Raw genomic sequence first — 72,089 nt, 5'->3', positions numbered from 1 at the left:
TTTTAAATAAAAAGGAAAATTAAAAAAAAAGAAAATTAAAAAAAAGAAAAAAATACACTTTTGAGTGATTTACCACTGATTTTTAACATTTTTTCTATAGAATAAGGCAACATATTGTATTTCTTTCCACTTCTAAGCAGGGTTTGGAGTGAATAGACTCACTTTATATTTAAAGTAACAGAAGCCAATTAGGAAACCAAATGAGTCTTGGGCATGCTATGAGCACCAGCCATTGATAAAGCTCTTCATATTTACCAAGTGTGCTACTGCTATTCTCATTAGAATAATAAGGAAATTTGTATGACTTGGATGGATTTTCTAAACTACAAGCTTAGAAGTAAGGGGCTGTCTAAATCTTTTATGACTTGCGAGATGAAATGCAGTTTAAATTTCCACTGCTGGAAGAGGATCCAACTGAGAATCCGTAACTAGCTTTGAGGCTGTATTGCTTATTGTCGTTCCTTCATTCTCCTGGGCCTCAGTTTCCTTATCTGTAAAAATGGAGATAATAATCTGCCTATTTCCCAGAGCTGCTACAAAAGAGGATCAAATGCGGTGATATTTCAAAGGCAATTTTCAAAGTATAAAGTGCTATAGAAATGGATATGATTGCTATCTATAAAATGGAATTTTCAGCAGCAAACAATCCAATTTATACCTTTCTTGCATTTCCTCTAAACTTTTATAACAATTTCAAGGTATATTTCAGAAACTTACCTTGCACCCCATAAATAAACCATGGAACATTCATACTACAGAATACTATGCAGTCACTAAAAGGAATAAGGTAAGTCTCTATGTTTATTAGGCATGAAAGGTGGCTTGGAGGAGGGGGGCTGACGACTGAGGATTTTTCCTTTGTATACCATACAATTCTGCACTGCTTGATTCTTTCATAATTAGCATACATTACCTACATAATTTGGAAACGTAAAGAAAAGGAGGGAGGGAGAAAGGAAGGGAGGGGAAACAGGAAGGAAGGGGACAACAGAGATAGGAAGGAAGAATGGGAATGAAAGGGGTTTCCTGTATGCCTCATACCATTCTGTACTGTTTACAGTGATCCTGCATTACTTTCATAATTTTAAAAAAAAATGAAGGAAAGAAGGACAGGAAGAAAAGGGCAAGAGAGAAGAGAGGATAGAAATTAAAGACTTTTATGTCTCATACAATTACATGCAATTTGGTTTTTATGATGAGTATCTGTTACTTTTGTAGTTTAAAGAAATTTAAAGGAAGGTGAAAGAGAAAGAAGGAAGGAAGACACTTACCTGAGGACTAGACTCCCTTAGCCTCCCACCCCTGTGTCACTGTGGAGTCCAGAAGATGAGTTTGCTTTTCCAATGATTAGATCTGGTTTCTGAATCCCTACATTTGATGTGAAATGAGACAAGCAAAAATAAAATAAAATAAAATAAAAAAGCAGGAGGCTCATTACTGCTGGCCGTGCCTCAGTCACCTTCTTCTGTGGATCAGATCAGCCTCTCTGCTCTTAACTTTATGGGGCTTGTTGATTGGGTACATCTCCTTTTTGTGGCTGGTAGCACGTCATGGGGCTGCTCTCCCAAGCATGAAATCAGCAGGAGTAAAGTTCTCAGGTATATCACACACCTGCAATAACCCATTAATTTGAGGACTTTTTCCCAGTTTTCAGTAACGATTATCTTCAGTTGCCAGTTGATTATGGCTTTGGTAAACTGGATCTATTAAATAGACACTTGTTCACTTAGGATTGTTTCACTTTATTAAGACAATGGGGAGGAGGGGCAGTGATGTTCAGAACTAGAAGCAGAAAGCAGAGGCCAAGGAAGTATTAACTTGTTCACATCTCACACTGTCAGTAAAAGGAAGCCAGCTGTTTACTCTCACTGCAGATCCAGCCTTCAAATTGCCTTGAAAAGAAGTAAACTTACAGAACTGGTTTGTTGGCGTCATTCTCAAGATGGAAGAGGTAGCTTTTGCCCCAGAAGGTGTCAGTAAAGACCTTTGGGGATGATGGAAATACTAAATCCCATCAACCATCCAGAGATGATTCCTGCCACCCTCTGCATTTCCAAGATCGGAACCCTGAGGTCCACAGGGTAGAACGAATTGCTTAAGGTCATGGAGCTTATGAGAGGCAGAGCAGGAATGAGAACTGAGGCTCCTGACTCCCAGACCAGTGTGTTTTCCTTTCCACCTCACACCATAAATGGGAAAAGACAGTCTAAAAAGAGGCTGAGTCAACCTATCATCTGTAGGTTTTCCATGGGGGAAGGGGGAAGAAGGTGTGTATAGAATCACCCATTACTCATCCCCAAGCCCAGAAAATGTAATCAGTATGTTGGATGAGAGCCCAGGCTTTGCAGAAGCTACACTTGAGTTTGAATTGCCATTGTGTGAATTTAGGGCCAGATGTTCCTTAACATCTTTGGAACCCCTGTGTCCTCTTTTGTAAAACATGGATAAGGGCATTCACACCATGCCTGCTCATTGGTCTGTCTCTCTCCTCCCGCCATGAGCTCTGGAAGGGCGGAGGTTCCATGTTATTCAGTGGTTCACACACTTCCTGGCACATAAGCACTCAGTCAATACTTGATGAATGGGGACTTCCCTGGTGGTCCAGTGGTTAAGACTCTGCACTTCCAATGCAGGAGGCATGGGTTCTTTTCCTGTTCAGGGGAACTAAGATCCCGCATGCCCCAAGGCATGGCCAAAGAAAAGATTTGATGAATAAATGACTATGCTTTTTTCCCCTCCTAAGGACAGGAAAACACATCTTTCTCCTCATGCCCTGCCCTCATTGCAGGTACTTAATGAATATTTGCTGAATTTTTTAAAAATTTAGAAGAGAATATATTCATACATACTTGAATATGTTAAAAAAATTCTCTGGAAGAAGAGTTTGGTGAGAATAGTGGATTCTAGAAAAGGAGACTGAGAGGTCTTGAAGAAAACTCACTTTTCTCTGCATATGCTTTTGTACTATTAGAATTTTAATCATCTGCATGTATTGCTTTTTCAAAGAAAAACACTGAGGTTTAGTTTTTTCGGTTGTAGTGCAAATGAAATAATTGACTGGAAAATGAAATGTGGAAAAAAAATAAAGAAGTTGGAACCTTTTGGTCAAGGAAAAAAAAATGCCACCTGAGGAAGGGCTTTCATGGCTACCTTCCATTCTCAGGAAGGTTATTAGGGGAATGTTGACCATCTGTTCTCCATATCTATATAGTAATAGGAAACGGATTGAAATTGCAGTGGGAGATATGAGTTAAATATAAATAAGTTATTATCAACAATAGGAGTTGATAAACACCAGAAAAAGCTATCACCGGATGTTATGAGCCATCCATCCCTGGAAACTTGAAGGTCTAGATAGCCATATGGCTCTGCTGATTGAAGTGTCCTCCCACACAAAGTGCTGAGCTTGGTGACACTCTGTCCCTGTTTTGGACAATACAATAGACCCTTAATCTGGTGAAGGTCCAGGCTGTCATCATTCCCTCTTCCCTTTCCTGCAGTGAGCATCCCACCAGGCCAGTTAGGAGTCTGATGGTTTCCATACAACATGGCCCCCCAAACACAAGCACACTACTGAATTCAGGGCTGGACTATAGAAACAGTGGAAGAGTCCAGTGCTGGAGAAGAGACCATCTGAATGGATGACTTCCTAAGGGATTTCCAAGGACAATCTTGATTATATTTGATTGCTACCTCAAACACTGGGCACTTCCTGGGTACCTCAAATAGTAAAGAATCTGCCTGCAATGCAGAATACCCAGGTTCAATCTCTGGGCCAGGAGGATCCCCTGGAGAAGGGCATAGAAACCCACTCTAGTACTCTTGCCTGGAGAATTCCATGGACAGAGGAGTCTGGCAGGCTACAGTCCATGGGGTCGCAAAGAGTCAGACATGACTGAGTGACTAACACAGACACACCTCAAACACTACCCACCATCCCACCAACTCCCTGCTGGTAGTGGTTTCTGTGCATACCTTCATACTTCTGCTTTATATGTAGGCATCCCTCGACAACATGTAATACTATTTCTAGCAAAAGGCCATCTTAGCTATTTGGGGTAAAGTGTTCTTACATAACCACAGTACACATCGAAATAGGGAAACTTACCTTGATGTACTATTATCTCCTATACAGTTCATATTCATATTTAACTAACTGTTTCACTAATGTCCTTTATTGAAGTTTTTGCCCTCTGATCCAGGGTCCAGTCTAGGATGACACACTGCTTTTAGCTGTTATTAGTTTTCAGTATCCTTTAATCTGGAAATATTCCCTCAACCTGTATTGGACTTTAATCACATTGACATTTTTGAACTGTACAGGCAGCTATGGTGCAGAATGTCCCTCAATTTGGTTTTGCATAATCTTTCCTCATAGTTCAGGTTGTATATTTTTGGCAGGAATAGCACAGAATTGATGTGTCCTTCTCAGTGCTTCACACAGGACACACATGATGTTATTTTGTCCCATTATTGAGGATGTTAACTGTGATCACTTGGTTAAGATGATGTCTGACAGATTTCTCCATGTTAAAGTTATTCCGTCTCTAATTTGTAAGTGATCTATAAGAAAATACTTCAGTTCAGTTCAGTTCAGTCGCTCAGTCGTGTCCGACTCTGCGACCCCATGAATCGCAGTACTCCAGGCCTCCCTGTCCATCACCATCTCCCAGAGTCTACTCAAACTCACGTCCATCAAGTCGGTGATGCCATCCAGCCATCTCATCCTCTGTCATCCCCTTCTCCTCCTGCCCCCAATCCCTCCCAGCATCAGGGTATTTTCCAATGGGTCAGCTCTTTGCATGAGGTGGCCAAAGTATTGGAGTTTCAGCTTTAGCATCAGTCCTTCCAATGAACACCCAGGGCTGATCTCCTTTAGGATGGACTGGTTGGATCTCCTTGCAGTCCAAGGGACTCTCAAGAGTCTTCTCCAACACTACAGTTCAAAAGCATCAATTCTTTGGTGCTCAGCTTTCTTTATAGTCCAACTCTCACATCCATACATGACCACTGGAAAAACCATAGCCTTGACTAGACGGACCTTTGTTGGCAAAGTAATGTCTCTGCTTTTTAATATGCTATCTAGGTTGGTCATAACTTCTCCTTATACTTAGTCTGTGTAAATATCCTATTCTTCATTGTCTTAGTTCACTCAAGATGCTATAAAAAATTACCAGAGACTGGGTGACTTATAGACAAGAGACATTTATTTCTCACAGTTCTGGAGACTGAGAAGTCCAAGATCAAGGCACCAGAAGATCTGGTGTCTGGTGATGGCCCACCTCCAGGTCCATAGGCAGCTGTATTCTTGCTGTGTCCTCACAAGGCAGAAGGAATGAGGGAGCTCTCTGGGGCCTCTTAAAAGGGCACTAATCCAATTCATTAAGAATCCATCCTCCTGACCCAATCACCTCTCAAAGCCTCACCTCCTAATACTATCACATTGTAGACTAGGCTTCAACATATGAATTTGAGACACAAACATTCAGTGTATAGCACTCCTTAAACCTTCAATCAATAGTTTTAGCAGTCATTGCTAATTTTTGCCTAATGTTTGCCAAATGCCAATTTTCTATTTCCATCATTTGTCCTTCACTTATTAGTAAGTTTTCTACAGAAAGAGCTTTCCCTTCTTCCATATTCATTCATTCATTCATTTTTAACAGTATGAACTCATGGATTCTTACTTTATTGAGTGATTTACAATCTATTATTATTTTGATGTTCAGTTCAGTTTAGTTCAGTCGCTCAGTCGTGTCCGACTCTTTGCGACCCCGTGAATCGCAGCACTCCAGGCCTCCCTGTCCATCACCAACTCCCGGAGTTCACTCAGACTCACGTCCATCGAGTCAGTGATGTTCACATAGTCCTAAATGGGACAAATTGCCAACAGGAACTCTTTCAAGCTGGGCTCTATGTCCTTTTGACACATCCCTGTGATTCTTTTTTTTTTTTTGATATATATTTATTTGGCTATTCTGGGTTTTAGTTGTGGCATGTGGGATCTAGTTCCCTGACCAGATATGGAACCTGGGCCCCCTGCTTTGGAAGAGTGGAGTCTTAGCCACTGGAGCACCAGAGAAGTTCCAACACATGCCTGTGATTCTCTGAGCACTTCTTACCTTCTTGCACAAGATACTCCAGGTTTATCTTGTATTTCCCCTGCCTCAGACTTATAGTCTGCCATTCTTTTAGGACCCCTGGTTCCATTTAATGGATAATAGTGTCTAAAAGCCAAGATCTGGGTCATGACAGAGTTTTGAGTTGAAGAATAACATGATCTGACATGTTTTAAAAGGATCACTCAGCATGCTGTGCTAAAAATTGACTCTAAGGGGATGAGGGAGAAAGCAGGAAGATGCATTGGTGCTGACAGAGTAGACTTTCTCTGCAGTGCTGGTCTGAGTATATGACTCTTCTGCCAAAATTTTTCAACAGATAACATCATTATCATTTAATTATCTAATGATTTTCCCACTCATCCTTCAAGACTCAACACACCAATTTAAAAAAATATATTTATTTTTTGGTCACACTGGGTCTTGATTGCTGAGGACTTTTCTCTAGTTTCTGAGAGCGAGGGACTACTCTCTAGCTGTGGGCCTTATTTGCTCCGAGGCACGTAGGATCTTCCCAGACAGAGAATCAAGCCCAAGTTCCCTGCATTGGCAGGCAGATTCTTAACCACTGGACCACCAAGGAAGCCCCAGTACAGCTATCGTTTTCCTCTGTGTAGCCTTCCCTGAGCAATTCCCTCTACTTGCATCCCATCCTAGGTGTAAATGATCATTCAGGCTATCATGAGATAGTGCCGTTGCTTCAGTCAAATTTCTAGACTCTGGGAGAGAGAAAGTCACCTCTTCAGGTTTCTTTTGTCCTAATTTATCAACTATAATGATTGGCCCTCATCTGTGAAGCCTTTGGAAGCTCAGGTTCACTAGACCCTGGCCCCATAGTACAAGTGAAGCCCCAAGGCTTCAATCTCAATCCTTGAGATTGAACAGAGGTAATAGGACTTTCAGGAGAGCGCAGGCCTGCACAGACAACCCTAGGAAGATGGGTAGGCCAGAATTCAAAGGAGCCTGGGGCACAGGGAAGAGGGAAGTAATTGACTAATTAGGAGAAATAATTCAGTTGAGTTTTCCCCTGTTTATTCCCTCTGTTCATACTCTGTTTTCATTTTCTTTAATTAATTTATTGTTTTACTTATTTTTGGCTGTACTGGGTCTTTGTTGCTGCGCAGGCCTTTCTCTAGTTGCAGTGAGCAGGGGCTGCTCTGGCTGTGCTGCACAGGCTTCTCCTTGCGGTGGCTTCTCTTGTTGCAGAGCATGGGCTCTAGGCTCCCAGGCTTCAGTAATTGTGGCTCCCAGGCTCTAGAACTCAGGCTCAGTAGTTGTAGTATGGCTTAGTTGCTCCGTGGCATGTGGAATCCTCTTGGACCAGGGATTGAACCCATGTCCCCTGCATTGGCAGGTGGATTCTTAACCGCTGGACCACCAGGGAAGTCCCTTCAGATGGAAGCCCTTCTTCTCTTCAGTTCAGTTCAGTTCAGTCGCCCGACTCTTTGCGACCCCATGAATCGCAGCACGCCAGGCCTCCCTGTCCATCACCATCTCCCGGAGTTCACTCAGACTCGCGTCCATCAAGTCAGTGATGCCATCCAGCCATCTCATCCTCTGTCGTCCCCTTCTCCCCCTGCCCCCAATCCCTCCCAGCATCAGAGTCTTTTCCAATGAGTCAACTCTTCGCATGAGGTGGCCAAAGTACTGGAGTTTCAGCTTTAGCATCATTCCTTCCAAAGAAATCCCAGGGCTGATCTTCAGAATGGACTGGTTGGATCTCCTTGCAGTCCAAGGGACTCTCAAGAGTCTTCTCCAACACCACACTTCAAAAGCATCAATTCTTCGGCACTCAGCCTTCTTCATAGTCCAACTCTCACATCCATACATGACCACAGGAAAAATCATAGCCTTGACTAGACGGACCTTAGTCAGCAAAGTAATGTCTCTGCTTTTGAATATACTATTTAGGTTGGTCATAACTTTTCTTCCAAGGAGTAAGCGTCTTTTAATTTCATGGCTGCAGTCACCATCTGCAGTGATTTGGGAGCCCCCAAAAATAAAGTCTGACACTGTTTCCACTGTTTCCCCATCTGCCCTCCAAATCTATTGAAGCCCAGCAATAACATTATTCCTCTTGTTATCTGACAATGAGTTACGGTCATCCAAGTAGGTCAGATCACAGCCTTTAAACCGGCTGGAAAACTGTAAAATGCTTCAAGTTAGTCCTCCTGCAAAGATATAGCTTTCTGAAATACTTCCTTCGGGGTCTTAGAGATGAGTCTCACGAGCAGGTCTTGGGTCCCTATCAAAGTGCTCTAATGTCAATGGCCTCCAGCCACAGGCCACCAGGAACACAGTCACAGTTGAGTTTTCATTACTTGTTGCCACGAAGGAGAATACACACCATGAGGAACCATGAAGTGTCTCATTCAGAGGGAGTTAGAAAGGACTAATTACAGGGTTTGGGTTTTGATTGGGTAATTTGGAGAGAGTTTAAGAAAGCAAGGAGGGCTTCCCTGGTGACTCAGTGGTAAAGAATCCACTTGTCACTGCAGGAAAAATGGGTTCCATCCCTAATCTTGGAAGATCCCACATGCAGTGGAGCAACTAAGCCCGTGCGCCGTAGCTACTGAGCCCACGCCCTAGAGCCCATGCTCTGCAACAGATGTCACTGCAATGAGAAGTCCTCACACCACAACTAGAAAGTAGCCCCTGCTTGCTGCAACTGGAAAAAAGCCCGCTCAGCACAGAAGACCCAGCACAGCCAAAAATAGATAAATAAAATCATGAAAGAAAGGGTTTGCTTTACATAAGGTGCTGTCAGAAAGCGGTGACAAGTGTATCATTGGGTATCTCAGTAAATCCGACTAAAATGAGGCTAAAGCTAGAATTGGGAAAGGCTGAAGCTAGCATTGGTAGATAAACAGCAGTCACTGAGATTAGCCAGGAGAAGGCGATGTTTGGCAGTGTGTCGGCTGCACAGTGACCTTGCTTTTGTTTGTGCTTAGACAAAATTACGAAGTGACCTTGTTATGTCTGACTTGACTGTGTAGTCTTGGAGTAATCTTATCTGACACTGCGTGCCAAGTCACTTCAGTCATGTCCGACTCTGCGACCCTATGGACGGTAGCCAGCCAGGCTTCTCTGTCCATGGGATTCTCCAGGCAAGAATACTGGAGTGGGTTGCCATGCCCTCCTCCAGGGGATCGTCCCAACCCAGGGATCAAACCCTTGTCTCTTACATCTCCTGCATTGGCAGGTGGGTTCTTTACCACTCATGCCACCTGGAAAGCCTTATCTGACACTGGTGTTCTGTAAAATTATGTTTCACAGGAGAAGAACATGGTCTAGCTGTTACCAGTCCAACCTATACCAACACCGAGGCTCAGATGCGAGCATCAGACCATTTCCTGGTTATCGGGGACTGCTTCTTTTCTTTCTCCTTTGGCCCAAGGCAGGTGAAGTCAGGCTGCAGGTCATTACTCTTGGGTAGCCAGATTTCCCCACTGCAGATTGGAAGGTTGTTTTGAAAACACAGTCTGTACTGGGACTGGGATTTTTCTCTCTTGCTTGCTGCAGAGTGAGTTGCTGCATGCTCTGATATGAAAATGACTGCGCAATAAGAAGTCAATATAAAAGGACTTTGGGTATTTTGCATCAGCCAACTGTAACACAAGCAGTCATCAAAATCAATGACCAGTAATAGGTCTTGAAGTCAGAAGTCTAGAACATAAAACCCAGATAATGAAAACATGTTTCAGAATTCAGTCAGGTTTGTTTTAGACAAGCAGGTGGCTTTTTCTTTTAGCCTAGTCACAAACTCTTCTGCTTGCCCTGTAGTGCTTACATAAGTATAACAAGTAACATTGCTCTAGCACAAACTCCCCCTTGGCTGGCTAAGAGGAAATCAAAGGCAATGTGATTGCCCAGGACAACTCTGGCTTATAAGTTTAGATGAGTTTGTTGAGCTTCCAGAGCAGAAGCATACCTTTTATAACTTCCATTAGTGGCAGAGACAGATTTCAGACCCCCATTCTAGTTGAATTATCCCCATTACAGGAGCTGCAGCTCATAGTGCAGATGTAGAAAGGAAATCAATTCTCCTTTTTGGAAGTACTCCTGAATAACTTGTATTTGCCTCACTTTAGAGGCTTCTGGGCATCCTTCTCAAGGTAGAAGGCTGATGTCCACAGAAGAAGTGGCACCCTAAGAATGGCATTGTAGCATGTATACTATCATGTAAGAATTGAATCGCCAGTCTATGTCCGACGCAGGATACAGCATGCTTGGGGCTGGTGCACGGGGATGACCCAGAGAGAGGTTATGGGGAGGGAGGTGGGAGGGGGGTTCATGTTTGGGAACGCATGTACACCCGTGGTGGATTCATGTCAACATATGGCAAAACCAATACAGTATTGTAAAGTAAAATAAAGTAAAAATAAAAAAAAAAGAAGTGGTACCTTAGTGGAGCACAGATTATATTATGCAATGTTAATACTACAACTATTACTTACTACAACAGAAGTGAGCCCAATTTGTGTCTCTCAAGGTGGACATATCTCTTTAGTAGAGTTAAATAGTTCCCACAAAGCAGGTTAAAGAGAACAAACAGACCACTGCAATCAAAATATGCTCAATATTAGCATCTACTCCTGATTGACCAGGCTTTGCTGATAGGATTATAACAACTTTAGTGGAAGCATTTTGTTGAGGTGAGATCAAGGTCCAGTTTTCAGAAGACTAAAGGTTGAGGTTAATGTTGTGAGGAAAACAGGTACCAGAAGGGACTTGTAAAAGGGAATCTACCTTTCCTGAAGCGTTTCAAGGAACAGCTATTACCAGCAGGGTTAGGTAGGGGGTAACAGAGTCCACAGTCAGTTAAATTCAGAGCACTGGTTACAGGGAAAACACATAAGAAAGTCTCGCTTTTTCTTAAGTGATAGAAGGAGACATAGGGTGACAAAAATCATGGGATGGAGAAAAGGGATGTCCCATTAGTGTTCTAAAAGGCATCAAGTAGAATAATAGAGAGGTTTAGTGAAAGAGGAAAAGAATAGAAAAGAATGTAGAAGAATCAGAAAATTCATCTTGTTCTATCATCTGGGGCAAATGCTGTTCACCTTAGAGGTCAGCAAGTTGTCCTGTCATCTTGGATAGAAGCTGTCCACCTCTGAAGTCAACAGACTTTGGAGGATTCCTAAAAATCCAAAGTTTCAGGTCTTCAAGTAGAGTGGATGTCTTGCAATCAGGATGAACTGACATGTATCTTTTGAGTTGAGAACCATGAACCCAAGGATCAATATACTGGAGCCATACGCTGTGACATGTGTTAACAGTACCTGATAAGGTCTTCTCTTTTGAGGCTCAAGAGCAGTTTTTCTCCACTGTCTTTTCCAGAAGATGAAATCTCCAGGTTGCCAGGGCACATCAAGGCTGTTCAGTTTAGCTATTTTGGCAATGTGACTGTACACATAGGTGATAAAGCCAGGGGTATTGTCTGAACCCCTTGCATTAACAGAGTAGAATTGAAGGCTGAGGGTGAGATTCCCAAACACATAGAGCTTATTATTTCATTAACCTTTAGTAATTCATAAGCTAGTTTGTGGGTCCCAGAGGCAATTGACCTTACAGACATTAAAGTTAATGGCACTACTTTAGGTCATAGAAGATTTAGGGTTTCTGACAGCATTACTAGTTTTTACTAAAGTGTTCTATTAGTTCTCTCTATTTTTTGTGAGGATGCTGGTTGATAAGGACAATGGAAGTTTCTGGGTAAAAGAGGAAAAGTTTACCGAGCTTCTTAATAATGGCGCTGGTAAAATGAGTTCCACTATGACTACAGGCATAAGTTGGAATGGAAAAAAATGAGATTAAGATTTTATTTTTTTCAGTTAGAACCTACTACATGTTTAATTGTGTACCACCCAAATTCATAGGTTGAAGTTCTAACCCTCAGAACTTCAGAAAGTGATTTTTTGGAAGTGGAATCTTTGCAGATGTAGTTAGTTAAGTTGAAAGGTCATCAGTGTTAGCCCTAATCTGGTATGACTAGTATTCTTATAAAAAGAGAAATTTGGACACAGAAACAGGCACAGAAACAGTGAAACTGATAGCCATCCATGAGCCAAGAAGAAAGGCCTCACAGCCTCAGAAGAAGCCAACCCTGCCCACACCTTGATCTTGGACTTCTAGCCTCCAGAACTGTGAGACCGTCAATCCCTGTTGTTGGCGCCACCTAGTTGGTGGTACTTTATTACTGCAGCCCAAGCAAACTAATCCAGGGTTGTAACCCTTTGACAGGAAACGCTTTAACCACCCTGAAAATAAACAATAACCAGATACTTACAGGCTTGTTATTGTTGTTTAGTCACTCAGTTGTGTCAAACTCTTTTGTGACCCCATGGACTATAGCCCCACCAGGCTCCTCTGTCCATGTGATCTCCCAGGCAAGAATATTAGAATGGGTTGCCATTTCTTCCTCCAGGGGATCTTCCCAACCCAGGGATCGAACCTGTGTCTCCCGTGTCTTCTGCAATCCAGGCAGATTCTTTACCAATGAGTCACCTGGGAAGTCTACTTATAGCCTCATGAGGAGATATTTGTAGAAATTAACTTGGAGGTATTCAAATGGCCCTTCAAGCTTCTATTCCTGTCCACAACCCAACTTTACAGTTTAACCAGGTTTATGTTGTTAGAAGGTAGAGCATGTTTTGGGAACATACCTCTAAAATTACCCCAACCCAACAATATTAAGTATAACATCATGGCAAATTTATCTCTGTTATTATGGTTAATATCATGAAGAATTCTGGCTAACATCCATTTTAAAGGATTGACATAACCAGTTAGCCATACCAAGAATACCAAATATTGTCTTTATGAAATGAGCCTTCAAACTTTACTAGATATTTTTTTTCCAAATTAGAAGCTTCTGTCTGACAATAAACAACAACAAACAACAAACTTAGAGGAAATATTAAGGCCTCTCCTTTCTGAGACATTACAGGAGCAATTATCTTAATAAAAGCTGCTTATTTAATGACGAAAATGATTAACTAAGGTTTTATCATGAGATGCTGGGTCCTTACACTTTGATGCTCCACTTTTATTGTAGCTATTTCTTTAAGTTAATAGCATCTAAAAGTTCTTTAATTTGTCCATTTTTACAAGTGTTCCTGTTGAGGTCAGAAAACCTCTGTGTTTCAAAGCATTTTGAAGTCAGATTAACCTAAAGCTATATACTTACAACCAATATAAATATTTTCTCTTATCCTTTGTCAATTGGTAAGTCTAAGTGAAGGCAACCAATTAAGCTACCTAAATAGATTTAATTTATATGAGAGGTTTATGTTCTAAGAGTAAATGTAAGTCTGTGATTGTATATTCTGTTTGTCAACTTTGGTTTTACTTTTTATATATGAACAATTAACAAACACAATTATATTAACATTACTCAGAGTTCTAGAAGTTCTGTGCAGTATATGGTGTTGGGGAGGGGAAAATTTCCTCCTCTCTCCCTTTTACATTCTTGCAGCTGGACTAATAATAAAATTGATACAAGACAGATTAAAAGGAGGAAAAGAAATAAATTTTAATTTGTGTGTACAAAAGTCTCATAGAAATAGGATCTAAGAAGTAGCCAAAGCAGGCAGCTTTTATACTTTTTAGACAAAGAAGCAATACATTTGTAAGGAATTGACAAGACAAAGAAACATAGATTTTGGGTGCTCAGTTAAAGAAGAATCTAAACAGAGTATAAGCTTGGGGTAATCAATGAAAGAAGCTACAAAGTTTGTTTATACAAACCAGAGATGGCCTAAATTCCCCACCTCTGGTGTTAAGAGCATCCTACCTCCAGATGTAGATGTGTACCTTTCACAGGAGATTTATTTCCTTCTTTAAGGGAGACAGAAAAGAGGTCAGGGTGTCCCTCTTACACTGACCATGTCTAAGTAACTTTTACTAAAAATATTTAATATGTCATTAAAGCATATTTTGAGGTAGCCTGCTCTGGGTCCCAGTGGATACTTTTTGCTGTTGGATTTTTTGTTTCGACAGAGGGTATGGGGTTCTTTTTTTAAGTAAAGGAAAGAGGCTGGGCTTATAGCATTGCAGCAATGGACAGTGATATTTGAAGAAGAAAGCAACAGCAGTTTATAGGAAGTAGGTAAAAAGCTTAAAAATGGTGAGCACTATTTTTTTTAAATATGAGGTTTTACAGCATGGAGAACAATGAAGTTTACTTTGCTACTGCTGTTCCAGTTCTTAAGGAAGTGGGATATGTCTTGGTTCCGGGGTCTAATCAAAGGCTGAAATAAGCCCCAGGGCTCTGATTAGTACCTAAGAGCTAAGGCAGTACTCCTAGTGCCTGTTCACACTCTTTATGAACCATAGAGGAAGTAGGTTTGGAAGCTATAGAATTCTGGAAAACATTTTGTGGTTAACAGTTATTGTATCAGTCTTTGTGCTTATCTAATAATATGTTTCTTCTACCTTGAAAAGTACTCAGTCATTAAAATATATTCACATATAACCTGGTCCTGGTCTGAGTACATCACAGTTAAGGCCAGGTCATAATAGTTGATTAGCACACAATAGTGCAATCTGGGCAGGGGCAGAGTATAAATACAGGGTCACTCCTAGTGAGAGCTCAGACTCTGGAGAAGAGCCTAGATGAAGACATCAGAAGCCCACCTTTGTGGCTAGGCTCACATCCAGAGAATCACTAACATCTATCCACTCACCTGGGGCTGCAGTTGACATCTATCAAGTCCCATCAGAAGCAGACGTGCCCGGAAAAGAACAAGGTAGGAGAGAAAGTGAATGGGGTACATGGAGCGAGCAGCAGAGCTAAGGTTTCGAGGTGAAACTCTCCAAGACTCTATTTACTATTAATTTGTCCTATTTGCTGCTAAAAGAGTTGGAGACAGCTTATAAGGATTCATTCAATAGAGTCATCTAAACAAATTTTAAATCAAGTAAGATAGAGCACAAAAGACTAAAGGGACAAAGTAGGTAATCTAGTCCAGGAGCAAGGTAAAGATGCAGTTATGACGCTGGGTCTCAATTCAAACCAGCAGCAAAGGCAGAATTTGAACTAGAGCAGTAGGCTTCAAAGGAAATAATGGACTTGGACTTTGAAAGATAAGTGGCCTTTGTGTGGGTGGAGATGAAGTTAACAGCCATTTCAGGCTGAGGTTAAGCTCTAACACCTACACTAGGTGTGGGTAAAGCACCTACAGCAAAGATGATGGGGAGGAGCCTTGGGAGATGGATGAGGCTACAGGGAGAACAAGCGACAAATCACAGAATCTTTAATGAATGTCTGCTTTTCCATCACTCAAAAGTTTTCAAGGTTCTGAAGTATGGGGAAACTTAGATGTGCCTTAGAAAATACATTAGATAATGAGGTAAATGTGTCTCACTGTGAGTGCACCTAGGTATGGGAATGGGCAGAGTTGTCTTTACCAAGGGTTGCCTGGTTACTGTAACTTAGGGAGACTGTGACATCACAAAATAGCAGCGGGGAGAGGGGTATGAAAGGATGGAAGGTGAGAAAATGGGACCATGAGAGATTTCAGAGACTCCCTAGTAAATAACTACTTTTTGCACTTTTGCCCCAAGGGAGGTTGTTCAGAAAAGAGATACATTCCCTGACATCACTATTCATGTGCCTGAGTGGCTGAAGGGCCCATGGTGAGGTGGAGTGGAGAGGGAGCAGGGAGGAGCCATGATGCCACACAATGGAGGCATGATTCATCTTCCTCACATGGGGCCTTTTAGTCAATCAGGGAGCACCTTCTGCTGACACGTGAATAGTGATGTCAGGGATGACTAATACGACCCTCTATTCCTTCCCCTGGGGTAGGGAGCATTGTGTGAAGATGCAAGTGTTATGGGGGAGTACTAACTTCTAGGTACAGCTAGTTTTTGTGGTATGGGCACTGAGGTGGAAAGCAAGAACACTGATTTCTAATTTGAACACATGATTAAGTAGGAGATAGCCATTGGGCAGCTTCCACTAATGGGAAATTTTGGTTTGTGGGACAGTTAAAGCCTCCATCATGGCTCCTCTGTCCTTCTCCCTCCCTCTCTGTGGGTTCCTTAGCCAATCAGAGGGCACCTTGTGCTGACATATGAATAGTGATGTCAAGGATGGTTTCTGCTACCCTGTCAAGTCCTTTTCCTAGGACTAGGTCTGCAGAATGAAAGCGGGTGTCCAGGGGGACTACTACTTTCCAAGGCCAACTCTATTACTACTAATGGCCTGTCACATGGGGTGCTGCCATCAAATCGAGCAGCTTGGCTGTTGATACAGAGTTTGTGATTAAGTAAGAGTCATCCATTGGTCAGCCTCCACCATTGACAGACCTTAGTCTGAGAGGCCATCAATGCCTCACAATGGAGGTGTCAAGTGTCAAGGCTCCTCCCCACACCCCTTGAGTCCCTCAGCCAATCAGAGAGCACCTTGTGTTCACATGTGTATAGTGATATCAGGAATATTTTCTTATACCCTTTCAAGTCCTTTTCCTAGCACTAGGTCCGGAGAATGAAAGTGGGTGTGTCTTGGGGGGCAACCATCTTCCAAGGCCAATCTTCTAAGACCTCTCAAACTAAGGTCACCTATTGGTGGAAGCTTGCCCAATGGCTACCCTCCTTGTTTTCACAGTCTTTTTATCAGCAGCCATGTGCTGGCATCTTACCCCAGAATTTCAGATCATAGTTTCTGATCTTTGAGAAGAACTAGGGTTGGCCCTAGAAGATAGTGCTACCCTCAATGCATTTCCATTTCCATACTCTGCACCCTGCTCTACGGGAAGGAGTTGAGAGGGTAGGAGAAGTTATCCCCAACATCACTATTCAAACATCAAGTCTAGGGTACTCTCTGAGTGGTTGAAAGGAGCTATGGGAGGGGGAGGAGCCATGTAGCCTCCAATGTGAGGTGTTGTTGACCTCTCAAACTAAGGTCTCCCATTGGTGGAAGCTGGCCCCAAAGCTGCCTCTTACTTGGTCACATACTCTGTGTCAGCAGTCCTTCTGCTTATTTACCACTCCAGCACCCCAAATCATAAGATCTGGCCTTTAAGACAAATAGAGTTGATCTTGGAAGTAGTGCTCCTTCGTTATACTTCCACCTCTAGTGCAGTCTACTTTGGGAAAGGAGTTCCCATGCAAGGACAGAGTGTAGGGAGGATCCTCTGGGGTAGAAGCAAACTCCTTGATGCCTAGAGGTGCTTTCTAGAAGGTTCTGGGGCTCTCAGAAGCATCTATGGTGGTCATGGGTGATGTCTCTGGGTTTGCTTAACAGGTGGGAGAGTAGCTTGACATTTTCATCCTAAAGGGATAAGGAGGAAATGGGGACTTGTGCTCTCTGACAGGACCTGGTCTTAGAACCAGGGGCTTTGTGAATGCTAGAGGCATGGATGGAACTAAGAGGCAGGGGCTAGATGCTCACAGTAGGGGTCCAGGGGTTGGAAGCCTTTTGTATTCCTACTGAAAGAAAGATCCAGCCTGGGGGGGAGGGAGGAGCAAAATAGGGGAAGGGGATTAAGATGTACGAACTACTATGGACAGAAGTTATAAGGATGTAATGTATAGTTCAGAGACTATAGTTAATATTTTAGAATAACTATAAATGGAGTATAATCTCTAAAAATATTGAGTTACTCTGTTGTATACCTGAAACTAAAAATAATATTGTAAGCCAATTATATTTCAATTTTAAAAAAGACTAAAAGCTTCATCCACTTTAAGACATTATAAGATATGGAGTGGTTAATATTTCTTTTTTTAAATTTTATTTTATTTTTATTTTATTTATTTTTTTCCTTTTTTTTTTTTAAATTTTTTAAATTTTAAAATCTTTAATTCTTACATGCGTTCCCAAACATGAAACCCCTTCCCACCTCCCTCCCCACAACATCTCTCTGGGTCATCCCCATGCACCAGCCCCAAGCATGCTGCACCCTGCGTCCAGACATAGACTGGCGATTCAATTCTTACATGATAGTATACATGTTAGATTGCCATTCTCCCAAATCATCCCACCCTCTCCCTCTCCCTCTGAGTCCAAAAGTCCGTTATACACATCTGTGTCTTTTTCCTGTCTTGCATACAGGGTCGTCATTGCCATCTTCCTAAATTCCATATATATGTGTTAGTATACTGTATTGGTGTTTTTCTTTCTGGCTTACTTCACTCTGTATAATTGGTTAATATTTCATAAACACTGCCTAGTATAGACTCACATCTGAAGGAAAAAAATAGAATATGAAAAACCTAGCCTTCCCTAAATGTCCCCAAAGTGTTCCTTGCTTGCTCTCCATTCATTAGTGTAGGCTGGGGTTTGAGAAGGCAGTGGAATCTTGCCTGGGGTTCTAAGAGGGGGAACTTGGGTAAGGAAGTGTCACCAGGGCCACTTATTTGCACCAGCCACCATGAACCAGTCCAGTGGTTCTCCGACTAGATGGGTGTGGTTACTGGAGCAGTTTGTCCAAGAAGCCTGAGAAAGAGACCACCAAAGTTCCAGGGTGTCCACTCCATGGGACACCACACCCAAGCCTGCCCTGGGAAAGGTGACTTTTCTGGGCTCCCCAAGGCCTACATTTGGGTTACTGGTGAATTCAGGATTGGGACTCTCTGTGTCTTCCCACATACTCCCATCCAAACTGTGCTCTGGTGCACTCAGTGACCAAGTGGGACCTTGGACAGGCACATCCACCCACTCCCCTTAACCTTTCAGTCAGACAATTCTGGAAGGGAAGCAGTTAAAGAAAATATTCAAAACACGCTGGGGCCCTGCTTTCCACATTTCAAGCCTTCCAAACCTTGGTCCTATGTATGAGATCTGGAAGGCCAGTTCAGATGGAAAACTGCCCAGTTGTCAGAGGCTAAACATTGTTTCTCATTTGTGCTTAGGACATGCAGTACCCTCATTCAATATGAAGCAGGAACAGTGATTAGCCTAAGTCAGCTTAATCATTCTATTTGTGCTACACAGTGGCCCTGAATTGCTACTACCCCACATAGATACTGCCTCGAATTGCTACTACCCAGCAGATATCAGTTTTCAAAAGTAGCAGTCATCCTCAGGAACAAATCTTGCTAATTGTTTCATTGCCCTTGACCTCATTAAAAGAAGCCAACCTTCGACCGTTTCCTGAACAATGTAAAAAGTTGAGCAGAATATCTGCCATGTAGGGTAGGGCTTGTTTTGCCCTTACCATCTATATTACGTGAAAAAGCTGTGCTGGTGGGTAAGATACTCCAGCATCACTGGGCAGACCTATCAGAAAAGATCCAGGCAAACTGAACATTCACGAGCGCTGGGTGAGGTGCACGAGGAAGGGAAGGGGGCCAGACGGCCTCTTCAGCCCTCCAGTCTCCCTTTGTCTCCACACCCACGCCCCCTTCATTATCTTGGATAGATGAGAACCTCCAGGCTTTAAGAACCATCTGCCAGGGCTCTCTCCCACCTCCCCTCTTGCCTGAGTGGGTGTTGAGAATGGGGAAAACATCCGTTCATGTCAAGCTGCCAAAGATCTTTGGGAACTCCAATTCAGCTGCTGTTAGAGGCACAATTTGAATAGTGTCTCTGAGACCACAGGAGACTCCATCCCCATTAGCTAGTCCACAAGAAGAACCTGAGTCACCACTTGACCTTGAACATTTTGCTTTTATAGGAAGAAGTCCAAGAAACTGGGCTTCCCTGGTGGCTCAGATGGTAAAGAATCAGCCTGCAATGTGGGGAAACCTGGGTTTGATCCCTGGGTTGGGAAGATCCCCTGGAGAAGGACATGGCAATCCACTCCAGTATTCTTGCCTGGAGAATCCCCATGGACAGAGGAGCCTGTCGGACACATATGTGAGGGGGAAAGCCATGAAGCCTCCATTGTCAGGTGTCAACTGGCCTCTGAATCTACGTATTCCCATTGATGGGAGCTGACCAATAGCTGCCCTCTACTTAAATAGAGTTACCTTTGCCAACCACGTGGGGGTTTGTGTTAGATCTAAAGGTGAAAAGGTCTCTCTCCCATTACCACTCTCCTGAGTATACAAAAAGCATAAGCGAGTTTTAATGAGGGATTATTATGTCTTAAGATGTTAAGAGATAAATGTCAGTTGAGATTTATGGAACATGAAGACACTATTACATCCCAAGAAGTGTGGTAGATAGAAGGAAATTATACTTTTAAATCCTTAACACCCCTGAATCTTCAAAATTGTGGGTAAGTTAGTATGAGTAACTGACAGTGATTACATCTATAACCTACATATGTTCTAGTAGTCTCATCTCATCACAATGAATTATATATCCTACTTGATCATGAACTACCCACGGATATATGTAACAATGGGCCACAGTCCACAGGGTCACAAAGAGTCAGACATGACTGAGCCCACAAAGCAACCACTTTCCTACCCATCACTGACCCCCTCCAGCTCCGATCTCTACTTGGCTAATCTGCTTTGCTAACTTGGTCCAGTCTCTTAACATCCCCATGGCCCAGACCGTTCTTGAAAATGAAGTTTCAACCCCAGACTTGTATGATACTGGCAACCGGTGTTTGGAATACATTGAAGAGGAAAGGCTTCACAAAACTTTATGAAGGGTTCTTCTCTTCAGTGTATTCAAAACATCAGCTATAAAATAAAAGTCAAACAATGGCAACAAACAACATAAATCACCTTTAATCAAGTAATTCTACTTCTAGAAAAGTTTCCTTGAGGGGCTAGTTGGATGAGTATACAAAGATGTATATATGAAGATGCTTATCCCAATGTTGTTAATTGAAAAAATGGAATAACTGAGCTGCCCAAGTATTGTGTTTGTTAGTCATGTTACTGCCTTCTGACGGCATGCCATGCAGTGATTTGAAAAGCTGGTGTTGGTTCCATTTGTTGCTATAGCAGGATGTTTGTGATATTTTAATAACATGAGAACAACTGGAAAAACAATGTGTACATATATAGAAACATCCTGGAAAGAAGTACACCTAAAGATAGACACTGATAGTCTCTGATATTATGCTTAGAGTGATTTTTTTAACCTTCTCTACATTTTTCACATTTAAAAATACATTATATTAACCATACATAGTAGGTGTGTGCATTCTCAGTTGCTCAGTCATGTCTGACTCTTTGCAACCCTTTGGATTGTAAGTCCATGGGATTTTTCAGGCAAGAATACTGGAGTGGGTTGCCATTTCCTCCTTCAGGGCACTTCCCAACCCAGAGATCTATCGAACTGGCATCTCCTGAATCTCCTGCATTGGCAGATGGATTCTTTACAACTGAGCCACCTGGGAAGCCCCTGTGTTAACCATTAAAAAAAGCTAATTCCATTTTGAAAACAATAAACAAACCTGTCTTCTAAATCTTTCCTTCCCAGATAGTGACATGCCTCCAAATCAGTGGCGTTTCTCTGCTCCATGGACAAAGCCACAGCCGGAAGTACCTTTTGCAAATGGCGCCGCCAGCTGCAGCTTGAATGGATCTGGTCTCATGCCTATGGATCAGTACCCACTGTCCCTGACTGGGGGCCCCTCCGTTCAACCTGGCGAGCTGTGGCATTTCTCCTCCCTCGCCAGCCCCAGCTTCCCAGAGCCTGGCTACCCTCATGCTTTTTCCACTGGGCACTTGGTTCCGGAGCCCCAGCCTGAGGGGAAGTATGAGCCCCTCCTAAGTCTCCTCCAGCCAGAGAGATGCCTAACCCATCCTCAAGAATCTGCCTCGTGGGAGGACGGCAACTCTGCCCAGATGGCCGGAAGCACAGGATTGCTCTTCAACCTGCCTCCCAGCTCAGCCCACTGTAAGGAAATGCCTCCAAGTACGGTTGGAGGGTTGCTTCTGATTGGCTGTGGTTGAGAGTGAGTTGGCATGAGATGGGATGGGAAGACTAATTGCTGCCTCTCCAGCTGTGGGGCTCCTGAGGGACAAAACATCTATCTTCACTAGGCTGTATCGATAGTCACTGTTTAATGACTACAGGGTTGCATAGATAGCCAGCCAGATGCAGTTGGCCCAGAATATTCACCCGGGTCTGCTGACTCGGACTTAGCCTAGAAAAATGATGGGCTACTGCCTAAAATCTTAGGGTCTTGCATTCACCTCAGTGTGAACTGCCAGATAACCCATGTGTAAAACAGAGTTCAGTGATACACCTATAGGCTCAAAACTATCCACCAAACAGGTTGGCAACTTGCAATAATGCCAGACTCCTGGGTAGAAACAAGGGCCGTATACCAACCATCTGCTCCACATATTAAAATCCAAAGAAACAGTGGAGGCCGCCCCCTTGCTGCGTGGAGACTGTCATGGTGCCTGGCTGTCTGGGGCTTTTGCTCCCTGACCCCTACTCCTCATCCAAGCGAAAACCTCCTTAATGCTCATTCACTGTTTTATTCCATTTACTCACTCACCCAACATATTTAATTAGCACCTACTAGATGCAAAATCTTGCCTGGAGAATCCCAGGGATGGGGGAGCCTGGTGGGCTGCTGTCTCTGGGGCTGCACAGAGTCGGACACGACTGAAGCGACTTAGCAGCAGCAGCAGATACAAAATACTCATCGAGAAAAAAGACTCCCTTCTTTGTAAAAGGATGGGAAAGAACTGGCCTGAAGTGTAATTTGACCAAAAAAAACAAGTGACTCTCCTGCAAGATTTGCCCTTCACACGAAATATTGGTAATAATAGATGCTTCATAGTTTCTTGGGGCTCCATCTTTGGCTTTCTGCACCTTGGATGAGTTTTCTTTTACAGCTTCCTGGTCTGTGCCTGAAAGAAATTGCCAGAAGCTGCTTTTACTTCTGAACTGAGGTCTAAACTCAGATGCTGTGTTCCATCCTAATGTCAAAAACAAATTTTCTGTTAAAATACCATTCCATCATTTGCAGAGTTTGATTAGCAATGTACTTAAAGAGTAAATCATAAAAATGTCAAGCTTGGGAAACCTATGAGCATTCCCACCCTTGTCCTCTTTTTCAAAAATCTGTTCCTGCTGGATTCAGAGGGGAAAATGAGGCCAACTGTGTGTATATGCTTGTGCGCATACAGCGGAACCCTGTCTTGATGGATGGTTAGAATACAGCTCAAATCATCGCGTCCCAAACAAAACAAGCCCATGCAATTCAAATCAAATTTAGCAAAGATTTAGCAAGCATCTAGTATATGCCAGGCACATCATAGCAAAACCACAATGCCAGCATTATCATAGTCCCGAAAGTTCTAGATCCATTCTCAAACAAATATTCATCACCAAAGTCTCAACTGTTGCCAACTCTTTACACTCTCCAACTAATGCTGATATCCACTGGATGAATCAGTGGCTGACAGTCCAGGATCTGTTGAAGAAGTCAGCAACCTTTGATCAGAAACACTGCCCATAATATGGGAACAAACCCCTAAGGGCATACAAAACAGAAGTGTCTCTGTTTTTGTAGCATCTGATAAAAGAAAACATGTCAAATGTCAAAATTGAGGAGCACATGATTTAGGGTTCCTTGGGGGGCTGCTGTGCACTTTCTAACCCAGTCCCTGATTTCATTCCCAATCATATTTTCTTCTTTCCTAGTTAAGAAAATCTATTTCCCCCCTGATGGTGGACCTGCTGGTGCCAGCTTTGCAGTTGAAAGTGAGTGTCTGCTTCTGTCTTTGATATCTTGTCTCTGCATCCTGAAAACAAACTTCTAGCAGAAAAACCAGGATCTCCAGCAACTGAATGACTCTCATTTCTGTTATTCAGTGTTTTTACCCTTAGAATTGGCTGCCTTTAAGTCTCAAAGAGCCCATGCACTTAGTATCTTGTAAAATGGTTTGCCCATTTTCTGATTTGGCTGTGAAAGCAATTTTATTAAGTTCTTTTATCTGAGCTGGATTTAGTGAGGTAACCAAGGCGATGCAGGAAAATGAACAAATTTATGAAGGTTAGCCTGCTCTTTCCCAGATGTTCAGTTTTCAGCCTAGAACATAGGGCCACCCCAGGACTCTGCAGTCAGAAAATGCCACCTGATACCAAAGGCTAGGACTCTGGGCCCCACATTGAATTTGAAAGTGGTGTTAGTAAGAACCGCCCAATAAGGGCGATCTCTGATTTGACGTGAGGACCTTCATGGCTGAGGGTTGAATCCACCTTCATTAGTTACTAGCTTCAGGAACTTTAACCACATTTCTTCATCTCTCCATACCTCAGTAGCTTTATAAAAGGAGGATTAAAATAATGCCTGCCTCATCAGATTTCTGATAAGGATTAATTTACATATATGTATTGACATGTAAATTCTAATGGAAATGAGACTCTAGTAAGTCAGCACACGGTAAGGCAGCAAAAAGTGCCTTTAGGGAGGGCATCCATGTGCCTTCAGCTGTTCTCACTCTGCGTGTCTGAGAGGCATCAAGGGAAGAGCTGCCACCACAGCCTCGGATCTCTGGCACTTTACAGTTTGCTGTGGAGTGGGGGTGAGCAAAATATATAGACCTCCCTAAAATGTCCACTCCTTGAGGGCCAAGACTTTGAGAGGTGTACTAACCCATCCTGGCACCTGTGGCAGTGCCTGGCATGAGGTCAGAACATATGTGTCTAATGAATGAGTGAGCAGATGCCGGAAACAATAAAAGAACATCAAAAAAGGAAATGGTAAAAATCTATCTATCAATAGAGTATAAATTAAATTTTTTTGATGCCGTTGAGTGAAACAAGCAAGTCACAAATCACCCCCCGTGAGGAACTGGTTGTGCCCAAGTGACAAGATAGATTAAGGGCTGATCCAAGAGCCTTAGCAGTTTTATCAGGCTTCATGGAAGTCTTCCTGAAGGGATGAGCTCTGCTCACCTTCTAATGTATGAAATCAGGATTATCAAGTCTCCTAAGTACTTGTTAGCTTATACATTTAAAAAATTGTAAGCCTTAGAATTACCAAAAGCCTGATGCTTTCAATTGCTCATAGGCCCAAATTAACAGCAACACCATGTATCAGTGGTGGCTATGAGCTCAGTCCCCACAATGACCTTATGATTCATGTATGAAGACATCTTAGGTGCCTTACACGAGGCATGCAGTAAGTAGAGGTTGGATGGGTGAAGAAATGAATATACCCATTTTATAGATGAGTAAACTGAGTCTCAAACAGGTGAAAGGACTTGGCTTAAGATCATACAGCAAGTGGCAGGGGTACAATTATTTCTTTGCTCTCACAGTATCATAATCATCAACATCATAAATTACATTAAACATAAATCATCAAAAACAATTCCAACTTAAATCAAGTGTATAGCAGTGAAGACTAGCAACCGGTATGATTGCTTCACTGTATATGGGCTCACTGTCCGTCTGTGAACCAGGACAGTATCCTGAGTAAGATGAGGGGTCGCAGAAACTTGGAAAGCATGCAAAGGAGCAGTATTACCCTGAGAAGGGGCCATGTGGAGAATAGTTGACAGGAAGTGTGGAATGGGTACCTGGCTATGCCAACAGCCCTCTGTTGGCTCTTCTGCCACTGTGGCTCTGGGCAGAGGGAGGCAGCAGGACATGGAGAGTGGAAAGGGGGTGACTTTCTAGGTGAAAAAAGGACCAGGAACACCCCTCAAAGCCCACATTCTTAAGAGAGCACAGCGCCCATTTCCCCATCTTGCCTGATGCTAAAAACCAGAGGGGAGCTTGTGAAACACCCAGATTCTGCACCGTCACTTCCTGGTTGAGTAGTTTTGGCATGGAACTCATTAGCCTCTTTATATGTTTGAGTCTTGATATATTTTATATTAACCTGATTTGGGATTTTTGTTTTGTTTTGGCCATGCCAAATGGCTTGCGGGATCTTAGTTCCCCAACCAGGGATTGAACCTGGGCCCCTGCAGTGAAAATGCTGAGTCCTAACCATGGGGCCACCAGGGAGTTCTCATATATTGACCTTATTTTGAAGTGAGCTAGATGAAACTGTCAGGAAAGATTTTGGTAGTCTGAAAGATTTCCTCTGTTAGGCCCCAGATAAATATTTGTTGAAGGAAGGCAATCCCCTCCTGCCCCTCCAATATGGTTTAGTCCTCTTGAGTGGGTACCACACACCCGCATGAGGCAGAGACCATGTGGAGAGAAGAGCAATCTGCTGGAAGCATAATTGGAGAGACCTTTCTGGAGGGACTCCCCAAAACTGGTGCCAAAATATTTAGTGAATTTGATTTTTCTTAATCTGCAGAAACAGACAGTGGTTCACTGTACATTCCTTCAATCTCTACAGAAAATATTGCCAGACATGGTACACTTAACACACACATATATATAATGGTGTAGGAAACTCTTCTTGGTCCCTGCTCCCACAGTTATTAGTTTAGTTGGGAAGGTAGACTCCACCAAAAAAGAAAAAAGGACGAATTAAAATGTTTGCAAGTTACGGTAAGTCTGAAGGAAACATACCAAGTGTTGAAACAGAGCAAAACAGAGGTCAGCTTTGGATAAAGGGGGTCTAGGGTGGCTTCTATGATGAAGTGATATGTGAGCAGGGACCCAAATAGACTGAGGGATGCTGGGAGCTTTAGGATGAGCTGGGATGGAGATGGGGGAGGCTGCCCTGGCCAGACCAGAAGTGAGTGAGGACTAGGAGAAACATGAGTGTGGGCAGAGTGAGCCCTGGAAAGGTCGACTGGGGCCGGGTGACACAGCACCTTCTGGATCATGGTGGGAGGTTGATTTTCTCTTCTATGTGACTCAGTGAGGTATGGCAGGGTTTGAAGTGTGATCCAATTTGCATTTAATAAGGCCACGGAACTATTGTGCAGAGGATGCATTGGAGAAAGAACTAGTTAGGAGGCCAGAAGCACAAGATGGTGGCCCAAATCAGATGGCAATTGTGGACGGTGGATGAAGTGAATGTGTTTGAGATCTATTAATATGTGGGGTGTTTAGGTTTTCATTTGCCTGCATGAGCAACTCTGGATGCTGGTACATGTGTGGAAATGAGGCAGATTGTAGGAGAACACAGCTCGGCCTTGGCCACATTCACTCTAGGTGATGATAAGACATGCAAGCAGATGGCCCTCTCCAACAGTTGTATGTAAGTATGGAGTTCAGAAGCGGGGGAGAGCCTGAGTAAACTTTTGAGATTGTTTGGTATGAAAACGACACTACAAGCCACTGAAAGATCACCCAGGCAGAGAAAAGGGCAGAGGACAGAGTCCTGGAGTGTGCCAATATTTAGAAGTTGGGGGATATGAGAACCAAGCAGACGATACAGAGAAGGAGCAGCCCCTGGGTGGGAGAAGAGCCAGAGAGTGAGGTGTTACAGGAACTCAAAGAGGAGAAAATTTCCAAACACAGAAAGTGATTACCTGTGTCAAAGGCTTCCGAGAGATCAAATGAGAGAAGGCCAGAGAAATTTCTATTGGATGTGGCATCAGAGATTTTGATAATGTAGTTAAGAGCAGTTTTCGTTAATAGCATGTGGACGAAAGCTGGATGGGGTGGGTTGAAGAGAGAATGGCAGCTGAGAAAGTGGACACAGTAAATGGCAGTAGCTTCTTGCAGAAGCTTAGCCTTGAGGGAGGTGAATAAAAGTAAGGTAGTAGCTACAGAGATTAGTGGGGAGGAGAGGGTCTTTTATTTATTTATTTTTTAAAGAAGGCAAATATTAGAGCCTATTCAGAAAAGTAATTAGCTTCCCCCCCACTGCAAAACAAACAAACAAACCCTCAGGCGACCAGAAAGAAAATAAAAATAGAGCCTGTACAGAGATGAAGAGATGGATGACAAGACAATGACAATAACTTCATGGCTGGAGACAACTGCAAAGATGTGGGGAAGCATTGGCATTTGCTAGGAGGAGGGGGCATTCTACCATTGAAAGCAGACAAAAGATGGGGAGTAAGGACACAGATGCCACTAGATTTGCAGGCTTGTTTGTGGGGAGTTGGAAACATACTAATCAAATGATTTTGAATCAGCTATAACGGCTGACATCATGAGTTTAAGTGGAAACAGTTGGCTGACTTGTGTGATTTTTTTTTTTTTTTTTTCCACCAGGGCTGTTGGGTTAATGTAACGCACAGAGAAGCCAAACTCTGGCTCATCCAGGGTTGAGAGTTTGACAAGTGAGCCTGATGAATGAGGGCCCATAGCATGGGATCGTGCTATGTAAGCTGCTCAAAGAAGGAAATGGAGGCAGATGGAAGGTGCTGGGTAGTAGAGGTTGATGGATTGGAGGATGAGAGTATGTAAAATTGTGGTGATAAGACTGCTTAAGCCAATGACATCAGGAGATGGTGGTTTGAAATTGAGATGGTAGGGGTGCCACCTGTGTACATGATGACAAGGTCTAGTGTGGGGCCACGGCGAATGGCTGACTGAGGCACTGTGAACCATAGGTCATTAGAAGGTGCAGAGAATGGCAAGAACCACAGAAATGAGGTAAAAGAAGAACCCATAGCTCGCTACGCCATGGGTGCTGTTTTTATCCTCATTCACAGATGGGAACATGGAGTTTTAGGGAGGTTAAGTAACTTGCCCAGAGTCAAGGTAAGCGCCAGGGTCAGTTTTCTGTCCTTGGTCTTACCGAATAAGCTAGCTGCAGTGTGACCACACGCTAATTCTACTCTACTCCATATAAGAACACTACCTCTTTAACAAGTATTACTGAGCCTATCTGTGCCAGGCACTGTTCTAAGGTCTTTACATGTGTTTAACTCATGTAGGCAGTGGGTATCATTAGTATTCCCATTTATCAGATGGGGAAAGGGGGGCTCAGATAGGCTAGGTAACTTGCCTGAGGTCACACAGCTGGGAGTGGTGAGGTCAAGACTCAAACCTGGGTTCCTTGGGCACCAAGCCAGCTGCTATCTCATCAAGCTTATTCTATTTTTCAGGAAGCCAGTCTCCAGAGAGAAGAAGAGATCTGTTCTTTTATTGAACATGGGTTTAAAGAAGAGAATTCCTTTTTCCAAACCTGCTTCTGGTTTTCTGCTGTGAATCCAGAGGGTCTGGAGACATCACCGTCCTTTCTTCTTGTTGCCACCAAAGAGCACTGGGTTCAAAGCAAGTTTCTGTTCTGTCTGAAATTCTATACTTTTTCTTGGCACCTATGCCCTGCAGCATTTTTTTTTTTAAACTTGTTAAGTGAATCTTGAGCATATAAGATGGTTAAAAGAGCTGTTTAGTGGTGGGGAGCAAACCTGTAGATTGTTCCCAATAAAATGACAAATTTCACCCTCTGTGTTCACTGCCCTCTTACTTAGCAACTGGCCAGCTTGCCCTCCATCAGCATGGTTGCCCATATTAACAGTGACCACATGGTACCCAGTGGGGTTGTCCCACTCTTCCAACGGAATAGAGAGATTCCAGAAACAGCCTGACACTTTCTAGCCTTAACCAGATGATACCCAGCTTCCCTGTTAATGGCACTGGCAAGACCCACAGAGAGTGGCTGGGAGGCAGGACGGTTCCTGCATCCTTGAACTTTGAAGGGAAGCTGAAGAAGTCTCAGGCTGGCCTTGATGAATGAGATACCATCACTTGAAAAATTTGATCACTCAATTCCAAAACAGTGATTCTAATCACTGAGCAATCTGACAAGTAACTCACAAATTAGTAAGCAAACTGTCCCATCCCAAGCCAGGCCTAGAGTAAGTTCTGTATCCAGAGCATTCTTAGATGAGCTCCGTGACTTCTTGGCTGCCGTCCCCCCGAAGAGGACCTTGGGTCTCCACACCCCACGTGTGCTCGTCTGCCCCTGACAGCCTTACACAGGGGCCCGCCTGACTGCCATCACCACAGGATCTTTCCTACAGCTCTTCCACTGTCAGTGACATCGAGAAAACACTAACTTTCTTTTCAGCACAGAACCATGGGGCTACCTGGGTGGATACCCACATGGGTCCAAGACCAGGCAGCGGGACCTCCCTGCAGATTGTTCTGGATGAAATGACCAATTTCTCCAAATTCTTCCATCTCTCCAATCTGGTAGCTCACAGTCCAGCATGAGCTTGGTACTTAGCTCTGACAATCCCGGTATCCCTGCCCTCAGCACTCCCCACGCATATACCCCTTGTTCCCATAGCTCAAAGGGTTAATAATAAAGTGAAAATTCTGGATTAAGCTATTGCTTAGTTCTAAATTCTTTCACTTCCATGATTTCATGCAAACTTGCCAGCAACTCTGCGATTGACATGATTACCTTCACGTAATACATGTGGGTCAGTACTCTTGCCTGGAAAATCCCATGGACTGAGGAGCCTGGTGGGCTGCAGTCCATGGGGTCGCTAGGAGTCAGACACGACTGAGCGACTTAACTTTCACTTTTCACTTTTGTGCATTGGAGAAGGCAATGGCAACCACTCCAGTGTTCTTACCTGGAGAATCCCAGGGACGGGGGAGCCTGGTGGGCTGCCGTCTATGGGGTTGCACAGAGTCGGACACGACTGAGGCGACTTAGCAGCAGCAGCAATACATGTGGGTACTAAGACTCAGAGTTGGCCAATGACCTGCGCAAGGTCACGTAGCCCAGATCCCAGGTCTGATCTCAGGGCTCTTTTCTCTCCACCATAATACTTACCAAGGGTTACCATCAAGGTGGCTGTTAGTTCTCCCATCTGCTGTGTAAATAAAGACCACAGCTTTTACATGAGTGAATCTATAACCTTGGTAGTAATAGAGTAATTCTCTTGTCTCAATCGTTTTTCCAATGTGTTACATGTGTTTCTGAGATTTACTAAAAAAAAAAAAACAAAAACAGTACATTTTCCTTCAAAGTTATTTTCCTTCGAAAGTGCTGTTCTTTTTTTAGGTGATGGTTGGGAAAATTCTGGGTGGAGGCTGACTCTAGCACTTGTGTGCATCATTATACAAGGGTGTTTATCTTGGCTCACTGTAAAAGATTCGTCTGTGTTAGAAGGTAACATGTACCATCAGAATTGAACTCTTAATTATGCTATTTAGGGAAAAAAAAGAAATGATTCCAAGAGGGCTGGCATTTGGTGTAACCTGGGTAATCTGATGTTATTTCCCCGAAAATCCCTCAGCCTGGAAGTTCTCTCGTATAAAGCTGAAGGTAGTAGTCAATTTTCCCACGTTAACAAAGAGAAAAGAAAAGGCCCTCCTGTCTCTAAAAGACCCCAGCTCTTCTGATACAAGTAAATCCCTGCCCAGATCATCTGTCTAGAACCATCCTTTCTTACTTTCCCCCTCACTTCCAAAAAGCTAACTTGAAAAGCATTTCTTTGACTACCTTTGGCATTTTACTCTTGCTGACTGCACACACATACACAAGCCGGCCCAATGCATTATCTGTGGGGCTTAATCTACACTCCCAGTTGATAATCTTATGAGATGCTAGCTAGCTGGGAAAGGGGTGGAATCAGGTGGATCAAGGTTTGAAACTGGAAAGTCGAGCCCAATAGGGCTAGAGCCCATAAACACATTTTTCTCTACAGTTTTGAGAAACTGACAAGCGGCTTGATCCACTCTGACTCACTGGCTGCGACCCTTCCCCCCCGCAAACACACCCATTCCTGAACTTTATGATCTGAAAGAATGGGAATTGTTTCCAGTGGGCTGGAAACTCACTTGAATGATACCTGGGTTAAAAAAAACAACAAAAGGTAACAATTTCCTTTTTTCAGTAAGCAAAAACTCAAGAATTCCAAATAAGGATGTTTGCAAAGCCAGTTGAGACTTGTGTAGAAGCAGTTTTTCATTCTAAAAATCAAGTGTAGCACAGAAAACAAGTAACCCCTCCAGAGATAAAACTAAGTAGCTATCTTTGTATCACATCTTTCTCCCATATAAACAATAAACTCTGCCCTTTCCTTAACTGTTTCTCCAGCTGGACATAATTGAAAATAATTTTGTAACCCATTTGTTTTTTTAAAATGTGAAGATCCCCTGGAGTAGAAAATGGCAACCTATTCCAGTATACTTGCCTGGAGAATTCCATGGACAGAGGAACCTGGAGGGCTACAGTCCACGGGGTCACAAAGAATCAGAGACAACTGAACACACATGTACAGGTCGCTTAACAGAAACTTATTTTTCACAGCTGGGAAGTCCAAGATCAAGGTACAGGTATATTTGGTGTCTGGTGGGAACCTGCTTCCTGGTTCAGTTTAGTTCAGTTCAGTCACTCAGTCATGTCCGACTCTTTGCAACCCCATGAAATGCAGCACGCCAGGCCTCCTTGTCCAACATCAACTCCCAGAGTTAACTCAAACTCATGTCCATTGAGTCGGTGATGCCATCCAGCCATCTCATCTTCTGTCGTCCGCTTCTCCTCCTGCCCCCAATCCCTCCCAGCATCAGAGTCTTTTCCAATGAGTCAACTCTTCACATGAGGTGGCCAAAGTACTGGAGTTTCAGCTTTAGCATCAGTCCTTCCAAAGATATCCCAGGGCTGATCTCCTTTAGAATGGACTGGTTGGATCTCCTTGCAGTGCAAGGGACTCTCAAGAGTCTTCTCCAACACCACAGTTCAAAAGCATCAATTCTTTGGCACTCAGCTTTCTTCACAGTCCAACTCTCACATCCATACATGACCACAGGAAAAACCATAGCCTTGACTAGACGGACCTTTGTTGGCAAAGTAATGTCTCTGCTTTTTAATATGCTGTCTAGGTTGGTCATAACTTTTCTTCCAAGGAGTAAGCATCTTTTAATTTCATGGCTGCAATCACCATCTGCAGTGATTTGGGAGCCCCCAAAATAAAATCTGCCACTGTTTCCACTGTTTCCCCATCTATTTCCCATGAAGTGATGGGACCAGATGCCATGATCTTCGTTTTCTGAATATTGAGCTTTAAGCCAACGTTTTCACTCTCCTCTTTCACTTTCATCAAGAGGCTTTTGAGTTCCTCTTCACTTTCTGCCATAAGGGTGGTGTCATCTGCATATCTGAGGTTGTTGATATTTCTCCCAGCAATCTTGATTCCAGCTTGTGCTTCATCCAGCCCAGAGTTTCTCATGATGTGCTCTGTGTTGAACAGTCATCTTTTTGGTGTGTCCTCAGGTAAGGGAAGGGGTGAGGGTATTTTCTGGGGTCTCTTACATAAGGGCACTGATCTCATTCATGAGTACTCCACCCTCGTGACCTCCTAATCTCTCAAAGGCCTCACCTCCTAATACCACACTGGGGGTTAAGTCAAAACATATAAATTTGGAGCTACGCATTCAGTCTGTAGTAGTCACACAGCCTGAAATTCTTCAGAGCTGGAATTCCAAACCAGCTCTCCCCTTTCTAAGGAAAATGTTCTATTAGCCCAGGGGGATCTCTGCAACTTTTTCCTGGTTATTGCTTAGTGGCTAAGTTATGTCCAACTCTTCTGTGACCCCATGGACTGTAACTCACCAGGCTCCTCTGTCTATGGGATTTCCCAGGCAAGAATACTGGGGTGGGTTGCCATTTCAATTTTTTAAAAAAGAATTAATTTTAACTTTTTATTTTTACAAAAACCCTGCATTTCAAGGTCTCAAAACTTCTGCTTCTAGCCCTTGTGGGCAATGATGGTGGGAAATAGAACTCAGCTCTGAGATCTGAGTTAACAACAAATAAAACATCACTACTTCAGAATCTTTCTTTTGTTCCCGAGTAGTGGGCAGGTGTTATGCCCAGAGTCCGAGTCCCCAAAACTGAGAGAATAAGATGTCCACAGCAATGCAAAAGCATGAAGGGGTTTTATTTCTAGCTCGAGCTAGGGCTCCCGCCACATCCAATGCAGTGGAGTCGAGCAAGGAGCCCCGAGCCCAGATTTACATCAGTACTTATAGGCTTTAGAACAGAGAGTTGGCAAGGGCTGATTGGCTGCAGGAGTTTCCTAGTATTTACTAATTGGCTAATCTTTATTGGCTGCAGGGGTCTCCTGGTATTTACTAATTGGCTATTGGCTGCAGGGGGATGTCTTTTACGTCCTGATAAACTCAAACCAGGTTACGGGGAGTATGCTGATTAGACAAGTCCTGGCATCCGCGGGGATGACCTCACTGGGCAATGACTCAGCCTTTCCCGTGAGTCCTACCTTAGTCCCTGAAGCCTATCATGGCGTTTGTTAGGTCCCAACACAGGGAGAGGGAGAGAACAGTTTCTGTAACGATTATTCCCTTTAGTGAGAGCACTGACCCATAAAGGATTGGTGATGGTCCCTTGATAAAACCTGTTAGAGATGGGAGGAGGAACAGGGAGTTGTTTAATGGGTATAATTTCAGTTTTGCAAGATAGAAAGTTCTGGAGATATGCAATACAACATTGTGACTATACTTAACACTACTGAACTGTACAGTTAAAACAGTTACAATGACAAATTTTAAGTGATGTGCTTTCTATCACATTTTTTAAAGTCTAAAAAATATTTTTCTTAGTCGTGGGAACTTTTAAACAATGTCCCAGAAAGAAGAAAGAGAAAACTGATGCTCTAACAGGGCACACTTGTTGCTGTCTCCCCAACCCCATAGTCAATGCAGATCTGGAATCTCCAGATAAGGTGAAAATCAGGCCACAGAGCTCATCATAATATCAGAATGCAGGAGCTGACCATTTCCTTGCACCTAAAATCTCTCTATGAAACAATCTACAATGACCTGCACCCACAGAGATTTTCTTAAAGAATCATTCACTTAGAATATATTTATAGGGCATTCCCTGGTGGTTAGAACTCAAGCTTTCATTGCTGGGGACCCGTGTTTGATCCCTGGTTAGGGAAGTAAGATCCTGCAAGATGGTGCAAACCCCTAGTTTTCTGGTTATGATTTGGTCATGTTGTGAAGGCAACAGCAGAGGATTTTATTGGAAATACTCAATATATTCTTTGCGAAGTTGGAAAGTGAAATACATTGAAATAACATAGGCCATGACATGACATTCTCATTTTCTGTTAGTTTGCATCCAACTTACTAATGACAGAAAAGGGACTTTGAGGAAGATAATTGAGATACATTTTTCAGAATTTCCCAACACTTTTGCTAAGATTTTGTATCCCCAAACCTGACTGCAATGGTAATCTGTCCACTCTAACTGGCTTAATGTCAGTAACTTCTAGAATTATTGAAATTAGAAGCATTTCCAACTCTAGGTCAGAAGAGTTTGGTACCCTGAGAGTATATTGCCTTTTTTTACCAAAAAGAGAAATACTTTGGAGTTCCAAAAGAAGTAGCAAGATTCCATTTACATACAGTTTAAAATTTTATATACTCAGGTAGAACAAGCCTATGGTGCAAAATGTCATGGTTCTAAATGGAATAAAACTAGAATTTAAAAAATGGAAGCCAAAACCAAAAGACAAACCTCACTGCTAACATGTCTACTTTAATATCACTGACGTTGAGTTTGATTTCATCCTCAAAAGGCAAAGGTCAGTGTTCAAGACTCCACTAGTTAATATCACAACCTATAACCGTGCAGGAAGTTCCAGAAATTCAGGTGCGCTTTCCTGCTCACAAAATAACACATTTTGTGATGCAAAAGGAACAAATAATCAACAGATGTTTTAACCAGGCAGAAATCCAACCAATGAATTTTTCAGACTTACTGTTACCTGTTTCCTGAAGGTGAGGGAGTTGATAATTCTGAATAAACTGAAAAGCACCATGCCACCTACTTCCTAACGGAAAGTGCCAATTTTCAGAAGGGCAATACCCAGGGCTGAGTAATCTCTGTGTTTTATCGTGCCTAGCACAGTGCCTGGCACAGGTACCTCATTCAGTAAATGTTTGGTCAAAAAATGAATGCAAATAGCACTGTGTCACTGGCCAGTTGATGTTATTCTTGGCCAACGAAGAGAACTGATCCTTCCTGGGCCTGCACCCTCACCTCCACCTAAGCCTGGATTAGGTGTCCTCCTCTGAGCTTCCATGGCTCCCTGGGAGCCATCACAGCACTGGCCACCCCATGTTTATCCCAGGTGACTATCCCCTTGTCTCTTCCCCACTAGACAGTGAACTGGGTCTGTCCTGATCACCACCATATCCCCAGTGCCATATTTATGAATGACTGGATGCCTGGAATATTAATTATACTCTATGTTCTAGAACTACAGGGTCAAGGCTAAGGAACAATGGATTTCCCACTCTCCAGGTCTTGCTCAGCCAACTGTGTGACTCTAGGCAAATAACTCAGCTTCCTGGGAGACAGCCTCAATTAGAGACATGGGCTCTAGGATGGCTGTCCAAGGAGACTCAGGGCAGCCCCTTACATCAGAGCTCTGAGATATCTCAGGCTGGAGGGAAGAGTTGATTGCCATTCCAGAAGAAAGTTGACATGGAAAACTTAATTCTAGCTTCAGACAGACGGGACTTAAGGTCCATCTCTAGCAGTTTCTGACCAACTTTGGGGCATTACCTCATCCCTCTGAACCTCATTACCTTATGAGGCTCTGAATTGAGCATTTTATCATGGCTACTGACTATCCTCAATGTGAATTCATAATTGCGTATGCGTGTGTTTTAGCATTCTTACAATATTTGAGTAATATCAAGGGCTATGATTTACTGAGCACTCATCGGTCCCTGCTCTGGGCTAAGTGCTTTAGATGCATCATCTCATTGAATCTTTACAATAACCCTTCGAGGCAGGAATTAGTGTTGCCATTTTACAGATAAGGAAATTAAAGCTTGGAGCGGTAGCATAAGTGGCCCAGCCCAGGCAGCTGTTAGAGACAGGATTCAAGCCCGGTTTTGTCTGACTCCAAAGCCCATTACTCTTAACCCTTTCACTCAACTGCTATAGAGTAATTAAGGGGTATTAAAATGGGACCCTGTAAAAGCTAGAGAATAAGGTAAATAAATAGAAAGCTTTTGCCTTCTCTTGAAAGGCCATTAGTCCCAGCAGCCTTTTGGTGTCAAATGGAAAAAATAATAAGGCTGGCCCATCAATTAGTAGAAGCAGGCCACTTTACCAGTATGCTGGGCTCTTCTTTCCATTGCTAGCTAAAATAATTACCATCCATTCAACCACTTTAAGTGACTCCCAATGCGGGCTTATGAGCCTTTCTATTAACTATAGAACATCAAAATAATATGTAGATGGCAGCTCTCTCTAAGGGACTTTGAATACACTATTCAAAACAAAACAGAAGTTTCCAGTTCTCAATCTTCAAAAGCCAGGAACTCTTTCCAAATTTGATAATACCTTTTGTCAAACGCATGGAACTCTGTGGCAAGGAAGCGGGCAGCACAACTGTCCCTCGGCGGAGAGTTTGAGAGCTCACGGATGCGGTGGCTTGGCGAACGTTGGGTCTGGCCTTGGTGACTAAAACGACTCCTGTTGCCCTAGTTTCAGGCCGAAATTCGCAAACTGCCAAAGGGTCGGAAAACACTTTAGTCAAACGGAGCGCAATTTCCACCCCTTGGTTCAGTTCAGTTCAGTCGCTCAGTCGCGTCCGACTCTGCGACCCCATGGACTGCAGCACACCAGGCCTCCCTAGAGAGAGGCTAAATCTCAAGCAAGGTCCGAGATGCACGGATTCCTGGCGGGGTACCAGGGCTTGCGCTGACTGTCTGGGCTTCGGAAGGGTCTCTGCTGCCCTCTGCTGGCCACAGGGTGGTGTAGCCGCCCAGAAAGTGAGTCCTTCCAAGTGCTGCTGTTAGGGCCTCTCCTCCTCTTGCCGCTCCCACTGTCACCCCCACAAACTAGTACCACGACCTAGGCTTCTCTCAGGGCCAGGGGCTGAGCCAGGTGCTGTGCAGACAGAGTTGGCAAGTCCCGAACAAGTCTCGGACAGATTCCCAAGCAGAGTTACAATACAGTGCAGATCGTGTCGCCAGAGCATGGACCGGGATGGCTGAGATCCCCTCATCAGCGGTGCTCGGCTCCTACTCTGCGTCCACTGCCGAGTGAGGTTCTGCGAAAATAATATTATCACCTATTCGCGTTTGCACAAAGCTTTGTCGTTTAAAGCCTTCGTTTAGAATACATCTCATTTGATCGTCCCAACAAACGGGTGAGGTTCGCAGAGCGAGTATTCATATCCTCCTGGTATCGATTAGAAAACCGGGGCTCAGAGAGGGTGCGTAAGTTGCCAAATGTAGCACAGCCAGCTGTTAGGATACAGAGCTTGGACTTGACTAGCTGACTTCGAATTCACTCACTTTACTCCTTCACAGTGCTGCTTCGTGCTCCTGCTTCCTGAGAGGCAGGATATATGTGTGTGTGTGTGTGCGCGCACATGCACACTCAGTTGTGTCACACTTTGTGAACCTGTGGGCTGTAACCCACCAGCATCCTCTGTCCATGGGATTTCCCAGGCAAGAATACTGGAGTGGGTTGCCATTTCCTACTCCAGGGGTCGAACCTGCATCTCCTGCATTGATACAGATTCTTTACCACTGAGCCACCAGGGAAGCCCCTCCTGAGAGGCGGTAGATTGCAGTTAAGGCCAAGTGCTGCCAGTCTTACTAGGCTCTAGCTAGACGGCAGCAGGCAAGTCACTTTACTTCTCTTTGCCTTGTTTCCCCTATCTTTGAAATGGGAAGGATAACCATATTTATAAGGTTATTTTTGAATACTAAATGATGGAGAGATAAGAAAGCCTTCCTCAGTGATTGATGCAAGGAAATAGAGGAAAACAATAGAATGAGAAAGACTAGAGATTTCTTCAAGAAAATTAGACATACCAAGGGAACATCTCATGCAAAGATGGGCTCGATAGAGGACAGAAATGGTATGGACCTAACAGAAGCAGAAAATATTCTGAAGAGGTGGCAAGAATACACAGAAGAACTGTACAAAAAAGATCTTCACGACCCAGATAATCACGATGGTGTGATCAGTCATCTAGAGCCAGACATCCTGGAATGTGAAGTCAAGTGGGCCTCAGGAAGCATCACTACGAACAAAGCTAGAGGAAGTGATGGAATTCCAGTTGAGTTATTTCAAATCCTGGAAGATGATGCTGTGAAAGTGCTTCACTCAATATGCCAGCACATTTGGAAAACGCAGCAGTGGCCACAGGACTGGGAAAGGTCAGTTTTCATTCCAATCCCAAAGAAAGGCAATGCCAAAGAATAATCAAACTACCGTACAATTGCACTCATCTCACACTCTAGTAAAGTAATGCTCAAAATTCTCCAAGCCAGGCTTCAGCAGTACATGAACTGTGAACTTCCAGATGTTCAAGCTGGTTTTCAAAAAGGCAGAGGAACCAGAGATCAAATTGCCAACATCTGCTGGATCATGGAAAAAGCAAGAGAGTTCCAGAAAAACATCTATTTCTGCTTTATTGACTATGCCTAAGCCTTTGACTGTGTGGATCACAATAAACTGTGGAAAATTCTGAAAGGGATGGGAATACCAGACCACCTGACCTGCCTCTTGAGAAACCTGTATGCAGGTCAGGAAACAACAGTTAGAGCAGGACATGGAACAACAGACTGATTCCAAATAGGAAAAGTGGTACATCAAGGCTGTATATTGTCCCCCTGCTTATTTAACTTCTATGCAGAGTACATCATGAGAAACGCTGGGCTGGAGGAAGCACAAGCTGGAATCAAGATTGCTGGGAGAAATATCAACAACCTCAGATATGCAGATGACACCACCCTTATGGCAGAAAGTGAAGAGGAACTCAAAAGCCTCTTGATGAAAGTGAAAGAGGAGAGTGAAAACGTTGGCTTAAAGCTCAACATTCAGAAATCGAAGATCATGGCATCTGGTCCCATCACTTCATGGAAAATAGATGGTTAAACAGTGGAAACAGTGTCAGACTTTATTTTGGGGGGCTCCTAAATCACTGCAGATGGTGACTGCAGCCATGAAATTAAAAGATGCTTACTCCTTGGAAGGAAAGTTATGACCAACCTAGACAGCATATTAAAAAGCAGAGACATTACTTTGCCAACAAAGGTCTGTCTAGTCAAGGCTATGGTTTTTCCAGTGGTCATGTATGGATATGAGAGTTGGACTGTGAAGAAAGCTGAGCATTGAAGAATTGATGCTTTTGAAGTGTGGTGTTGGAGAAGACGCTTGAGAGTCCTTTGGACTGCAAGGATATCCAACCAGCCCATCCTAAAGGAGATCAGTCCTGGGTGTTCATTGGAAGGACTGATGCTGAAGCTGAAACTCCAATACTTTGGCCACCTCATGCAAAGAGTTGACTCAATGGAAAAGACCCTGATGCTGGGAGGGATTGGGGGCAGGAGGAGAAGGGGTCAACAGAGAATGAGATGGCTGGATGGCATCACCGACTCGATGGACATGAGTTTGAGTAAACTGCAGGAGTTGGTGATGGACAGGGAGGCCTGGTGTGCTGCGATTCATGGGGTCACAAAGAGTCGGACATGACTGAGTGACTGAACTGAACTGAACTGAACCGAGATGATTAAAGGCTTATGCTATCTATAGAGTTAACACTTAATAAATGTCAGCGTTCAATATCACTGTCAAAACATGAGGCAGGCAACTTAGGGCCTGTGTGCTGAGTCCACACCAACAGCTCACTTTTCAATTTTCTGGGGACCACACCTCTTCCTCTTATTTCCAAGATGATCTACAGGAATAACAGGGCTGCTGAGCCTGGAGGAACTAATTCTGCCCTAGAGAGGTGATCTCTGCCTTTCTAGGGGCAGGGGCAGCAGGGAAACTGTCCCAGGGACCGAGACTTGTAAAAGAGAAACTTACAATGTTCTTGTTAAAAACAATCTCATCTGCAAGTGATGTGTTGATAAGCCTCTGGAGTCACACCACTCATATCAGTGACCAGAAATATGGCTTCTACATTAGCAGTTTAATTAAATCATGTTTTGAGAGACTAAGATGCTTATTTGATGTGTATTTTTTAAAAATTGTTACTGAGGTTTAGTTAAGTTACAATATAATGTTAGTTTCAGGTGTACAACATAGTGATTCAAAATTTTTCTACATTTTACTCCACTTAAAGTTATTATATTCCAGACCAGCAAAACTACCATTAAATAGAAAAATCTGTAATCACTTTTTCAAATCCAGATGTGTGTCAGAATTATCTTGGAATATAAGATAAAATATAAATGCCCAAGTATGTCTTTTTTCTTCAAAGCTCCACATATGTTTATCAGCAGCCATGTTTGAAAACAGCTGGACTATATGAGGATCTTTTACTTTTATCTAGTTTGTTTCACTGTTTCTATTTCATATTCAGTGCTCCCATTTCATTTACTTATGTCTTCCAGTTTCACTTTTTTTAATGTTCTTTCTAAGCGTAGTAGAAAAGCCTTTGTATACACATATATAAAAAGTACGTATAATATATATTTTTGAAAACTTATGAATTTTTACCTAGTTAAAACATTTATGATGTTTTGATTCCAGTTGTTTGACTTGGTATGAAAAGAATGCTAGATTTTTAATTAAAAAATTGATATGCAACAAGCAACAAAGTTTACAGTATAGCACAGGGAACTATAGTCAATATCTTATTAATAACCTATAATGGGAAATAATCTGAAAATAATGTATGTGTATATGTATAACTGAATCACCTTGCTATGCACCTGAAAACATTTTAAGTAAACTATACTTCAATAAAATATATATATTAAGAAAAATAAAGTTATTATAAATATTGGCTGTATTTCCTGTGCTGTACAATATATCTTTATGGTTTATTTATTGGTATCAGTTCAGTTCAGTTCAGTCGCTCAGTCGTGTCCGACTCTTTGCGACCCCATGAATCGCAGCACGCCAGGCCTCCCTGTCCATCACCAACTCCGGAGTTCACTCAGACTCACGTCCATCGAGTCAGCGATGCCATCCAGCCATCTCATCCTCTGTCGACCCCTTCTCCTCCTGCCCCCAATCCCTCCCAGCATCAGAATCTTCTCCAATGAGTTAACTCTTCACATGAGGTGGCCAAAGTACTGGAGTTTCAGCTTTAGCATCATTTTTTAATAGTTAGAAATGTCTCTTATTAGCAGGACAGTTATCCAAAAAGGATGTTATAATATGTACCATATATGCAATAGGAGAATACAGGCAGAACTCTATTCGTTGGGCTTCACTTTATTGTGCTTTGAAGGTACTGGGTTTTTTACAAATTGAAAGTTTGTGACCAGCCTGCATCAAACAAGTCTATCGGCACCATTTTCCCGGCACCATTTTCCCAACACCATTTGCTTGCATCATGTCTCAGTGTCACATTTTGTTAATTCTTGAAATATTTCAAACTTTTAAATTGTCATTCTATTTACTGAACTGTGATCAGTGGTCTCTGATGTTAATACTCTGTCTCACTGAAGGCTCAGATGGTGGTTAGCAATTTTTAGCAATACTTTAAAATCAAGGCATTGTTTTTTCAGGCATACAGTTATTGAACACTTAATAGACTATGGTAGAGTGTAAATATAAATTTTATATCCTCCAGGAAACCAAAAAATTCACGTGACCCATTTTATTGTGAGATTTGATTTATTATTGTGGTCTGCAGTCAAACCCACAATATATCTGAGGTCTGCCTGTAAATGCATTTTGTAGCAAAGGGTTGGGGGAGAGAATTAATAAATGTTCCTGTTGGAAAGAATTTTCTTGTTAAAGGGAACTTTTTAACTACAGAGAATTGATCATTGCAAGAAATTCATCTTACCCATACATGCAAAGCAGGGTCGGTATAGACTGGTACTAGGAACTAAAGACTTAATTATATAATAGTATTTAAATTGGATCTTTTATCTCAATGCCCTGGGATCTCATGACAATCCCTCCTCCCACTTGGCTGCTTCTCCTCAAATCTTCCTGAGGCTCCTCTGGCTCCTGCATGAACTCTTCTTTCTCTGCTGCTGCTGCTGCTGCTAAGTCGCTTCAGTCGTGTCCGACTCTGTGCGACCCCAGAGACGGCAGCCCACCAGGCTCCCCCGTCCCTGGAATTCTCCAGGCAAGAACACTGGAGTGGGTTGCCATTTCCTTCTCCAGTGCATGAAAGTGAAAAGTGAAAGTGAAGTCGCTCAGTTGTGTCTGACTCTTAGCGACCCCATGGACTGCAGCCCACCAGGCTCCTCCGCCCATGCGATTTTCCAGGCAAGAGTACTGGAGTGGGGTGCCATTGCCTTCTCCGAGGGAAGCCCTTGAATGTCCTCAAATGAGCTGCAAAAGAATATTTATTGGGTGCCATCTTCACAAGCAGACCCCAAAGGCTACAAGGACTTCAGCCATGGAGGAATGGCCTGGTGTGCCAGTCCCATCAGAGCAGCACACAGCTCTCCTAGCCAGGAAAGTCTTAGGCACCTCGAAAGTTTGTCCTCCATCTGACAGGTGGCTCTTGACTCGAACACGTTGAACATGAAACTAACTCAGACCTACCAGGAAGCAGATGCCTTAGCAGATCCCCTCAAACTCCCAAACCCCCACCAAAGAGGAGGGTGGCTACTGCCTGCGCCTAAATCAAGAACTCTATAGCGTGGGGCAGAATGAAGCTCCTTCCCTCTCTGATTGTGTTCCAGTGCACCATCCCATCTCGGGGGGCCTCCATAGGTTTTGTTTCTCTTTTGTTTGGGCCATACCACACAGCAAGTGGAATCTTAGTTCCCCGACCAGGGATGGAACCTGCACCCCCTGCACCGGACGTGCAGTCTTAACCACTGGACCCCCAGGGAAGTCCGGGGGCTTCCATATTTAATGCCTCTCCATGCTGTTTCCTCAGAATCCCAGATCCGCCTGCATGTCTGGCTCTCGGATCTCTGCTCTACCTTGATCACTTGGTAGCAACTGATTGGCCAACTATACCAAGTGCCAAGGCCATGAGTTCACAGGGGCCCATCTCTCTGAGGAGGGCATCAGCTTTGCCAGCCTACTGTCTGCTCAAAGTCAGTCCCCATACTTGGCCCCTTGATTAGGTATTCAGTTTACACATGTCTCAATGCTAATATGAGGCAACAATGCTAATTGGACATGTTGTATGCCAACTATAAGAAAAAATACAGACTCTGAACATATTAGAATACTTGATTATTTTAGCTATGTTTTATTGCTATTTAATTCTTGATTTTCAATCTTAACTGCACCTTGAAATCACCTGTCTCCTGCATTGGCAGGTGGATTCTTTACCACTGAGCCACCAGGGAAGCCAACCTAGGGAGGTTTTTGTTGTTGTTAAACATGCCAATACCTATAAATAAGTGAGAAACAATCAATCAACAGTAACTTACTATTAATTAATGAATTAACTTTTTAAAAAAATTAATTAACTTTAAAAAACTGATTCCTGACTCTTCCTCCCAGAGAATCTGATTCAATTCATTCACAGTGCAGCCTGGACACCAAGAGTTTTTAAAGCTCTCCAAGCAATTCTAACACAAAAGCAGCGGTGAGATCACTTTGCTTCCATTTACTTCCTAGACCACGAATCCTCTCCCTTTGACTTGGTTCTGGGTAGTGGACATCAGCAATGTGATAACTTGGTCTTACAATGACTTTAGCTCCCCCACCCTGTGGTATCCAAACCGAAAGCCCAAACTGAGAGAAACCCACGCTACAGAGTGACTCGCTGGGGTTTGGTGCCAAATCTTACAACGCCCACTCTCCAATCCAGGGTGAGTAAATTATGAAGTAGCACCGCCCCAGCCCCCGCCTTTTCAGTCCCTCACAGCGCCTGCTCTCACCTATTTTATAATTAGTAGTTGATTAACATGAAAAAGATCTTCCTTCCTGAATGAGGCCTAACAATTGTGTTTTTCAACTTCTGACCCAAATTGCTGTGCCACTTGGGGTTTTTGTTTGTTTGCTTGCTTGCTTGCCTCTTCTATTCACTCACTGAACTCTTTTTTTTTTTCACAATGATTTATTGTGTGCATAAGAAACACTTGAGAACTGGGACACTCACTGAACTCTTGAAACTCTTTTTTTTCTTTTCTTTAATTTTTATTGGAGTACAGTTGATTTACAAAGTTGTGTTAGGTTCAGGTGCACAGCAAAGTGAATCAGTTATATGTATACATGTATTTACTTCAGAGTCTATTCCCATATAGGACATTACAGAGTACTGAGTAGAGTTCCCTGTGCTGAACAGTGGGTCTTTATTAGTTATTTATTTTTATATATAGTCATGTGTGTATGTTAATCTCAGTCTCCCAGTTTATCCCCCTCCCCTTACACCCTGGAAGGATAAGTTAGTTTTCTACATCTGCAACTCTATTTCTGTTTTGTAAATAAGTCTGTTTGTACCATGTTTTTAGATTCCACATATAAGCGATATCATGTGATATGTGTCTTTCTCTGGCTGAGTGACTTCACTCAGTGTGATAATCTTTAGGTCCATCCATATTGCGGCAAATGGCATTTATCTTGTTCCTTTTTGTGGCTGAGTAATATTCCATTGTATAGATGTACTCCATCTCCTTCATCCTTCCTCTGTCTATGGACATTTAGTTTACTGCCACTGAAACTCCTTTTGAAGAAAGCAGCTTGGAAGCTGATTTAGGCTGTTTCTGCACACCAACAGTAAGGAAAAAAAAAACTTATTTTTGCAGGAAAAGATAAAGATCAACAGCCATAGGGGACCAAGACTCAAGTTTCATTTAGAGGAAACCAGATCAATTTTCCATGTGACACAGAGAGTTTTTATTCTGAGATCAGGATTAAGCTAATCAAGACTCTCTTGTTTCCAGGGAGAATGTGGATTCTGCATGTTGGGTTTTAGGGTGCACATAATGGGTGGTTTTGAGACATTTCCCCAGCAGTGTATTACTGGGGTACAAGACAGAGCTACCACTGCAGCCCTCTCCCTGAGAGGTTCCTCCCACAAAGCTTCTCACTTCCTTTTCAAAATTTACTTATTTCACTCATCGGTAAGAACATGAAATGTCTTTTTCTCTTCTGTATGATCATCTCCCAAAGTCAGCAACTTCATGCACCTCCGTCACTTTGATTTATGCAAATGATGTGAAATGTCAACTTATTGAAGATCTGTAAGGACCGTGGGTAGTGTCACCCACTGCCCTGAAAAGCCAACGGATTTCAACTCTCTGAACGGATGTCAGAGAGGGGCAAAGCTGAGCCCACGGGATGTCTTCCTGCCGTGCTTCTCAAAGGAGTGAGCCAAGGTGACTTGGGCACCTTGTTGGGGAAGCCACGTCTCCTGCAACTCTGAATGGCACCATTTTGGCAAAAAAGGAATAGTCCCTGAGAGACTTTTCCCCCCAGCTGTGAATTCTTAGAGAGCCACGACATCATTCTGACACATAATGAAGCAGAAACTTTTGATCCAAACCACAGTCTGATGTCACTGGATTGGCAACAGCCCCAGCATGCTGACAATTTAGATGAGGGTGTGCCCAGTTGAGGTCTTTACATGAGGCCTTATGAATTAGTCTGTGAGGATGGCCTTATACTGTGCTTGGCACATAGGTAGGAAGCATCCATTGTGTGTGAGGTATTGCTTTGATTATTTAAAGTTCTTTTCCAGGACATTCCACTAGTGCCTGAAAAGTAGGTCTACTGTGACTGGGATTTGGTCTCAAACACATTGTGACTATTCTGTAGTTCTATCTTGTTGGTGGGGCCTTCCCAGGTAGTGCTAGAGGTAAAGAACCTGCCTGCCAATGCAGGGGACATGGGTTCGATCCCTGGATTGGGAAGATCCCCTGGAGAAGGAGATGGCAGTCCACTCCAGTATTCTTGCTTAGGAAATCCCATGGACAGAGGAGCCTGGAAGGCTACAGTGCACGGAGTCAAAAGAGTTGGCCACAACTGAGAGCGTGCGCGCACACACACACACACACACACACACACACACACACACCCTGTTGGTAGCTGGTCTGGTGCTCTAGGATAGTCAAAACCATTCCAAGAAACCTCAGAGAAAGGTCTAAATTCTTCCATTGGGTTGGAATTCAATGAATTCTAATGGGTCTTGAAATAATTGGATCAATGTCTGAGGCTTGGAAAGGCAAGAATTTTCTTTTGCTGTAAGGGATTTGGTGTGAATTTGGCATTAATATCAAACCTGCACTATTTTGCTTGCTTCCTTAGGAAGAACGTGGGTGCTTGCCCCTCAAGTCCAGGGTAAGGTGCTTAGAAGAGCTTCGTTCAGTTTCTCAGCAGGGAGTGACGCATGAGCTTAGTGGGTAGGAAGTTGGCTGTGAGGTGTTATACAGCTGTGAGGTGTCAGGGGTTTGAGCTGAAAATAATCAAAGCCCCAAATACTCAAGACCTTCTCTCTAACTGCCTAAAAGAATTTACTCAGAGACCTGGTTCCAGAATAGAGCTATCAGCAGAGACATCTGCAGAGAATATGGGCCGGGGGTGGAAGGCAGAACAGGGCCTAGAGATCAAAGTCCACTCTGTGTCTCCTTGCATCTACAGGGCCCAGCCAACATTTCCTTACCAAACATTTGCTTGACCATCTCCAGGTCAGTTGCCTTCCCACCCCTTTTGAAGTCCCAAACCACTACCCCCGACATCCTCTTTTGTTTTTAACTAAAGATGGTATTTAAGGTGAGGGTTTCATATGTTTGGGGAGTTACTGATTTTGCCTGGGTCTCTCCCATGTATATGTCTTATTAAACTTTTGTGTGATTTTTGATATTCATCAGTTTCATGTCAGTTAAATTCTTAGGCCAGCTGGAAGAACCAAGAAGGGTAGAGGAAACTCTCTTCTTCTCCAACACCTTTGTGGTAAAACAGCACAACCGAGCTCAGAGGAGACACTCACCCATTTTCACTGGAGACAGCCCAGCAAATCCATACTTTTGTCCCTTCTAGAAAAGAAGTAAGAGGGAGCTTGGTTGTGCTGGTATGAGCTCCTGCTGGCTTGGGAGAGTGGATAAATGTTAAAAAATTTAGAAAACTGATTACTAAACACACTGCTATTAAAAATTAAATTATATAGAGACTTCCCTGGTGATCCAGTGGCTAGGACTCTGAGGGGGGTCAGGATTCAATCCCTGGTCAGGGAACTAGATCCCACATGCCACAGCTGAGAATTCACATGCCACAACTAAGACCCAGCACAGCCAAATAAACAAATAAAAGTTAAAATTAAAAATTAATTTATATAAACTTACAATTAAATCAAATATACTTAGTTAAGACAGGCAATAAATACTCAAAGTATATTACTTCCTCATCACTTTATTTTTGATTGTACTTTTTCCCAAGTCAATGTCGAGTGACCTCACACTGATGGCTTGAAATTGACCATGGTAGAAGTATTTATACCATGGAAATCAGCGATCATTGTAACTAGGAATCTTTTTTTTCCCCCAGAAAACCAGTTATTAAACATTGACCAGCATAACCATTGGAGCTAGAGTAGCAAATCCATGGTTTCAGTAACTCTAGGAAGCCACATGGCTACAGGATTTCAGTCTAGGGTGGGGAGTATGAGGAGAAGAGCTTAAACAAAAGCCTTGAAGGAAAATTAGGAGTGAAGGCCCAGAAGCAAGAAAGGGCAGATTTTTTTTCCTTTGGCCATGCTGTGAGGCTTGTGGGATCTTAGTTCCCTGACCAGGAATTGAACCCAGGCCCTCAGCAGTAAGAGCACAAAATCCTAACCAGTGGACAGCCAGGGAATGCCCAGGGCAGAATTGACTGACCGGAAAAGATGTGTTCTTTGCCTTCAGGGGATCTCAGTCCAGTGGGAGAGACAGGAGGAAACAGGCAGAAGGGACTACATGGTTAAGTGCTCAGCTCAGACCCACCAGGACAGCTTTCGAAGCACAGAGGAAGACACCTTCTTGGTGGGGGTGAAGGAAGGCTTCCTGGAGGAGGTGATGTGGCATCTTAAGCTGAGATCAAAAGAGCATTAGGAGCAGCCATGTCTCTTGGAAACTGAGGCAGAAAAGTAATGTCTTCTTATATTTTAAAATATGTTGCCAAGATATTCTGCAAAAGAGTGAAGAATAATAATTATTTTTAAAAGGAGTTCTCAAGAAATGTCTCAGACTTTTTTGAACTTATGTAATTCTTAATAAGTTGCCTTGTGGGTGTGAGGGGGCCTTGTTTTCTAGGACAGCCTTCCACCCAGTACAGAGCTTTGCTTGACCATAGGCCAGCCTGAGGTCTTCCAATTTTTGCCTGAATGTTATAGGGGTTTAGCCGGGTGGAGAAGGAAATTGTGTGCATTTATTAAATTCTGAACGAAATGGGAGCAAATGTCTCATTTGGGGGAGTAATTCCTAAGTCGTATATTTAGAAGTCTGGCATTTGCTAAGTCCTTGGGTTTCCTGAGCAAAGCTTAAACCACACCATTCTTTTCTCAGTGATCTACATTCATATAAACATCACAGCCTAACTTTTCCAAGGAAAAAATGGCTTTGGGATAAGGATGGTCTCACTTTGTTAATATCACTGGGGGAAAATACCTACTCTTTGTGTTTGATGCCTTTAAAAAAAAAAAAAACTAAACTAAAGGTCAGATTAGCAAGCTAAAAATGAAACTAGAATGGAGGTGAGGAAAGAAGGAGTAGTTTAACACTTTACCCCTGAGAAGAGGAAATAGATCTAGTTCATCCAAGCCCCTGGGAAAGAAATGTGGGCCCTTCATGTTACAAACGGAAGGAATCCCTTTGCAAAACACCTGGGCTAAGCTTTGAGTTTTCATTGATTCCTTTGTATTCTATTCAAGTTTCTTGTTGGCAAGGCAGAGAAGTTCATCAAGCTAGTTCAGATCAAGGATGGAGGGGAAACTAGATTAACTCAGAAATGTTTACTGAGCATCCACTATGTGCCAGGTGCTGAGCTAGGAGTCCCAGAAGCAGTGGCCAAATTGGACACAGGCTCTGTCCTCAGAGAGTGTACAGTCTAGCAGGAAAAAAAAAAAAAACACACTACACTCACAAGTACGTGATTTGTTATTTAATTCTAAGTGTGATGAGCACTCTGAAAGAAAGGAACAAGACACTGTGAGATCTACTGGGGAGGAAGAAATTTTCCTCTATCCTTCTAGGTTCTTCTGGCTGGTCTAAGAATTAAATTGACATTAGGCAGATTAACAGGAGAAAATCAAGCCAAGTTTAAGAACATATATACATGATAGAGACCCAGGAAAACTAACTCCCCAAATGATTGAAACTCTCACCTTAAATACTAACTTCAGCTAAAGACAAAAGAGGATATTCAGGGTAGTGGTTTGGGGCTTCAAAGGGGAGAAAGGCAATTCATACGGAGCTGGAAAAGCAAATATTTGGTAAACAAATGTTTGCTGCTTTATGTGGAGATAATAGGATACAAAGAGGAACTGTAAGAGACTTTTGCTGGGTTCTGCCCTGTGTGCGCACTTAGTTCTCACTATAGTTACCAATGATGGTAGCTCCCAGCCTGGAACTGGTCCTCAAGCTACACTCTTTAGGCAGTTAGGGGGAGCTTCTTCCTGAGTCATTTTGGGCCTTGATTATTTTCAGCTTGAAACAATCCCCATTACAAAGAGATATCTTGGGGGTGGCAAATTTTGCTCTCCTACAGATTCCATAGGGCCCCAACCTAATGGAGCTGGAGAAAAGGTCAGAGAAAACTTCCTAAAGAAATGGTATCGAAAACACTCAGGAGTATGCCATTAGCTGGGATGAGCGAGGCATATCTGGTAACTGCTTTTCTTCCTAATTCTCTTATCAAGCAATGCATCCCAAAATCTGCAAGGAAATTGAAAAAGTGAAACTCATAATCAAGGCGGAAGAATAATCCTCCAAACTTATTTTATGTTGGCAGGATCCTTCAACTAGATGTTCCTGGATCTTCCATTCACCAGGGGTTTATTTTTTTGCTGCACCAGACAAAATGCTCTCTAGTTTGACATGTAAAATGTGTGTCTCTATAATGCTATACTCAGAAGGCACCCCAGAAAGGAATTTCCATCGGTAAAAGCATTGCCTTAGTCATGGGAATGGTGTGACTAACAGGCGGTGGGAGTGCTGAGTGAATTAAAGCTTTAATTGTTGTCTGGCCTGAGAAAGTAACTGACCTCAGATTTGTGCAACACTCAGCACTTTCCATTTTGTAGAAACTTTTTTTTCAGTTATAATTGCATAAAAGAGCCTTTCCTCTTTAGATTTCACTTTGAACTCTACCTCTGGCTGAACTTAAATATCAGAATGAAACTCAGTCAAAACCACAATGTAGACCCCAAATAAATACAGGTTTACTTGGAGCCTGAAGATATTCTCAAAAGTTTTTGAAAGGGTGCAGAATGAAAGAACCAGCCTCACTTGGACTTACAATAACGAGTGACACCTAAAACCATGGGTTCTGGGCCTTGGCCACCACAAGAGGTGGGTGGTGAAGTGATAATCATGATGATGATAATACCTACTACAACTACTCCTGTGTATTGGGCTTCCCTGGTGGTTCAGACAGTAAAGAATCCCCTGGAGAAGGGAATGGCTACCTACTCCAGTATTCTCTTCTGGAGAATTCCATGGACAGAGAAGCCTGGCGAGCTACAATCCATAGGGTCACAAAGAGTCAGACACGACTGAGTGACTAACACTTTCACTTTATATGTCAGGAGGTGTCATGATGACCACTTTTTCAAAATCTCATTGGCTCACGCCAGCAACCATCTGGGTTAGTTGTGAGTAAGACCTCATTTTATAGATGAGGAAGCCAGGCTTATACGATTCAACACAAATTGTTCACATTCTCACAACCTGTAAGTGTCAGAGCTGGGACATAAACATACATTATTTACCTCATGTCAGTGGCCATGTTCTTAACCTAGGCCAGTAAAGTGGGAAAGATTTGAATTAATAATAAGCTGATTTCCAAAGCAAGAGAACAGAGTGTCTTTATTATGTCTAAATTACTATAAATTAATGACAAACCGCACTTGTTATATTTAATACATATACAATTATATAAAGCTGAAGATGCTGGTGCTCTTGTTAACTCTTATTCTTACTAGACATGAAGCTCACCCTTATTGAAGTGTTTCTTACTGTGTTAATAAAAATAAATTTTATTGTCCAATCAGAAATCTTGCTGTCTTGAATCAAGGAAGGACTAGAAGGAGGCAGAGTGATAGAGGACTGTATGCCTTAGCTAGGTTAACAAAAAGATTCTGATTTTCCCTGGAGCGACCACGATGGGCAAAGCTGCTTGCTTTGGCAATACTCTTTGGGGCTGTTGTGCGTGTGTGCTACGATGCTTCGCTTGTGTCTGACTCTTTGCGACCCTATGGGCCGTAGTTCACCAAGCTCCTCCATCCATAGAATTCTCCAGGCAAGAATACTGGAGTGCGTTGTCATGCCCTCCTGGGTATCTTCCCTACCCAGGGATCGAACCTGTGTCTCCTATGTCTCCTGCATTGGCAGGTGGGTTCTTTACCACTAGTGCCACCTGGGAAACCCTCTTTGAGGCTGTTATACATGGAGAAAAGTTGGGACCAGGAAGGTAGATGAGTAATAACAGCACTAATAATAGGCATGCATGCTCAGAAGGTAAAGAATCTGCCTGCGATGCAGGAGACCTGGATTCAATCCCTGGGTTGGGAAGATCCCCTGGAGGAGGGCATGGCAACCTGATCCAGAATTCTTGCCTGGAGAATCCCATGGACAGAGGAGTCTGGGCTACAGTCCATGGGGTCTCAAAGAGTCAGACACAACTGAGCCACTAAGTAAGCACAGTGCAGCACATGCAGCCTTTCTCAGTTGACTAAGGATTTCATATATGGAGACTTTCATATGTTTTTTAAAATAATGCTTTATGTTGAAATAATTAAAATGGGTCAAGTGATGCAGTGGTAAAGAATCCGCTTCCCAATGCAGGAGACGTGAGAGAGTCGGGTTCTATCTCTGGGTCAGGAAGATCTCCTGGAATAGGAAATGGCACCTCACTCTAGTATTCTTATCTAGAAAATTCCATGGACAGAGGAGCCTGGTGGGCTACAGTGCAGGGAGTCACAAAGAATCGACATGACTGAGTACGAACAGTCAATTATAAATTCATAGGAGGTTGCAAAGAAATACACAGGGAAGATATGAGCAGCCTTTCCCGCAGTTCAGTTCAGTTCAGTCGCTCAGTCGTGTCTGACTCTTTGCAACCCCATGAACCGCAGCACGCCAGGCCTCCCTGTCTATCACCAACTCACAGAGTCTACTCAAACCCATGTCCATTGAGTCAGTGACGCCATCCAACCATCTCATCTTCTGTCATCCCCTTCTCCTCCTGCCCTCAATCTTTCCCAGCATCAAGGTCTTTTTTTCAAAAGAGTCAGCCCTTCGCATCAGGTGGCCAAAGTATTGGAGTTTCAGCTTCAACATCAGTCCTTCCAATGAACACCCAGAACTGATCTCCTTTAGAATGATCCTTTAGGATCTCCTTTAGGTTGGATCTCCTTGCAATCCAAGGGACTCTCAAGAGTCTTCTCCAATACCACAGTTCAAAAGCATCAATTCTTTGGCACTCAGCTTTCTTTATAGTCCAACTCTCACATCCATACATGACCACTGGAAAAACCATAGCCTTGACTAGACAGACCTTTGTTGACAAAGTCCTCTGCTTTTTAATATGCTGTCTAGGTGGGTCATAATTTTCCTTCCAAGGAGTAAGCGTCTTTTAATTTCATGGCTGCAGTCACCATCTGCAGTGATTTTGGAGCCCCAAAAATAAAGTCTGACACTATTTCCACTGTTTCCCCATCTATTTGCCATGAAGTGATGGAATCGGATGCCATGATCTTAGTTTTATGTTGAGCTTTAAGCCAACTTTTTCACTCTCCTCTTTCACTTTCATCAAGATGCTCTTTAGTTCTTCTTTACTTTCTGCCATAAGGGTGGTGTCATCTGCATATGTGAGGTTATTGTTACTTCTCCCGGCAATCTTGATTCCAGCTTGTGCTTCTTCCAGCCCAGCATTTCTCATGATGTACTCTGCATATAAGTTAAATAAGTAGGGTGACAAAATACAGCCTTGACGTACTCTTTTTCCTATTTGGAACCAATCTGTTGTTCCATGTCCAGTTCTAACTGCTGCTTCCTGACCTGCATACAGGTTTCTCAAGAGGCAGGTCAGGTGGTCTGGTATTCCCATCTCTTTCAGAATTTTCCACAGTTTATTGTGATCCACACAGTCAAAGGCTTTGGCAGAGTCAATAAAGCAGAAGTAGATGTTTTTCTGGAACTCTCTTGCTTTTTCCATGATCCAGCAGATGTTGGCAATTTGATCTCTGGTTCCTCTGCCTTTTCTAAAACGACCTTGAACATCTGGAAGTTTACAGTTCACGTATTGCTGAAGCCTGGCTTGAAGAATTTTGAGCATCACTTTACTAGATTGTGAGATGAGTGTAATTGTGCGGTAGTATTATACAACTATAGCACAATAGGGAAGTCAAGAAATTGCTACCGTTGAAATCTAGGGATCATATTCAAGTTCATTCAGTTATATACATACACTTGTGTTTGCGTGTGTGCATAACTCCATGAAATTTTATCACATGTGAAAATTTGTATAACCACCACCACAATCAAAATGCTTGGCCATGAAGTCACCACAAAACTCTTGTGTTATGCCTTTATAGCCACACCCATCCTCTCCCTTCCAATCTCCTCATCCCTGGGAACCACAAATCTGCTCTCTTATCATTACAATTTTGCCATTCTGAGAATGTTATATAATACTTATACAGTATTTATTCTTTTAGGACCAGCTTTCGCCTCCTCAGCACAATTCCCTTAAGACTCATCCAAGTTGTTGCTGTGTGCCAGTGGTACACTCCTCTGTTTTACTGAGCTGTATTCCGCAGTGTCAGCAGCAGCAGCATTCCACAGTAAGGGAACTACAATTTGTTTAACCAGTCACCTACTGAAAGACATTTGGGTAGTTTCCAGTTTGGGGCTATTATAAATAGCCACTATGAATATTTGGGTACAAATTCCTGCAAATTTAGGACTGTAGAGAGGTTTGTAGTATTCCCTTATTATCCTTTATGGGCTTTCCAGGTGGCTCAGTGGTAAAGAATGCCCCTGCCAATGCAGGAGACACAAGTTAGATTCCTAGGTCAGGACGGTCCCCTGGAGGAGGAAATGACAACCCACTCCAGTACTCTTGCCTGGGAAATCCCATGGACAAAGGAGCCTGGAGTGCTGCAGTCCATGGGGTCACAAAGAGTCGGACACAACTGAGCGAATGAACTGAACTGATAGTTGCTTTACAATGTTGTGTTAGTTTCTTGCTGCACAGCAAAGTGAATCAGTCATACGTATACATATATCCCGTCTTTTTTGGATTTCCTGCTCATTTAGGTTTCCACAGAACACCGAGTAGAGTTTCCTGTGCCATACACTAAGTTCTCATTAGGTATCTGTTTTGTACATAGTAGTGTCTATATGTCAATCCCAGACTCCTGGTTCATCCTACCCCTCTTCCTCCTTTTGGTAACCATAAGTTTGTTCTCTACATCTGTGTCTCTATTTCTGCCTTGCATCATCTCCGCCATTTTTCTAGATTCCACATGTAAGCGATATTATATGGTACATTTTTTTCTCTTTCTGACTTCTTTCACTCTGTATGACAATCTCTAGGACCACCCACATGTCTCTGAATCAACCTGGCCTCTTAAACCTCAAATATCACTTCTCTAATCACAGCGGACTACCTGTGGTTCTCTCCATTAGTCATTCTCTTGTTAATCCCTGAGCCTTTGCATACACCAGTCTCACCTCCGCCTCATCCAGAATCCATCCTTGCTGATCTGGCAGATTCTTATCATTTCTTCAGACATCAACTATGGGGCTAGCTCTTCCAGGCGGGCTTCCTCTCTGGACAGAGGTCAGCATGCGTGATTCTGGGTTCCCATGTTCACACCTTCACTAAACCATAGACAGCTATCTTGCACTAAACACCAAGATCCTGGAGGACAGGGACCAATGCTTACTCACTCCATAGCCCTACACTTAGCTGGGTGTCAGTCACAGAATATGCCTTCAAGAGTGGATTAAAAAAAAAAAATCACTGCCCTGGGAAAGACGGATTCCAATGTAAAGAATAAACTTCCCATTTCAAGAATAAAATGTGTTGCTTAGTGAATAGGGTTCAACCTCTAGATGGCTGATGATCTAGAAAAAAGATATGCAGGGATGGGAAATTAGCTGACCTCCAAGTACTCTTCCATATCTGAGAATCTCAGGTTCCATGAAAGCATGACCTTTGTCTTTTCTTTATTTTGACTGGAATAGTGCTTTTGAACTGGAGGGCATCTCCTCTCTGAATTGGCTGAGTAGGCCAGGGTTAGAAAAGGTACTTTCCAGAAGTTTACCATCCCAGGCAGACTCACAGTGCCTGGCTTCCCCTTCTCAGCACTTCTGACTTCCCATCTGAAAACTGACTAATACTTGCTAATTGTATGTTCTGAGATCCTTTGATGAAAATGCCATAGTGTGTAAGTATCAAGTATTGTTATGAATAATAAAAATGGATGAAGTTTCTGTTGCTTACTCCTTGAGAGACATTATAGAAAATGGATGTCTTTTACCAAATTGCAAGTCTGCATTGTAGAAAAGAAACTGGTAAAACACATTCAGACCCTCAGCCCTTTGCGTTCAACATAGCAATGTATTTGTTTTTCCTTGACTCTCCTTAATCTGTTCTGGATTCTATAAAAATATTAGCATAGACTGGGTGGCTTATAAACAACAGAAATTTATTTCTTACACTTCTTGAGGCTGGAAGCCCAAGATCAAGGCACCAGCAAATTTGATGTCTGATGAGAGCCCACTTCCTGATTTATAGATGGCATCTTCTTGCTGTGTCCTCACGTGGTTGAAGGGGGCAAGGGATCTCTCTGAGATCTCTTTATAAGGGCACTAATCCCATTCATGAGGCCTTCACATTCTTGACCTCATCACCTTCCAAAGGCCCTACCTCCTAATGCCATCACATTGAGCATCAGGATTTCAGCATATGAATTTTGATGGGGACACATTCAGTCTATAGCATGCCCTGAGTACCAAAATGTCATAGAGTCTTTTGGTGTTATTGTGGATTGTACTCATCAGTCTCCCATTAAAGACAATGAAGCTTCACTCAGTGGCTGTCTAGTGTTTTGTCTAGAGCAGCACTCCCCTTCTGGAAAAATGCTCTTTTCTCCACTCCCACCATGTGATGGAAGGAACACTGCTATGTTCTTGCCAAATTCTGTTGCCTGGATACAGTGATTGGTAGAGATGTGGGCACCTGATCCAAGCTAGGCCAATCAAAATCTCTCCTGAGACTTCTAAGACATTCAGGAAAAACTGGTAGAAATTCCTCTCTGACAGCAACTCTGGGAGATATGAGTACAGATCTGGCCAGCTACTATGTATCTAGCTATGTGTCAAGAAATTACTCTGAGAGTATGAGGCTGACACTCAGAGAGGCAGAGATGGGAGTCTGAAAAAGAAAGGGAGAAGAAAGGGAGAAAGAAAGAGAATCCTGTCAGTTATCACAGGCTTTTGTTTCAGTTGGCCTCGACTTTCCCATGGCTTGGTTACATTAACCAAGAAGTCTCCCATTTTGGCATAAGTAAAATTCCAGCTGAGTTTAAGTCTCTGGCAGCCCCAAGAATCCTAATACACACAGGAAACATGCTATTTGCTCCAAAAATGAAGAGCCTTATAGTCTCCATGTACTTTCAACTCAAGACAGAGTATTTTTTTTTTTCAAACCACTTTGTTGAGGTCTGTTTGACAAAAAGCTGTGCGTTAAACATCAACATACACAACCTGATGAGTTTGGGGTGAGTATACACCTGTGAAACCATCATCACAACTTTTTCCATAAGCATACCCATCACCTCCAAAGTTTCTTCCCACTTCTTTTACTATTATTATTATTTTGTGATAAGAACACTTAAACAGGCAGTGAGTGCTTAATCTCTGGCCTTGAGGCTTAGTTTTTCTCTCGGTTTGGACTCGAGGCCACTGTCGCAACCATGCTCCGCCAGATCATTGGTCAGGCCAAGAGGCATCCTAGCTTGATCCCCCTCTTCATATTTATTGGAGCAGGAGGGACTGGAGCAGCACTGTATGTCACACGCCTGCCATTGTTCAATCCCGATGTCAGTTGGGACAGAAAGAATAACCCAGAACCTTGGAACAAACTAGGTCCTAATGATCAGTACAAGTTCTACTCTGTGAATGTAGATTACAGCAAACTGAAGAAAGAAGGTCCAGACTTCTAAGTGAAATATTTCACTATAAAGCTGATTAGAATGAAGGTCTTCCAGAAGCCATCCGCACAATTTTCCACTGAACCAGAAAATATTTCCCCTCTAAATGCACGAAATCATGTTGGTGTATTGTGTTGGGGTTTACACTGATGAATAAATAGTCTGAAACTTGATATGTTTCATTATTTAATGCTGAAACTCTACCCTGAACTTCATAACTTAGGATATGGGAAATAAACTATTGGAATTTAAGGAAAAAAAAAAAAGACCACTTAAACAGAAGATTTACTCTCTTAGCAAACTTTCCAGTATACAATAGAGTATTGTTAACTACAGGCACTATTCCATACAATAGATTTCTAGGACTTAATCATCTTTTGTATTGCAGTATAGTTGATTTATAATGTTGTGTTAATTCCTGCTTTACAGCAAAGTGATTTAGTTATTTTTGTTGTTCAGTCACTAAGTCATGTCCGACTCTTTGTGACCCCATGGACTGTAGCACACCGGGCTTCCTTGCCCTTCACTATCTCCCAGAGTTTGCTCAAATTCATGTCCATTGAGCTGCTGATACTACCTAACCATCTCAACCTCTGCCACTCTTTTCTCCTGTTGCTTTCACTCTTTCCCAGCATCAGGTCTTTTCCAATGAGTCAGTTCTTCACATCAGGTGGCCAAAATATTGCAGCTTCAGCTTCAGCATTGGTCCAGTTATATATCAGATTCAGTTATGCATTATTCATTCTTTTTTATATTCCTTTCCATTATGGTTTATATCAGGGTATTGAATATAGTTCCCTGTTAGGACTTATTCATCTTATAACTGAAATTCAGTACCCTTTGATTAATATTTCCTCCTTTCCCCATTCCTCTAGCCCCTGGCAGCTACCCTTCCATTCTCTGCCTCTATGAGTTTGTCTGTTTTTGATTCCTCATGAAAAGTGAAAAGTGAAAGTGAAGTCTCTCAGTGGTGTCTGACTCTTTGCGACCCCATGGACTGTAGCCTACCAGGCTTCTCCATCCATGGGATTTTCCAGGCAAGAATACTGGAGTGGGTTGCCATTTCTTTCTCCAGGAGATCTTCCCAACCCAGGGACTGAAACCGGATCTCCCACATTGCAGGCAGACGTTTTACCATCTGAACCACCAGGGAAGTCCATTCCTCACAGACGTCCTATTAAGTGGTGCTTGTCATTCTGTGACTGCCTAAGTTCACTTTGCGTAATGTTCTCCAGGTTCGTTAGATGGGATATTTTCTCTCAAAGGGACTTTTCTCAAGAACGTCCACTCTTCCTCCTGTGGCAATGACCTGGGGAGTAGAAGGAAAGAAAATGGGCTGACTTGGACATGAAAGGGGCTTTACAGATCATAAGGTTAAGCCTTCATCGTAGAGAAGGGGGAATGGAATTCCAGAGAGTGGGAAGAAAGTCACACAGTAAGTTAGCAACTGGATAAGCACTAGACTCTGTTTTTCTTCTCTCTAGTTTCCCACAGGCCACCAATCTGAAATTACACAAATAAAATTGCAATACATTCTTTTAAACACCAAACTTAATTTTCTTCATAAAATACACACCAACTCCTACTCCCATTCATTCTATTCCTTCAGGGTCATGAATATATAAAATGTCAAGAAATTCAGCTTATATATCTAAGCGTCTGCCTACAATGTGGGAGACCCAGGTTTAGTCCCTGGGTTGGGAAGATCTCCTGGAGAAGGAAATGGCAACCCACTCCAGTATTCTTGCCTGGAAAATCCCATGGATGGAGAAGCCTGGTAGGCTACAGTCCATGGGGTCGCAGAGTCAGATACAACTGAGTGACTTCACTTTCACTATCAACTGGAGAGTTATGGCCATGACACTTAAGATTTTAGGCCTACAAGCTATGATTCATATCCATTTCTCGACTTTGGCGTAAAGGACTAATGAGGAATCAAATCTCCAAGCTTTTCGTTTTTCCTCATGTAAAGGTACTGCTATATGTAACCTTAAAAAAAATGATGTGATCAGCTTTCCTTTTGTCAATTGTATCCTCAGGACTTTCACAAACTGATGACATTGTCATTGCTGCGAGGTCATCCTGCAGCCATTGTGGATGTCCTGCAGCCAAATATAACACATATCTTGGAAAGCATGATAAGATTCACATCACTGTCAGGCCCATAAACATTTCTTCAGAAGGAAATGGGTGTAAGTAAGGGATCATTGCTGTTTATCAACCAGTCCGTTATCAATCAAGCAGTCAATCACTGAAAGCTCAGTATCTAGCACTATTTTAATTGTTTGGGGAACCAAAGAATTATAAGGCCCCTGAGACACTTAAAATATATTATTATAGATATATTTTCCACTTTAAACCTGGAACAGCTTCCTTAAGGCAGTTACTCTAGTTATGACAGGAAGCTATGTGGCACAATGGAAAGAACACAGGCTTTGAAATTGGGCTGTGTTGTAACTGAATGCCCACTACCAATTGTGCAGACTTGGAGAACTTACTGCCCACTCCTCATCTGTAAAGTTATTATAATAGACAATATATTTATTTATAATACTATGAATGAATAATATCTATCTTAATTCATAGCACACAGTGCATATCAATTCATAATCAATATTAATGTTAATCAATGTTAATATTATTAATCAACATTGCTAATAATGAATGTTAACACTAACAAATATTACCATTAATGTTGATATTAATTAATGTTGATGCTATTGATACTGATATTAATACAGATTACAATAAGTAGTTATTGTTTTATTATAGCAATAATACCTATCTTTCAGGGTTCTGATAATGTAATGATATTTACCTGGCATATGGTAGGTGCTCAATAAATGCTAACTAGTATGATGAATGATAAATATATGTTTCAGTTCAGTTGTTTAAGAAAATGTGGTTACTTAGGAAGTTTAGCAGGTATTTTAGGCAACAATGGAGTGTAGGAAATAGACCCTCGGAGGGCACAACAGAACCTTGTGCACCAGGACCCAGGAGAAAGGAACAATGGCCCCACAGGAGACTGGCCTGTGGGTGTCTGAGAGTCTCTGGCAGAGGCATGGGTCGATGGTGGCCTGCTGCAGGGTTGGAGCACGGGCTGTAGCAGTACATGCGTGGGATCTTTTGAGGGAGGTCACCATTATCTTCATTACCTCCACCATAGTTTGGCCCCAGGTAAATAGCAGGGAGGGAACACAGCTGCACCCAACAACAGAAAATTGGATTAAAGATTTACTGAGCATGGCCCTGCCTATCAGAACAAGGCCCAGTATCCCCCCATAGTCAGTCTCTCCCATCAGGAAGCTTCCATAAGCCTCTTATCCTTCTCCATCAGAGGGTAGACAGACTGAAAACCACAATCACAGAAAACTAACCAATCTATTCACATGGACCACAGTTCAGTTCAGTTCAGTCGCTCAGTCGTGTCCGACTCCTTGCGATCCCATGAATCGCAGCATGCCAGGCCTCCCTGTCCAACACCAACTCCTGGAGCTCACTCAGACTCACATCCATCAAGTCCGTGATGCCATCCAGCCATCTCATCCTCTGTTGTCCCCTTCTCTTCCTGCCCAGTCCCTCCCAGCATCAGACTCTTTTCCAAACAGTCAACTCTTCGCATGAGGTGGCCAAAGTACTGGAGTTTCAGCTTCAGCATCATTCCCTCCAAAGAAATCCCAGGGCTGATTTCCTTCAGAATGGACTGGTTGGATCTCCTTGCAGTCCAAGGGACTCTCAAGAGTCTTTTCCAGCACCACACTTCAAAAGCATCAATTCTTTGGCGCTCAGCTTTCTTCACAGTCCAACTCTCATATCCATACATGACCACTGGAAAAACCATAGCCTTGACTAGACGGACCTTTGTTGGCAAAGTAATGTCTCTGCTTTTGAATATGCTATCTAGGTTGGTCATAACTTTTCTTGCAAGGAGTAAGCGTCTTTTAATTTCATGGCTGCACTCACCATCTACAGTGATTTTGGAGCCCCGCAAAATAAAGTCTGACACTGTTTCCAATGTTTCCCAATCTATTTCCCATGAAGTGATGGGACCAGATGCCATGATCTTCGTTTTCTGAATGTTGAGCTTTAAGACAACTTTTTCACTTTCCACTTTCACTTTCATCAAGATGCTCTTTAGTTCCTCTTCACTTTCTGCCATAAGGGTGGTGTCATCTGCATATCTGAGGTTATTGATATTTCTTCAGGCAATCTTGACTTCAACTTGTGGTTCTTCCAGCCCAGCGTTTCTCATGATGTACTCTGCATAGAAGTTAAATAAGCAGGGTGACAATATACAGCCTTGATGTACTCCTTTTCCTGTTTGGAATCAATCTATTGTTCCATGTCCACTTCTAACTGTTGCTTCCTGACCTGCATATAGGTTTCTCAAGAGGCACGTCAGGTGGTCTGGTATTCCCAACTCTTTCAGAAGTTTCCACAGTTTATTGTGATCCACACAGTCAAAGGCTTAGGCATAGTCAATAAAGTAGAAAGAGGTGTTTTTCTGAAACTCTCTTGCTTTTTAAATGATCCAGTGAATGTTGGCAATTTGATCTCTGGTCCTCTGCCTTTTCTAAAACCAGCTTGAACATCAGGGAGTTCACGGTTCATGTATTGCTGAAGCCTGGCTTGGAGAATTTTGAGCATTACTTTACTAGCTTGTGAGATGAGTGCAATTGTGCAGTAGTTTGAGCATTCTTTGGCATTGCCTTTCTTTGGGAGTGGAATGAAAACTGACCTTTTCCAGTCCTGCGGCCACTACTGAGTTTTCCAAATTTGCTGGCATATTGAATGCAGCACTTTCACAGCATCACTTTTTAGGATTTGAAATAGCTCAACTGGAATTCCATCACCTCCACTAGCTTTGTTCGTAGTGATGCTTCCTAAGGCCCACTTGACTTCACATTCCAAGATGTCTGGCTCTAGGTGAGTGATCACACCATCGTGATTATCTTGGTCGTGAAGATTTTTTGTACAGTTCTTCTGTGTATTCTTGCCACCTCTTCTTAATATCTTCTGCTTCTTTTAGGTCCATACCATTTCTGTCCTTTATTGAGCCCATCTTTGCATGAAATATTCCCTTGGTGTCTCTAATTTTCTTGAAGAGACCTCTAGTCTTTCCCATTCTGTTGTTTTCCTATATTTCTTTGCAATGATCACTGAGGAAGGCTTTCTTATCTCTTCTTGCTATTCTTTGGAACTCTGCATTCAGATGGGTATATCTTTCCTTTTCTTCTTTGCTTTTCACTTCTCTTCTTTTCACAGCTATTTGTAAGGCCTCCCCAGACAGCCATTTTGCTTTTTTCCATTTCTTTTCCATGAGGATGGTCTTGATCCCTGTCTCCTGTACAATGTCATGAACCTCCGTCCATAGTTCATCAGGCACTCTATCACAGCCTTGTCTAATTCAGTGAAACTATGAGCCATGCCGTGTAGGGCCATCCAAAACAGATGTGTCACGGTGGAGAGTTCTGACAAAACGTGGTTCACTGGAGAAGGGAATGGCAAAATAGTTCAGTATTTCTGCCTTGAGAACCCTATGAACAATATGAAAAGGCAGAAAGATAGGACACTGAAAGATGAACTCTCCAGGTTGGTAGGTGCCCAATATGCTACTGGAGATCATTGGAGAAATAACTCCAGAAAGAATGAAGAGACAGAGCCAGAGCAAAAACAACACCCAGTTGTGGATGTGACTGGTGAAGGAAGCAAGGTCTGATGCTGTTAAGAGCAATATTGCATAGGAACCTGGAATGTTAGGTCCATGAATCAAGGCAAATTGGAAAGCATCAAACAGGAGATGGCAAGAGTGAATGTCAACATTTTAGGAATCAGTGAAGTAAAATGGACTGGAATGGGTGAATTTAATTCAGATGACCATTATATCTACTACTCTGGGCAGGAATCCCTTAGAAGAAATGGAGTAGCCCTCAAAGCCAACAAAAGAGTCTGAAATGCAGTACTTGAATGCAGTCTCAAGAACGACAGAATGATCTCTGTTCGTTTACAAGGCAAACCATTCAACATCACAGTAATCCAAGTCTATGCCCTAACCAGTAACGCTGAAGAAGCTGAAGTTGAAAGGTTCTATGAAGACCTACAAGACCTTATAGAATTAACACCCCCAAAAGATGTCCTTTTCATTATAGGGGACTGGAATGCAAAAGTAGGAAGTCAAGAAACACCTGGAGTAACAGGGCACATTTGGCCTTGGAGTACAGAATGAAGCAGGGCAAAGGCTAATAGTTTTGCCAAGAGAATGCACTTGTCATAGCAAACACCCTCTTCTAACAATACAAGAGAAGACTCTACACATGGACATCACCGAAATGGTCAACACCAAAATCAGACTGATTATATTCTTTGCAGCCAAAAATGGAGGAGCTCTATACAGTCAGCAAAAACAAGACCGGGAGCTGACTATGGCTCAGATCATGAACTCTTTATCGCCAAATTCAGACTTAAATTGAAGAAAGTAGGGAAAACCACTACACCATTCAGCTAAGAACTAAATAAAATCCCTAATGATTATACAATGGAAGTGAGAAATAGATTTAAGGGACTCAATCTGATAGACAGAGTGCCTGATGAACTATGGATGAAGGTTCGTGACATTGTACAGGAGATAGGGAGCAAGACTATCCCCAAGAAAAATAAATGCAAAAAAGTAAAATGGCTGTCTGAGGAGGCCTTACGAATAGCTGTGTAAAGAAAAGAAGCCAAAAGCAAAGGAGAAAAGAAAAGATATACATATTTGAATGCAGAGTTCCAAAGAATAGCAAAGAGAGATAAGAAAGCCTTCCTCAGCAATCAAGACAAAGAAATAGAGGAAAACAACAGAATGGGAAAGACTAGAGATCTCCTCAAGAAAACTAGAGATACCAAGGGAACATTTCATACAAAGATGGGCTTGATAGAGGACAGAAAAGGTATGGAGCTAAGAGAAGCAGAAGATATTAAGAAGAGGTGGCAAGAATACACAGAAGAACTATACAAAAAAGATCTTCACAACCGAAATAATCACAGTGGTATGATCACTTACCTAGAGCCAGACATCCTTGAATGTGAAGTCAAGTGGGCCTTAGGAAGCTTCTCTATGGACAAAGCTAGTGGAGGTGATGGAATTCCAGTTGAGCTATTTCAAATCCTTAAAAGTGATGCTGTGAAAGTGCTGCATTCAATATGCCAGCAAATTTGGAAAACTCAGTAGTGGCCACAGGACTAGAAAAGGTCAGCTTTCATTCCAATCCCAAAGAAAGGCAATGCCAAAGAATGTTCAAACTACTGCACAATCGCACTCTTCTCACACTCTAGCAAAGTAATGCTCAAAATTCCCTAAGCCAGACTTCAACAATACATGAACCGTGAACTTCCAGATGTTCAAGCTGGTTTTAGAAAAGGCAGAGGAACCAGAGATCAAATTACCATCTGCTGGATCATCAAAAAAGCAAGAGAGTTCCAGAATAATATCTCTTTCTGCTTTATTGACTATGCCAAAGCCTTTGACTGTGTGGATCACAATAAACCGTGGAAACTTCTGAAAGAGATGGGAATACCAGACCACCTGACCTGCCTCTTGAGAAACCTATATGCAGGTCAGGAAGCAACAGTTAGAACTGGACATGGAACAATAGACTGGTTCCAAATAGGAAAAGGAGTACGTCAAGGCTGTATATTGTCACCCTGCTTATTTAACTTCTATGCAGAGTACATCACGAGAAACGCTGGACTGGAAGAAGCACAAGCTGAAGTCAAGAGAGCTGGGAGAAATATCAGTAACCTCAGATATACAGATGACACCACCCTTATGGCAGAAAGTGAAGAGGAACTAAAAAGCCTCTTGATGAAAGTGAAAGAGGAGAGTGAAAAAGTTGTCTTAAAGCTCAACATTCAGAAAACGAAGATCATGGCATCTGGTCCCATCACTTCATGGGAAATAGATGGAGAAACAGTGGAAACAGTGGCAGACTATTTTGGGGGGCTCCAAAATCACTGTAGATGGTGAGTGCAGCCATGAAATAAAAAGATGCTTACTCCTTGGAAGAAAAGTTATGACCAACCTAGACAGCGTATTAAAAAGCAGAGACATTACTTTGCCAACAAAGGTCCGTCTAGTCAAGGCTCTGGTTTTTCCAGTGGTCATGTATGGATGTGAGAGTTGGACTGTGAAGAAAGCTGAGCGCCGGAGAATTGATGCTTTTGAACTGTGGTGTTTGAGAAGACTCTTGAGATTCTCTTGGACTGCAAGGATATCCAACCAGTCCATCCTCAAGGACATCAGTCCTGAATGTTCATTGGAAGGACTGATATTGAAGCTGAAACTCCGATACTTTGGCCACCTGATGCGAAGAGGTGACTCATTTGAAAAGACCTTGATGCTGGGAACGATTGAAGGCACTAGGAGAAAAGGATGGCAGAGGATGAGATGGTTGGATGGCATCACCGACTCAGTGGACATGAGTCTGAGTAAACTCTGGGAGTTGGTGATGGACAGGGAGGCCTGGAGTGCTGCAGTCCATGGGGTCGCAAAGAGTCAGACACGACTGAGTGACTGAACTGAACTGAACTGAAAGTGTAGAAATTAAGAACCTGGGCTCCCAAGTCTGACAGAACTTGAGTCCAGTCTCAGCTGTAGCACTTTAACTAGCTGTGTGACCTCGGAGAAATCACTGACCATCTCAAGTTTCAGTTTGCCCATCCCTCAAATGGGGATAACAGACCCCACCATTTACGGTTGTTGGCACTACTTGCTGAGATAATGACTGGAAGAAATTTATGATAGTGCATTCGTTCACATGTGATGTTATTAGGACCTGTGCTGTAGAAACACTATGGCCATGTCATAAATTACTGTTAAAGTGAAAAGTGAAGTCACTCAGTTGTGTCCGCCTCTTTGGGACCCCATGGACTGTAGCCTACCAGGCTCCTCTGTACATAGGATTTTCCAGGCAAGAACACTCGAGTGGGTTGCCATTTCCTTCTCTAGGAGATCTTCCTGACCCAGGGGTTGAACCGGGCTCTCCCATATTGTGGGCAGATGCTTTACCCTCTGAGCCACCAGGAAGTAAATTACTGTTACTTAGGCATAATTTTTCTTTCCAATATTCACAGGTGGAAACAATTGAATCACTGCTTATATTCATCTGCTTTTGTCATAGGTATCTGAAAATAGCATTAAAAAAAAAAACCCAGAGATTTAAGGACTACCTAGAAAAACTTAAAGATTTCAAGATGATGCATCGAATTTCAAGTCTCTAATATTTTTTAAAGCCAGAGATATAGGCATTCAGTGGTAACTTTTCTGGATACTAATGTACTAAGCAATCTACTGTTTGGAGGACTTACCAAGAGGAGGCACATTGTAAATATTATTAAAATGTCTATAATGAAATAAAATTAATCCTCTAAGTACTATGAGGTTGTATACAGCTAATGTTTTATCATGAAAACACAACTGCTAATATAGTGCTAAAGGAAAAAAACCAAAAGTGTTAGTCACTCAGTGATGTCTGACTTTTTGTGACCCCATGGATGGTAGCCACCAGGTCCCTCTGTCCATGGGCTTCTCCAGGCAAGAATACTGGAGTGGGTTGAAAAGACAAGGTCAAAAGATTGTGTTGTTTCAAACATAATTTGTAAAAAATAAAATGATCAATTTACAAATTATTACTCTGTTAGAATTATATTTGTTACAATAAATATATTTGTTAAAACAAGAAAAAAAAGATTACACTGGACAAAGTGTCAAGGAGGAAGCAGAACGAGCTGACATTCACTGACTTTCAGACACATTATGTGATCTCATTTAAAACTCACAACAACTCCATGAGGTGGATGCTCATGTTAACCCCATGTAACAGAGGAGAAAACAGGCCCAGAGAGATCAGGTAACTTGTCCAAGAGCACACAGGAAATTAGTGATTCAAACATGGGTCTAACAGAGAATAGACTTGTCATAGGGGAGGGGAGGTCGGGGAGGGAAGGATTGGGAATTAAGGATTAGCAGATGCAAAGCGGTGTATATAGAGGATGGATAAACAACAAGGTCCTACTGTATAGAACAGGGAGCTATATTCAGTATCTTGGGGTAAACCATAATGGCAAAGAATATTAAAATATATATATATATATATAACTGAACTACTTTTCTGTACAGCAGAAACTAACATAACATTGCAAATCAACTATACTTCAATAAAAAATTTAATAAAAGAACCAAAAAATATGGGTTTGTTTAATTCCAAACTCCATATTCATTCCACATCTAGTCCTTCCACTGATGCCAATGACCTGAGTGCACTTGGTCATGTCACTTTGTTTATTTGTGTCTTGTATCATGTTGCTTTGTTTATTTGTGTCAAGTATCAATCTCCTAGAGGAAATCAACCCTGAATATTCTTTTGAAGAACTGATGCTGAAGCTGAAGTTCAAATACTTGGGCCACCTGATGAGAAAAGTCAACTTATTTTAAAAGACACTGATGTTGGAAAAGATTGAAGGTGAAAGGAGAAGGGGGAGACAGGGGAGGAGATGGCTGGATGGTATCACCAACTTAATTGACATGAATCTGAGCAAACTCTGGGAGATGATGAAGGACAGGGAAGCCTGGAGTGCTATAGTCCATAGGGTCAAAAAAAGTCAGACATGACTGAACTACTGAACAACAAAATCAATCAATTAGGTTGCTTTGGGCTTCAAGTATTAGAGTAACTAACACTGGTTTAAATGACAAATACATTTCATTTTCTCACATATTAAAACATTTGGATACAGTTCCAGTGAAAAGACCACAGCTTAAGCCCCTCCTTACCCCGCTTTCTCTCTATCCGTGCACACTGCTACCTTCAGTGGGTAAAGACAGTTTAGTGGTGTATTCAGTAGCTACTAAATCAATGGCCTGACAACTTCCCAAAGCAGGAAGTGGGTGTAGGGCAGACACTTTCTCTCTCTCTACCTCTATCCTTGATCAAAGAGGAAGAATTTTTCCAGAGACCTCCCGGTGAACTTCTCCTTTATCTCACTGACCCAAAGTAGGCAACATGGTCACCTATAATATGATAAGAGAAACGGGTTTGCTGTGCTTGGTTTGAACCACTAATGACAGTGGGTGGGGACATCTTCCCTGAGATCAAGGGCTCTTGGCTTGAAGGTCTGACACGATCAGGGTCCCTCTATCAGGAAAGACATGGAGGTGGGAAGGCCATTGAGCAGGCATCCAACAGTATCTGGCTTGGGCCTGTTTCCTTGTCAACAAATGAGCAAGTGGCTTAGGACCAACTCTTGGTGAGATGGAAGAGGAGGCTCTAACTGCAGTCAAAAGACAAAACAAAATAAAATCCCATTCAATCACAAAAATACACAAAAAAACAACCAGCATTGCACAGTCAACTCAAGCTCCTTCCTCATCCCTCACACTACACTCACCTTGACATTCCTTTTAAACTAAGTTGTATGGATGGTGGTTCTAGGGGTGTGAGAGGGTATGTAGGGCCTGTCCTTCCCTGGCCTCCTTCTTGCCCCTTGCTCTGTTGGAACATCTGATCTTAATCAATCTGGGTTTGGGAAGTAGTCCTGTCCCATGTTACTCATAGAAGGAAATAAGATAACAGTGGAAATAGTCCATGGCAGTAGCATAACAGATCCAGAACAGATTTGTTTCTGTTAGATTTCTAAGTGAATTATATTTGACCTCAAGTCCATCTCAAGTGGAAATTTTTTTTACCACATTTTGTATTGCTCCAGAAAAAAAATCAACAGTTGTCATATTTTCTTTAAAAGCAGCTGTCAGATGACTCTTTTAACAGTTTAATAATTTAAAACACAGCCTGCCCCAAACTGGATTAGGGATCTGTGCTGTGGCAGGACTTCTCATTTATTATTTTGCATTCAATATTTTACCATTAGCCTCTTACCCCAGGAAATGTAGAGACTGAATGCTTGTCAAAATATTTTATAACATTTCTAAAATTGAAGTACCATGAAAATTATATTTAAACTGTACTCAGATACTTGATAGCATTATGCTTTTTTCCCATGTGTGGAAGATTTATTTTCCTATCTTCATAAGAAATGTGGGGTTTTTTTTTTTTCCCCACAGCTTTTCCAAAAGACTTATGGCAGACCATCTTACTTTTTCCAACACAGTAATTCAATTGTTATTTCAAACTATTCCTCTTTTTATTGATTGATTAAAATTAATTTTTCTTTTTACCTTTTGGCCATGTGGGATCTTAGTTCCCCAACCAGAGATGGAACCTGTGCCCCCTGCATTGGAAACTCAGAGTCTTAACCATTGGGTTGCCAGGGAAGTCCCACCCTCCTTTCTTTTTTGAATATGTCCTGAGCCAGAAAAAAATTGAGTATCTCACTCCTGTGCATATAGGCCCTTCAGCTATCTCCTCAAGCAAAGGAAGTGCAGAAGGAATAATTATCTCGTGAATCCCATCAATGCTCACTGTTGATAGGGCTTCCAGTGGAGCTAGTGGTTAAAGATCTCGCCTGCTAATGCAAAAGGAGACGTGAAAGACATGAGTTTGAACCATGGGTCGGGAAGATCCCCTTGAGGAGGAAATGGCAACCCACTCTAGTATTTTTGCCTGGAGAATCTCATGGACAGAGGAGCCTGGTGAGCTACAGTCCATGGGGTTGCAAAAAGTTGGAAATGACTGAGTGACTACCACTCACTCACTGTTGATAGTCAATCTAGAACCCTTGACCTCACCTTGGTCTCAACAGCCTTGGGAAAAGGAAAGGCAAAAAGGTACCTGAATCATCAGGACCAGTTACTCTCATTTTACCTTGATTGTGTCTTCATTTATTCATTCACTCTCAAGGACTAATTGTGCCCCTCCTATGTGACAGACGCTGATCTTCACCAAGGAAACAGCAATGAACAAGAGAAAGATCTTTGTCTTCAAGAAATTTATGCAGAGGAAGGTAAACTGCCCAACTCATTCTATGAGGCCACCATCACTTTAATACCAAAACCAGACAAAGATGCCACAAAAAAAAAAGAAGAAAGAAATTTATACACACCCTGTATAGGGACTTCCCTGGTGGTCCAGTGTCTAAAACTCTGCACTTCCAATGCAGGAGTGAGATGGGGTCCAGGTTTGATCCCTGGTCAGGGAACTAGATCCCACATGTGACAACTAAGACCTTGTACTGCCAAATAAATTAATTAGTTTTGGACTTCCCAGGTGGCACTTAGTGGTAAAGAACCCGCCTGTCAATGCAGGAGACGTAAGAGACACACGTTTGATCCCTGGGTCAGGAAGACCCCTTGGAGGAGGGCATGGCAACCCACTCCAGTATTCTTGCCTGGGGAATCACAAGGAAAAAGGAGCCTGGCAGGCAGGCTATGGTCTATAGGGTTGCAAAGAGTTGGATACTACTGAAGTGACTTGGATTGCTGTGATATTGAATGGTTTGTCTTGGAAACAAATAGAGATCATTCTGTCATTTTTGAGATTGCACCCAAGTACTGCATTTTGGACTCTTTTGTTGACTATGAGGGCTACTCAATTTCTTCTAAGGGATTCTTGCCCACAGTAGTAGATATAATGGTCATCTGAATTAAATTCACCCATTCTAGTCCATTTTAGTTCACTGATTCCTAGAATGTCAATGCTCACTCTTACCATCTCTTGTTTGACCACTTCTAATTTACCTTGATCCATGGACCTGACATTCCAGGTTCCTATGCAATATTGCTCTTCACAGCATCAGATCTTGCTTCTATCACCAGTCACATCCACAACTGGATGTTGTTTTCACTTTAGCTCTGTCTCTTCATTCTTTCTAGAGTTATTTCTCCACTGATCTCCAGTAGCAGCACCTACCAACCTGGGGAGTTCATCTTTCAATGTCATATCTTTTTGCCTTTTCATACTGCTCATGGGGTTCTCAAGGCAAGAATATTGAAGTGGCTTGCCATTCCCTTCTCCAGTGGACCACGTTTTGTCAGAACTCTCCACCATGACCTGTCTGTTTTGGGTGGCCTTACACAGCATGGCTCATAGT

General features: G+C 42.6%; 1 protein-coding gene and 1 pseudogene across 2 annotated transcripts; both read left to right on the top strand.

Moving 5' to 3' along the window:
* Window positions 1–21,459: 21,459 nt before the first annotated feature.
* On the top strand, window positions 21,460–29,258 carry VGLL1 (vestigial like family member 1). Its single transcript, XM_018044083.1, has 3 exons — window positions 21,460–21,873; window positions 23,638–23,697; window positions 28,914–29,258. Exons 1-3 carry the CDS (start codon window positions 21,462–21,464, stop codon window positions 28,955–28,957), a joined length of 516 nt encoding a protein of 171 aa, XP_017899572.1. The 5' UTR covers window positions 21,460–21,461; the 3' UTR covers window positions 28,958–29,258.
* A 28,500-nt stretch (window positions 29,259–57,758) lies between these two features.
* Window positions 57,759–58,237, top strand: LOC102172043 (annotated as a pseudogene). Its single transcript, XR_001297503.2, has one exon. The product of XR_001297503.2 is annotated as a cytochrome c oxidase subunit NDUFA4 pseudogene (transcript).
* Window positions 58,238–72,089: the final 13,852 nt, after the last annotated feature.

This window comes from Capra hircus (assembly GCF_001704415.2).
Source record: "Capra hircus breed San Clemente chromosome X unlocalized genomic scaffold, ASM170441v1, whole genome shotgun sequence".
NCBI lineage: Eukaryota > Metazoa > Chordata > Mammalia > Artiodactyla > Bovidae > Capra > Capra hircus.
This window is presented reverse-complemented; position numbering and strand designations above follow the sequence as displayed.

Bases quoted from the DNA above. Each gene is read 5' to 3' on its own strand.
- VGLL1 (XM_018044083.1), top strand. From the start codon at position 21,462: ATGCCTCCAAATCAGTGGCGTTTCTCTGCTCCATGGACAAAGCCACAG. The intron at 21,874-23,637 runs GTAAGGAAATGC...CTTCTTTCCTAG, and splicing joins GCCTCCCAGCTCAGCCCACT to TTAAGAAAATCTATTTCCCC. The intron at 23,698-28,913 runs GTGAGTGTCTGC...TCTATTTTTCAG, and splicing joins TGCCAGCTTTGCAGTTGAAA to GAAGCCAGTCTCCAGAGAGA.